We start from the raw sequence: 72,089 nt of genomic DNA on the forward strand, positions 1-72,089 counted from the left end.
GAATTCAATGCAAAGTGACCCTTGCCCTTGGTCTCAGGAAAGCAAAAGCTGTCAGTGAGCCCTAAAAGGCAGCAGAGACCATTCAACCCGGCCTGTCATTTCCTGTGGAAAGCCAGATGAGGCTGTCAGCTCTCGGAGAAGCCTGAATGTTTTGCGAAATCTGATTTTAAGGTGTTTTGAGATGCCAAAATTCTGTGACTCAAACACAAGTGACCTGCAGGCTGACCCAGCTCATGGATCATCTCTCTGCTCCTGGGAGGGCTGTATCTAACTGGATGATGCTGGAGAGCTGAGTAAGGAGCGGCTGAAGGCTGACTGAAGATACATCACCAAACCCAGTAATGATCATAATCACCAACCACTGTGTCTCTATTAGTGATGCAGACTTAGATGCACATGACTAGTATAAATTATTGCCTGGAAAGCAAAAAACAAACAAACAAAAAAAAATACCCACATTCACCTAACCAGGATTTTATTCCCCAGGTAGAACAACCTACCTTGGTGAGGTAGAGAAAAGAAAAGGCAAATGAGGAAAATCTCAGGACTGCCTCAGCCACAGCCCAATAGCCTCTAATAAGCAAAAGAATCAAGTTATTGAAATGTTTAGTCTTTTAAATAAAATACCATTCTTTCTATAATAATGCTACATTTATTTTTATTTGAAATACCTATGAAGAAAAATGCTTTGCTTTTTACCTTATATATTGTATTGCATATAGCTCCAATACTCTGGCCACCTGATGCAAAGAGCCAACACATCGGAAAAGACCCTGATGCTGGGAAAGATTGAGGGCAGGAGGAGAAGGGGGCAACAGAGAATGAGACGGCTGGATGGCATCACGGACTCAATGGACATGAGTTTGAGCAAACTCTGGGAGATAGAGGAGGACAGGGATGCCTGGTGTGCTGCAGTTCATGGAGTCACAGAGAGTCAGACACAACTTAGCAACTGAACAACAACAACAAATGTAGAGAAACAAGAAGAGTGCATTACAAGCATTAGGCCAGGAATTAGGAATGCCTGGCTACATATTACTTTCTGTAATCTATATGTTACAATACCGAAAAAAGTAAGAAAATAGAAGACTTCTCCAATGGTCCAGTGGCTAAGGCCTTACCTTCCCATGCAGGGTGTATGGGTTTTATCCCCACTTGGAGCTAAGATCCCACATGTTTCATGGCCAGAAAACCAAAACATAAAACAGAAACAGTATTGCAACAAATTCGTTAAAGACTAAAAATAGTTCACATCAAAAACAATCTTAAAAAAAATAAATAGAATAAAAAGTAAGGAGTTCTGGATCTGCAAGGAAAGAAAGAGATGAACAATAACACACATCTTGTTTTGCTCACAAACCAGCATAGTGTGAAAAAGTGCTTATTTCCAGAGGATCACAATTGTGTAATTACATGTATCTTTAAATAAAATTTGACTTTTGTTACTCAACTTTTATAACATGCAAAAGAAAAATTAAAAAGCTATTACATACACTGGCCTGGCCTATGGTTGGTAATCAATAATCATTTGTTGAAAGAATAAATTATTTTCTTACCATGTTCAGCAAGAGAGCATATATGAGCCTTAGACATTTATAACTGAAATGAACAGAAACATATCATTGAGTTGTCTAATGTGTGTGGGGGGGTGTTTGTGTGTGTGTGCGTGCATAGTCATGTCTGACTCTTTGCAAGTCCGTGGGCTCTAGCCCACCAGGCTCCTCTGTGCATGGAATTTTCCAGACAAGAATGCTAGAATGGGTTGCCATTCCCTTCTCCAGGATATCTTCCTGACGCAGGAATTGAAACTGTATCTCTTGTGTCTTCTACAAGGGCAGGCAAATTCTTTACCACTGGACCACCTGGGAAGTCATTCATAAGGGTCTTCTTATGTAGCAATCTAAAAGCCAGAAAAGAACTGACTCATTGGAAAAGGCCCTGATGCTGGGAAAGATCGAAGGCAGGAGGAAAAGGGCACAACAGAGGATGAGGTAGTTGAATGACATTACCAACTCGATGGACATGAGTTTGTGCAAGTTCCATGAGTTGGTAATGGGCAGGGAAGCCTAGCATGCTGCAGTCCATGGGGTCGCAAAGAGTCAGACATGACTGAGCAACTGAACTGATACTGAAATCCATTAATTCTAGACCATTGCAGTTAATAAAACTTAATCTGAATAAAAACGTAAAAATATCTACAATAAAGAAAAGTATAGAAACTATAGGTTAGATTGCTTTACCATTATTTGGACCAAAGGTGAAATCTTTGCATATAGATTTCATAGAAGAACATCAAAACCACAATGAGGTACCACTTCACACCAGTCAGAATGTCTGCGATCCAAAAATCTGCAAGTAATAAATGCTGGAGAGGGTGTGGAGAAAAGGGAACCCTCCTACACTGTTGGTGGGAATGCAAACTAGTACAGCCACTATGGAGAACAGTGTGGAGATTCCTTAAAAATTGCAAATAGAACTACCTTATGACCCAGCAATCCCACTTCTGGGCATACAAACCAAGGAAACCAGAATGGAAAGAGACACATGTACCCCAATGTTCATCGCAGCACTGTTTATAATAGCCAGGACATGGAAACAACCTAGATGTCCATCAGCAGATGAATGGATAAGAAAGCTGTGGTACATATACACAATGGAGTATTACTCAGCCGTTAAAAAGAATTCATTTGAATCAGTTCTGATGAGATGAATGAAACTGGAGCCGATTATACAGAGTGAAGTAAGCCAGAAAGAAAGACACCAATACAGTATACTAACACATATATATGGAATTTAGGAAGATGGCAATGACGACCCTGTATGCAAGACAGGAAAAAAGACACAGATGTGTATAACGGACTTTTTGGACTCAGAGGGAGAGGGAGAGGGTGGGATGATTTGGGAGAATGGCATTCTAACATGTATACTATCATGTAAGAATTGAATCGCCAGTCTATATCTGACGCAGGATACAGCATGCTTGGGGCTGGTGCATGGGGATAACCCAGAGAGATGTTATGGGGAGGGAGGTGGGAGGGGGTTCATGTTTGGGAAGGCATGTAAGAATTAAAGATTTTAAAATTTAAAAAATAAAAACTAAAAAAAAAAAAAGAAGAAATCTTCTTTTAATAATACAGGATGTCTCTAAAACTATTTTGCATTAAGAGTATAGGTAGAATCTTTATCCTTAATAAAATTTGGAAATCTATTTGCTTGTTTATTTTAAGGAGTTAATTGTAACATAAATAATTTCAGCATTAATTTCTGTTAACTTTTACATGAGCTATCTTCTGAACATCCACATCTATTAAGTTGTTGAGTCATGGGTTGAATAGTGGTAACTAGTGTTCATTTTTATTTTCTTCCAGTCAAGTCAGAAACAATACAACAGAATGTGTTTATATCCAACAGGAATCGAATAAATAAATCACAACCATCAGGTACAATACAGTAATCCAGAGGATGCTCCCTGTGACTAAGGGATGATTAACGTTTCACGTTTGTGAATTAGAACAGATCCACCAAATGGCCCATTACACAGACTTACTGCAAAATCAAATTCAGTGCTTACAGAGTTACTCATCTTTAAAATAGCAAGATAATTATCAGAGAAAATTAGCAAGGAGCCTACCTTTAGGTTCCAGTTTTTATGATATTTATACCCTAAAAACCTAGGATTCCACAATTTTAAGCATGCGTGCATGCATGTTAAGTCACTTTGGTGGTGTCCAGCTCTTTGGGAACCTAAGAACTATAGCCCTCCAGGTTCCTTTCTCCATGGAATTCTCTAGGCAAGAATACTGTAATGGGATGACATTACAGGAAGATCCAGGGAATCTTTCTGAACCAGGGATTGAACCCACATCTTCTGTGTCTCCTGAATTAGCAGTCAGATTCTTCACCACTGCTCTACCTGGGAAGCCTTGCATGAATGCTAATCAGTTTTATGAACATATCTATAAATAGTCTGCATATGTCCATCTGTTTTGATCCATGCATCTGCACCTGAACTGAAACACAAGTCCACACGGATGCCCCCATTCTAGCCCAGTTCCCAGGGATCATCCAAGCCTCCTCCCCTGCTTCTCTGCAACCTCCCCCTCCGACAGTGAGATGCCTGGTCTCCATCATTTCCCATCACTTGTTTTAATTGTTCTATTCCAGTACACTTGTGTAGTGGTTTCAGATTTTAACATCATATTTTAAGACAAAACAAAACTGCGGTAGCCAAGGCCATTCTTAAAGTATGTTTATCTTTCCTTCTTAGGATAAAGGATTCTGTCCTAACTACTCATAAGAAATATTTTATGCACTTAAGGAAATTAAAATCCGGTTAAGAGGCATAACTGGGAATGGACTTTAGTTTTCCCTTCTGTTCACATGAATTATTATTAATATTGCTACATAGATGTGAAAAGAAAAATAGATAAGCCAGTTTCTCATCCATCATTTTTGCACCCAGAGAGAAATTATGCTCCCAGTTTACTTTAAGAGAAATTTGATATTGAATGAAGAGTCCAGCCTTAATCCAGCAGACATGAAAACTCCTTAACTGTGGAAGATAGTTTATTTATTTTAATTTATTAAAATATAATTGATTTATAATATTTTGTAAGGCAGTTTCTTTTATTCCCAACATCACTGAGCAGTCCTGATATCATTTAATATATGTATGCTGTCTTCTGGGGACTGTTATGCATAAAATTGGCCTTTTGGCATTTAGGCCTTTAATCCGTTTTTAATTCATCTTTGTGTATGGTGTTAAAAGTGTTCTAATTTCAATATTTTACATGTAGCTGTCTAGCTTTCCCAGCACCATTTATTGAAGAGACTCTCTTTCTTCCATTATGTAGTCTTAACTCCTTTGTTGCAGATTAATTGACCACAGGTGTGTGGGTTTATTTCTGGGCTTTCTATCCTGCTCCATTGAGCTACATTTCTGTTTTTGTGCCCGTACCATATGGTGGTACATATATACAATGGAATATGACTCAGCCATTAAAAAGAATGAAGTAATGCCACTTACAGCAATGTGGTTGGACATGGAGATTATCATATTGAGTGAAGTAAGACAAAGATAAACATGATATGACATCGCTTATATGTGGAATCTGAAAAAAATGATACAAATCAGCTTATTAAGAAACAGAAATAAACTCATAGACTTAGAGAATGAACTTATGGTTACCAGAGGGGAACAGTGTAGGATGGATAGATTGGGAATTTGGGATGGATATGTACACACTGCTATATTTAAAATAAATAACCAGCAAGGACCTACAGTATAGCACAGGGATCTCTACTCATTATTCTGTGGTGACCTAAATGGGGAAGAAATCCATAAAGGGAGAATATATGTACACATATAGCTGATTCACCTTTCTGTACAGCAAAAACTAACACAACATTGTAAGCAACCATACCCCAATAAAATTAATTTTAAAATAAATAAAAAACAAAAGCTGGCTTGTGCTTCCAACCGTTTCCCAGACCCTTACTGATGATATTTGAGATAAAGTGAATCTCTGTTCTGTCGTAAATGATACTTACAATGATAAAAAATGTGTTGGTTATCAATGTCAGCATCCAGTACAGACACATCTCAGTTATTGCAGGTTTGGGTCCAGACCACTGTAATAAAGCAAATATTGCATTAAAACCAGTCACACAAGTTTTTGGTTTCCCAGTACATACAAACTTTATATTTACACTATACAGTAGCCTACCAAGTGTTCAAAAAGTCAGCCAAGCATCTAAAAAACAACGTAGATATCTTTATTAAAAACACTTTATTGCTGAAACATGCTAACCACCAACTGAGCCTTCAGTGAGTGAAGATAGTAACATCAAAGATCACCAATTACAGACCTCCACAGCATGTATAACAATAATTTTAAAATTTGAGATACTGTAAGAATTACCAAAATGTGACTCGGAGACATGAAATGAGCAAATGCCATTGGAAAAATTGGCCCAATAGACTTATTTGATACAGGGTTGCCAGAAATCTTTAATTTGTTTCTCTTTTTTTTTTTTTTTAAGGAATATCTCCAAAGCCCAATAAAATGGAGTGTATCTGTGTTCCTACTGCCATCACAAACTGGCCAAGCCCAGATGTTCCTAAGCAGTCCTTCCATCACATATCATATTCCTGCGTTCTCTGCAAATGGAAGCTTTCGCATTAAATAGAAATGCACAGTCAAACTATTCTCTCCAAAGAGTATAATTTAAATTTCATGAAGAAAGTTCTCAAAGGGATGAAAGAAAAATGTTACTCTAGTTTTGAAAAATAAAGGCTTTCTACCTTTAAAGTAACATATGGTACAATCATAGAGCTTCACTTTTACACAGAGGACCAAAAAAATCAATATTATTATTAAGTATAACATAAGTGCTTATTTTCTGCTTGATAGTTTAACTGAAAAAGAAAAAAAGCACCCCCTTTCATATCAAAGAATCAAGCAACTATAAAGTGAAGAATTGAAATGTAATTATAATTTGCTAACAGTGAGTAGCATTAAAACTCATTAAAATTACCTTTCTGGAAAGAAGACTAGAAAAGGTCAATGAAAGAAAAAGTGTCAGGTATTTAGCTAAGCATTATGAAATGCAAGCATACAATTTTGGCTAACTCTCATGTTTTTCTCTATATTACAGCCAATTACCTTAATAGATCTTTTTGTACTGGGCTATGATTTTTAAAGAAAATTAAAGCATTAAACAATTGTCCCCAAAACTGTTTATTCCAGATATCACATTTGTCTTCAATTCAGTTCTATAAACCAGGGTCCCTGATGCAGAAAACTATGATCAGCGAGAAGATTTTAAAATTTTATCTGCAGACCTCTTGGCCACTTGCTGATACCACAGCCATCTTTGCTTCCATGGTTTATTTGGAATCCCCACTGGAAATATTAATAAAGATGTGAAGAAGCAATGCTGACCCTTCTTACAGACTGAAGCACTAGCATTGCACAGATCTCTGAGTGTTAACAAGGATTCTGTCGATATTCAAAGTGGTTATTTCTCAATAAAAATGGAGGATTTCTACACTGGCCAAATACAACATGGAATTGGTCTTATATATAACTGGCTTTAAAACTTTACCAACTAGTACTATTGGAAGCAATACCTGTTGAGCAATTTTCCCCCAGCATTTTATTATAAGAGTGTTCAAATTTAGTGATAAATTTTAAAAATACCATAGAGCTTTTTGTCTATTTCTGTTGCTTGTGGCTGGCCAGTTGCTTCAGAAATCCATTGTAAAGCCTATTCTTCCTCCTTTGAACTGCTTCTACAACTTTATCAAAAAATCAGTTGGACAAATTCGTGTGGGTCTGTTTCTGGGTTCTGTGTTCTCAGCCATTGATCTGTGTCTGTCCTTCCACAATCCCACATACTCTTGACTACAGTAGCTCTACAGTCAAGTCTTAATATCAAGTAAAGTGATTTAACCCACCTTATTTTTATAAAGGTTGTTTTAAATATTCTAAGGCCTGAGTTTTTCATATAAATTTAAGAATAAGCTTGTATACATTTTTTTTAAAGAGCTTTTCTGTGATTTTTTTAAAAAGAATTGTGCTATCACTTCGGGGAGAGTGTACATATTTATTCTGTTGAGTCTTCCAGTCTATAAATATGACATGTCTCTCCACCAGGTCTTTGATTCTTTTCATTAGTATTTTTGCAATTTATCTTATATCCTGTTACCTTGCTGAATTCACTTATTTGTCCTTACGGTGTTTTGATAAAAATCTTTGCAGTTATCATTTCTATTAAATTGCATTGAAGAATAGTTGCTTTACAATGTTGTATTAGTTCCTGCTGTACAGCAAAGTGAATCAGCTATACGTAGTATACATATATTTCCTTATTTTTGGATTTCTTTCCCATTTTGGTCACTATAGAACATTGAGTCAAGCTCACTGTGCTGTACAGTAGGTTCTCATTAGTCATCTGTTTTATACACAGTATCAATAGTGCATGGGTCAACTCCAGTCTCCCCATTCATCCCACCCCACTCCCATCCCCTGTGACACCTTTGTTCTCTACATTTGTGCTCTGTTTCTACTTTGCAAATAAGATCATCTCTACCACTTTTCTAGATTCCACATATAGGCATTAATATAAGATCTTTGTTTTCCTCTTTCTGACTTACTTCACTCTGTATGACAGGCTATAGGTCCACCCGCATCTTTCCAAATGATCTGATCTCAAGCCATAAAAAGTCATGGAGGAACCTTAAATTCACATAACTGAAAGAATAAAGTCTTTCTGAAAAGTCGGCACAATTTTTGATTCCAACAACTGTGTGTCTCCCCTTATCTGGGGCAGGGCCGGGGGGTAAATTCAAGACCCCCGGTGGATGCCTGCAACCGAGGCAAGTACAGAAGCCTAAGTGTACTATGTTCTATGCTATAAATACGTGCATATGATAAAGTTTAATTTATAAATTAGGCACAATAGGAGGTTAACAATAAAATAATAAAATAGAATAAAAAATTATGTGAATGTAGTTTCTCTCTTTCTCTTAATACCTTATTGTGCAAATTTACTGCCTTTTCCATCTTAATCAAGCACTTATCATACACTGTGGGCTTCTCTTGTAGCTCAGTCGGTAAAGAATCTGCCTGCAGTGCAGGAGACCGGGGTTCAATCCCTGGGTTGGGAAGATCCCCTGCAGAAGGAAATGGCAACCCACTCCAGTATCGTTGCCTGGAAAATCTCATGGACAGAGGAGCCTGGCAGGCTGCAGTCCATGGGGTCTCAAAGAGTCGAGCACTACTGAGTGACTAACACTTACTTATTATACACTGTGACAGTAACTTTTGCAGTTCAAGATGCAACTGTAAAACCAGCACAAATTTCTTTTTCTTTCTTCATAATCACATAGATAGAAAATTAATTCTTATCATAGTTCTTAGTAACCCCAGCCTATAATTTTCTCTCTTTCCCCATGAAGTCAAGAACTTTCACCTTCTCATTAAAGGAAGCACTTTATGTCTTCCCTCTGGGATATTCAAATTATCAGCATCACTACTTTTATACTTTGGTACTATTATTAAGTAAAATAAGGGTGACTTGAAGACAAGCCCTGCGATACCTTGACAGAGGATCTAAGAACCCAGATGCCTACTAAGTGGCTAATGTGCAGATCTGCTGGACAAAGGGATGATTCATGTCCAGACTGGAATGGAGCAAGAGTTCATCACACTGATCAGAACAGCACCCAATTTGAAACTTATAAATTATTTCTGGCATTTTTCCTTTTAATATTTTCAGACGAGGGTTATCATAGGAAATGAAATTGTTGATGAGGGAAGACTACTGCACATTCTGGAAAAGGTGAAAGTATGGAGACAGTAAATAGATAGGTATTGCCACTGCTTAGTAGAGAAGAAAAGATGAATCAGTGGGATACAGAGGAGTTTTCAGGCAGTGAAACGCAATAATAGTGGACACATGTCTTCATACATGGGATCAAACCCACAGCCTGTACAACAAGAGTGAACCCTAAGGTAAACTATAGGCTCTGGATGATGACATGTTAGGGTAGATTCATCCTTTGTAACAAACCTACCCTTTGGTGGGAATGTTAATGATGGTAGAGGTTATGCATCTGTGGCCTTCATAGAAATGGCAAGGATGTCAAAGCAGTCAATCCTAAAGGAAATCAACCCTGAATATTCATTGGAAGGACTGATGCTGAAGCTCCCAACTTTGGCTACCTGATGCAAAGAGTTGACCCATTGGAAAAGACTTTGATGCTGGAAAAGATTGAAAGTAGGAGGAAAGGGGGATCACAGAGGATGAGACGGTTAGGTGGCATCATTGATGCAGTGGACATGAGTTTGAGTAAGCTCTGGGAGACACTGAAGGACAGGGAAGCCTGGTGTGCTACAGTCCATGGGATCACAAAAGTCGGACATGACTGAGCAACTAAACAACAACAATGTATATGGAGGGGCAGGGAGGATTTCAGATATTCTCTTTTCCTTGGCTTTGAAACTAAAACTACTTTAAAGAAAAAGGAAAAAGAAGAAAGTCTATTTAAAAAAGATTTTAACTCTTACCCAAGATTTCTCAAACCAGAATTCTTTTTGTGGAGCCCTAAGGCCTGAAATTCTTAAAGCACTGTGATTCTGATCACCATCCTGGTTTGGAAATGACAGGACAATGATGCCATTGAAGATGAAAGTAATCAACTAAAAATTGTGAAAGGTTCAAGCAGAAATTGTAACCAGGAAACTAGGGCAAGATGAAGGGCAATGATTTAAGGAAAATGGATCCCCAAAAATCTCACTGTGCATTTTCATCCATATATGAGTCATGTTCAGAATGTGTATGCCAAGTGGCCTTTCTCAAAGTTATTAAGAGAAAAGATGGTACCAGTGCTATTGCTCCAAGGACCACACTTTAAGTAGCAAGGCGGCAGGCTGTAAGCCTGTTGTTATTCAGTTGCTCAGTCATGTCCAACTCTTTGCAGCCCCATGGACTGTAGCCCGCCAGGCTCCTCTGTCCATAGGATTTCCCAGGCAAGAATAGTGGAGTGGGTTGCCATTTCCTCATCCAGGGGATCTTCCGACCCAGAAGTCTAACCGCGTCTCCTGCACTGCAGGCAGGTTCTCTACCACTGAGCCACCTGGAAACCTCAAGCCCATTGAGTATGGGTCTTCTCTCTCAAGTCACTTGACTATATACCTATCACCAATCACAATTCTTGGTGCATAGTGGGCATTCACATAGTGAGTTTGTTGAATGATTGCTCTCCCTTCTCCAGGAAGAAAACCCTCTTCTGTTTAAGGCCTTTTCTTTCTGTTTTCCCTAAAATCCATGTGCACAGATATGATACATTCTTTCCAGCATTTATAAGAACGTACAGGAGGACAGCTTTTGCTAGTTTTTTTGCTTTCCTTTCACTAATGATAAACTGCACAAGAGCAGGAGCTATATCATTGTCTGCACATTCCTCTGTACTCAGGACCATGTTCCGAACATCAGAGACACTCTGGAAAAGTCTGTTAAATGAATGATTTGGAAAGGCAATCACTGCTTTTTTATCCAACAAAGCTATAATCAATCTTCCCCTGACACGAATTTCTCTAACCGTATGTGTGATCATGTATTCTCAGGTGGGCGGAGAGGGAGAGGCACGTTGATGACAACAGAGGAGTGTCAGAGGGAGCACATCCTGAAGCAGAAATTCACAGCAGCGTCATCCTGGGGTCAGACACTGGTGCTCCAAGGACCCGGCAGATGAGCAAATGTCTCCCCAGAAGTGGACTCAACACGTCAGCGGTTGTTATTTTCAGCTGGCATTCTTCGTCATGAAGGACAGACAGCTCCTCTGCCAGGCCAGAATCTGTCTGGCCATCTTCAAGGTCGTTGTACCTCCCAGATCTGGCTCCAAGTCTGGAGTCTGGCAAGTCCCACATCTTAAAGTGGATTAGGTGGGCCCCAAGGAGAGCTCTCGCCCTGGCTGCATTCCGACGCTTGTCCCTTAAGCCCTGGTGATGTTTCTTTGAGGACAGCCTCTTCTTTCATCCCTCCTTGGATCTGAGACTGACTTTAGCCATGGACACTAATTCACACACAGCCGCTATCCATACCTGTCCTGCTATACTGCTACAGTCACGTGCTTTCCGCCATCATCACCTGAAGTACATTCTGGTATGGAAGACGTTAACCTGTGGCCAAAGCCCAGAAGCAGATATTGAGTTATAACTGTCAAAAACAAAATGAATGAATGAATGAATCTCTGCTAAGAGCATTTCAGTAATTATATGAAATCTCATCTCTGTCTTCCCTCCATGAGTTTCTTAAAATTGCTTAAATTCATAACCCTTACCTGTTTAAAAATGGAGTCATATTGACAGGCTATGCAATCATTTTCCAGGAAAGCTGTGACTTAATCATACAAATCAGACAAGATAACTGTACTCACAGGTCCTTCTCTATCTGAAGAGTTTGACCTCCCCAGGCTTTATCTCAAACAAGGTGGTTGGATGCTATCATTGTTTATAGAGAACAAAGAAATGCAGTAGTGATGGGAATGTGAAAGTTCATTTCCAAATCCAGTGTACAAAAAAGGGGGATGCGCTAAAATTTTGCATCAAGAGAGGTGGACAGTTGTTAACATTATTACTTATTCCATTAATTATTAGATTTTCATATTTCACTGCTTAATTCAGTGACATGGCTGGTGGAATACGGAGCTGAGTGAGAGAGTAGCCAGAGAGGCTGTCTTTCTCTCTGTGTGTCTCCCCTCTCTCTGCTCTCTCCCCTATACTCACACACTTACAGAAATACACAGTTATCTATATCTATCTCCATAGATAGAGATCTTATCTAGAGAGATAGATTTATCTAGAGATCTATCTAGATCTATCTCCATAGATGCAGAAATACAGCTAGATGTAAATACAGCTATAGACATGCAACTATACCCATGGATATATAATCTAGGTGTCAGATATAGATGTCTAGGTGTAGATATAGCAGCAGCAGCAGCAGCAAAATTTTACAGCACTGGAAAACGTACATTGGTGGGCAAGCAACCTGTTCAGCTCAACCTTGGCTGGCTGGCATTACACCCCCATTGTTTCAGACCACTCCAAAGGGTAGAAAGGGTATGGACTTAAAACTGACTCTGAAACCTTTGTGAGATGTCTTCTTCAAAGAACCCATCACAGAGAAGCCAGGATCAGCCTCCACCGGGGCCCGGGGAGGGGTCCTCACGCACGAGCGAGTGGCGCCTCAAGAAACCAAAGTCTGGGGGAGGCGAGACTCCCTAGACCCCTCCCCTCTGCCGGACCTCCAGAGACTCCACCTGAAAACAATTTCTTGAGACCCTCCCCATCTCCCCATTCCCAGCTTCCAACCAGAGTCGTGGAAAGTAGGAATTGGCAATGACTCCGGGGAATCGAGCCCCGCTTCCTGGAGGAGGGAGCGGGAGTGGCCGCGCCTCGCCCGCGTCGTCAGGCCGGGACCCCGCGGTGGCGCTGGCCCCGCGCCCAGAGCGCAGCCCGGCCCGCGGCTCCGGCGCGTCCCCTGCGCCCCACGCCCGCCGGCTCGCGGGGCACTTTGCTCTGACGTCCGCCTCCCCGGCTCTGACGACCGGCCGCCCTTATAAAGGGGACTGTGGCCAATACTGGATCGATCGCCTCTTGGCCGCGCCGAGCGCCCCGAGCCGCGCCCACACCTGTCAACTTCGCGCGCGCAGCGGTTCTGGAAACTCGGGGTGCGGAGCTTCGGAAGCGGGACCCTCCTGGCCTGCCGCCCTGCGACCCGACCACACGCCAGTGTCCCGTGCAGTCTCGGCAGAGAGGAGCCTGGACCCGCGGAGCGCTTCCCCGCGCGGCGGCCACTCCAGGTAGGAGCGCGTCGGGGCCACCCCTCCGACGCGGCTCTGTGCCTCCCGCGGGGACGCCTGGCCGGTCGGGTCTCGCAGCCTGGGTCCTTGGGTGCGAGCAGCTGTGAAGTTGGGGTGCAGTGGGGGCCCCGGCGACGCCGCGGACGCAGGAGGGACCCTGGGGCGCAGAAGGATCCGCTCGGAGCAGGATGGGGGGAGACCTGCAGGTAGGGAGGGGAACACGGGGTGATAAGGCTGCAAAGGCAAAGCTCACCCCTCACTCGCCACTCGCGCTCCTTTTGACTTCTCTGAGCCCAAGGGACGGAGCCTGGTTCTTTGGCCCAAGATCTGTCGCCCATCTGCATGCACGGAGGTCTGGCTTGCCCAAAAACTTGTCTGTGCCAATTGAGGAGAATGGATAGCCACGGGCACGAGAGGAAGATACGAGAGAACAAGAATTCTAGAAATTAAAGGCATTAGAATTTGACGTGTCTCTTCCAAGGGTCTTGCTTTTAGTGCGTGTGACGCTCCGCTTTGTTTCAGGCATTTCTGTATTTTTAAGTCGTTTCCCTGTGTGTGCCATTGAGGGAGCAGGGGAGAGAGGGAAGACACTGGGTGGGGAGGGTCGACGGAGGGAGACCCTCTAAATAGCACAACAGTTTAATGGCTGCCGTAACTTAATCCTCCCGCACTTGTTGAAAATTGGAGGCCCATGTTGTTTTGAAGTTGATCTTCCTAAATTTTTTCCCCAGATATTTGGGTTAATTTTGGAACCACTCCCTGAAGATGTTTGAAAGGAGGGATGGGATGATGATTGAATGAATGAATGATTATGCATAGGTTCTCAGAGTGATCCTTTACAATGCATCTACACTGCTGAACACTTCTGGATCGAATAGTACTCGAATAGTACGGTGGTTCCAAAGTAAGTACAGACTTGCTGATTGTGAGTGACTTCTTGCCCGAGTAACTGGGTTAAAACATGACACAGTTAATTTTACATTGCAAAAATTTAATACAAAATAAGCACATTCCTTAAACAGCAAAACCCGCATTTTCTCTGTTTCTTGCAAACCCAAGACAAGGTTCAGTTGTTGAACAGAAATAGAGTGATGGAATGGAGGCTTGTTGGCAGCCACAGGTGAACTTGGGATTTCAATGCACTTCTTCTTTAAGTGGCCACCGCTCAGGAGCCAGGTGGTATTTGCTTGGCTGGCTTGTAAGGCATCTGTGTTTTCGCAGAAGTCTTAATGAAGTAGCTGCCGCAGCAGAGCCCAAAGCCCTCAGTGACAATGGATTTCCAGGTGGAAGGGCTGGTAGCCATCGTGGTGTTCTACATTCTCATCTTGCTGGTTGGCATCTGGGCCGCCTGGAGGACCAAGAACAGTGGCAGTGCGGAGGAGCGTAGCGAGGCCATCATCGTAGGCGGCCGCGACATCGGGCTGCTGGTGGGTGGATTCACCATGACAGGTGGGTCCCCTCACACCCACCTTTGTGCCATCCCTGCCATCGCTCTTCAGGGGAAGAAAGCAAACCTTGTTCCTTGTCCTTGAGGAAGTCTCTGTGTTCACTACCTATATACTTTTCAAATATTTTCAACCCAGTAGCACTGGACCAAATGGTGTTAGCAGTTACTGGACAGAACATCAGTGAGAGAAATCTGGGCTCTGGGCTGCTGCGGGCGGAAGCAGTGAAAACAAACAGGTGGGGGAACGTGCAGAAATGCCTGAGTCTCACAAGCTGTGTTTCTGTTCACCGATGTGATGCAGGCAGCATCTCCTTTTACTCCTTACTACAGGCATCAAGTTGTGACTGAGCTGTCTTAATGAATGCTAACTAGTTGATGAACACTAACCAGTGATGGTTTTAAACCTAAATAAGTCAATCTGGGGGCAGCCCAATTCCAAATTGATTGATGTCCTGTCTTGAAACCTTATTCTTCCATGTAGTGAAGTAATTTTACTCACAGGAAGACAATCACGTGTTATGAATCCCCGGTTCTGAGGAAAAGGTTTCAGGAATACTAATACAAAAGGGAAACACCAGGGTGTGTCTTAGTAAGAATCCTTCAGCCACCAACTGCAGCTATCACCCATTCAAACCCCTCCATGCCAGAAGCCCCCAGGGTCTCTCCTCCTTTGCCCAAAGGTGGTTCTGATTAAGTGGTGGCTTGTTTTTCTTTTCTATTCTTCTTGGTTGTTAATATCTTCAAATAATACTGAAAAACAACAATTTAAAATTATATCCATACTGTCACTTGATGCATATTCACTAACATCACACATTTCACTTTAGAGTTGTATTAGGTTTTTAAATATTATCAATATAATCCATACCAACAGGATTACTATGAGTGCCCAGTGGAGAAATATCCCACTGGAAACCATATAAGAATGATACCAAATTTCAGTCCCAAAGTGCTAGTTAAAAACCATTAACCCTGTATTTCAAAAAGTTTTCCAAACCAGTCTGGGCAGACTACATCCCTGTTTGGCCATTTGAAACTTACAGTGTCGTAGAATAATTTATTGATGATCGATTCTGCCTCTCAGATATTCACATTTTGTTTGTTTAACTCTTTGCCAACCATACATGGTTTTGTTCGATCTTCATAACAGCACTCGAAAGGGCTCCAGGCTACGTCAGGACCCAGACTTGTGTGGTTAGTAAGGACCAGAGCCAAGTCTGGCAGCCACACAGTGAACCACACCCAGCCTCTCCCTACTTCTCCATAAAGGTACCCAAGGTGAAAAGAGCTCTCTTTTACCCTCTGTTTCTCATTTTTTCTACATAAACACACATACAGAAAAAAATGTATTTTACAGAATATTTTCTATGATGCATAATAAATAAAACCAGAAAAAAATACAAAAACATGAAGAATAAGAATCACCCACTTACCTATCACCTACAGATGTTTACTGAAACGTTGGTGCAGATTTTCTTGTTTTTTTTTTTTCTTATTATCCAGCTATTGATGAATAATACAGGCACCTTTGTATCTTCATCTTCAGTTTTCATTAGAGCACAAATATCTCTCCTTTCCTCTAAAGACCCACAAGGGATACTGTTATCTGAAGTGAATTAAAGCATTGTAATTATATCTCCCTCAGATTTCTCTTTTGACAAAGAAAATAAGAAGAAAAGCAAAATAAAATGACAGTTGTTGATTTCACTCAAATGTTTGTAAAGAATAAATGAACTGTTGCATACTAAAGTATTTTATTAATCATAAATTATAGTAGCTTTCTATTACTCTAATTAAATAATACATTAATTATGTTCATAAAGATAATATCTCAGAATTTGCTCTTTTATCATTTAGGGTGATTTTAATCTAATAGGCTATTAAACTATATTGAAAAAATTTGAATTGTGATATTTCTTATAACATGTCCTGCTTAAACTTAGCTTTTAAAGATTTTTTCTCAGAACCAAACAGACCCTTGATCAATATCATAGTTCAATTAAAATCTGAACCATATTATCTAAACTTGTCAGATTCATTGATTGTGTTATTTGATAAGGAATAAAAATTGAAAATAAAAATGCATATGATTTAGAAGAATCCTTATTCTCAAGAATCTGATGTGAAAATATATGAACATGCAAATGACCATATTGATAACAATAGAGGGACTTTAATTACAAAAAGTACCCAAGTCTGCCTGTCTATATTATAATATTTTAATACTATAGTTTGTAATAATGATATTTTAACTCAAGTACGAGTTCTCTTTCTGGAAATGGAGAGGAGACCTACACAATGAAAAATGATCACTAATAAATGTTGTGCTAGTAAGACCCAATAAGATCACTAATAAGACCAATAGGCATTTACTTAACGTGGCAAAACATTTCTTGTGTGGTGTGAGGAGTCGCAAATACCTGACAGGAAGGTGAGGTCTCAGGGGCTGTGCTGTGAGAAGTCATTGCTCTAGGTCCTGGATACTTGCCCTTTGTTGGGGGGTTGGGAAGGAAAGTCTTTAAAATTTCACCAGGTTTAGGATAAGAAAAGCATATCATAGCATTTGTTATTGATCAACACCATGGAAAAGCTGCTGTGAAGATGAGGTGACTGCTAAATATCATTTGTCCACTTGAGGATTTTGTGTATAAACTCTCCATTTGTGTATGTAAAGTTCCTTTGCAGGAAGGTCTTTTCATGTTGACCTTTTAAAAATTGTATCAACCACTGAAGGCTCTCTCTCCTTTGCTTTGGGTTTGGATTAAATGCCAGATAAATTTTGGCAAGAGACACTTGTCTTTGGCAGTTTCATAAACAAATTATTTGTTTTATGAACATTCTAACTGTGAAATTTCAGAGAATTTTTCAGAGTCAAATTTTATTCCCCATTGCAGTCCAGAATTCACTCTCATATTTAGTAAGCTTCATGCCAGCCTCTATTCCTCATAATTTCACAGCAATTATACCTAGGGATTACTGTAAATAGTTTGACAATACTCTTCAAAGGGTATAAACTGCCAAGATTAGAATGTTCCATTAACTTTAGCATTTCAGCAAAAATCAACTACTGCAGTTCTTCTCAGAGAAAATGATAGAGTTTATAGATCATTCTGGACCCAAAGTTGTTTAATCAAAACATGTTTTCTTTGATTCTACGGCCTCCCTCCTTCAGCTGTTATGCTACAAAAATGTTATTAAATAATATCTGAAGAAGACATAGTTCTTATTATTCTTTATGAAATATCAAATGTCTGCCTGAAAGACCCAGATTAGAACAAAGACTTGCAAATGAGCATGCAGTCAACATTTTAATTGTCCTGAAGGCTGACCCAAGCCCTAAGTGTAGGTCAGGTCCTTAGGGAGACAGAGAAGGAAAAAGCAATTTAAGCTCAATTACATCACCTGGCACCCTCCTCCCTCCACTTCCTTAACAAAGTAAGGTAGTAAGTACAAATACATTACCGTTTAGAATAGATTTGCCAAAACCCTATGCACCCAGCATGTTTATGAAGTGACTCTATTAAAGGAAAGCACCCACACCCACAACCACACATGCAGACGTGCACACACACACACACACACTTCACTCCTTGAAGACAATATTCATGATCAATGAGGAAAGATCAATACAATTAAAATAAAAGGCCCTTGAAATCAAGACACTTGACTCCATGTTATGGAAGCTAGGGGGAGAGTTGTAGCATTATTAAGAATGGAAGCAGTCGTGAAATATATCACATATGATCTCAGACATTGTGATATTATAATATCATTTCAAAATGTTCATGACTCGGTGGATTTAGAAAATATCCAGGGCAACACTGTTCAGTGGAAATATGATGTAAGCCACAAATGTAACCTTCAATTTTCTACATATCACTTTTTAAAAAGCACAAAAAAATAGGTGAATTAATGTAAATAATAGAATTATTTAACTCAGTATGTTGAGAATGTTTTAATTTTGTTGTGTAACCAGTACAAAAAAGATTGAGAAGTCTTAACACTTATTTTTCCATGATGAGTCTTAGAAATCCAAAGTGCAATTTTCACTTTTCAATCACTTCCACCCAGACCAGTCATGTCTCTGGGGGCAGTCCCACAGGCCTCTTGGGGCTCAGGGGCGCCCTGTGGAGACCACAGGCATGACACATCTCCCCTTCGCTTCTCATCCTGTTTCAGCCACCTGGGTTGGAGGAGGCTACATCAACGGGACAGCCGAGGCCGTGTATGTTCCAGATTACGGCTTGGCGTGGGCTCAGGCACCCATTGGATATTCTCTTAGTCTGATTTTAGGTAAGAAAAGCTTTATACCTGAGTGATTCAGTCCATAAAGCATAAAGATTAGGAGTGTAAATAGCAACCAAAAGAATAAGTCAAACAGCATAACTATTGTGGGAAATGCCACCAGAAATCCCACCGAAGTCACTGTTACCAGAAAGTGGTAACACGAATGTGTAGCTGACTGGATCTCTTGATTATGGAATATGTAGAAAAAATTCCCTTAATCATTTTGCAATCATCACAGTGAATTTCTTAGTGTAATGATGTTTTTTATTTCCAAAATAGTGCGGACATGTCATTAAAAATGAGTCAATTTGAATTGTACCTGAATATCTTGTTTTAAATCAAACTAATAAAAGATCAAGAATATTATTTAACACAGTTCCTATTGTTTCTTTTTTATTTTGCTCTTAGAATACTTTTGTTGGATCTTGTGCTTAATCAAATAAGGTGCATAGACATTTAAGGGAGTGCTGAGCTGGTCCACGTTTTTCAGCCCACGTGATTTGTCCGTGCTATGTACAGCCTTGGATGCCTACAACAGTCGTTGTTAAGGAATTTTCACTTTATTGCTAAATATTTCTTGGTCCTGTACTCACAGGATTTTGCAGATTGATTCCTCAACACATAGAAGTATTCTAAAAAATTCATTTCCTTTGAGAAATTATACACAGTAAAAGGTTAGCAAAGACTTTTATATTGCAGATTTTCAATTTTCTCTTTAACTCTTGTTTGAATTTCCTTTAGGTGGTCTGTTCTTCGCAAAACCCATGCGTTCCAAGGGCTACGTGACCATGCTAGACCCCTTCCAGCAGATCTATGGGAAGCGCATGGGTGGGCTGCTGTTCATCCCTGCGCTGATGGGAGAGATGTTCTGGGCAGCAGCCATCTTCTCAGCCTTAGGTGAGAACCAACGAAACATCCTTCTACATGCAGGGAGCTTCCCAGGTGGTGCTAGTGGTAGAGAACCAACCTGCCAATGAAGGAGATATGGGTTCGATCCCTGGGTCAGGAAGATGCCTTGAAGGAGGAAATGGCAACCCACTCTAGTATTCTTGCCTGGAAAATCCCATGCACAGAGGAGTCTGGTGGGCTATAGTCCATAGGGTTGCAAAGAGTTAAACACAATTAAAGTGACTTAGCACACACACACACACACCGGTTGAACAAGCATTAGATACACAGCTTTACTATCTTCAGCCACAAGCCCCAACCTCGCTTACCTAGATTAACACCACCACCCTGATGCTTACAAGGCCACCCTTCTCCCATGATCTTCACACAGTAGATTAGATTGAATCTGATCACACCCCTTTACTGCTTAAAACCAACCTTTAAACTGGGCTGGAAGAGCTTCTTTTGGACTCTTCCTTCTCCCTTCCTCCAGAACTTCACAAGCCCAGTGACCCCTCCTTAGGATGCACAGCCCCCACTTTCCATTCAAACCAACCAGGAAGAGCCTTCAAATCTTCTACAGATGGCACCTCCTCCAGGCAGTCATCCTGAACTTGCCAGATGCCTTTCCTCTGGCATTCTGTAGGAACCAGAAATTTTGTTTTCACTGGATTTATTACTTTGTATTTACATGGCTATTTATCTATTTCTCAGGTTCCAAATAGTCACAAAAGGAATTATGAATTTCTTGAAGGCAGAGCCTGTATCTTATTAACTCTTATTGTCCCATCACACATGAATGAATGAACTAATCACCCATAGCTACACTTTCTTCAAAGGAGAAAAAGGAAAACAACAGTCTTTCCTTTCTCAATGAATCCCATTTCATCCAGAGTGTTGGAGTGTAGACATATTCAGGGATTTGAAAAATGCACTTAGGGTCTTTGGGGTCTAACTTACTTCCAAGATCCATCCATGCTAAGGACAACCTGTCCTTGAGTTCTCAGCCTACTCATAAAACCTAGGAAGTGAGAGAGTTCAGTGGGATTGCGGGCGAGCTTCAGGCTCAGTCCCCTCCTTTTTCATCCAGAATAAGTCTAAGTCGTCCCACTGAATGTTGAGTTCCTTCCTGAAGACTCACATTGTTGGGCCTTCCTTGTCCTTCCTCTAGGAGCTGTGTCTTTGCGTGACATCCAGGACACTGTCATCTCCATCTCCTCTTCCAAATGGAAGCAATGGGCTTACATCTTCAGTCAGGCTTTAAGTGGCCCAAAGAAAAGTCAGATGACACAAATCTCCTGTGTTATGCATTAGACTGCAGGCTACTCTTCAGGTTTAGGGGTTGTCATCAGATTTGGTCTCTGTAACATCAGATAATATTTTACACCACTCTTCACTTCTTTCTCTCTAGACTCCTATATAGCTGTATCTGATTTTGTTGGTCTCCAACTGTCAGATGAAGGAATGACTTAATGTAGAAAAGAAGTGAATTTAATAGGTAAATGATTTTTACTGAAATAATTCAGTGAAAATATTGCACTTTCCTGGCACTGAGTGGTCATGCTCCACAACCACCCCTGTCGTATCCTAATGAAATTTTACATAAACACACAGCTCCCTTCCCACCTTGTTCTCAGTAGCAATGGTAGTTTATTTGTCATTGGTTTCAAAGCCAGAAAATTTTGGTTTTAAGAACAAACTGCCTGCTGAGATATCAAAAAAGGAGTGGGCTGAATATCTAACAGAATACAAAATGTTCACTGTCGCTGAATAAGGATCAATTCATGTAACAAGAGCCCTAAAGCGAGGATAGAATGAAAACCTATTATTTCTAAAGTACTTTGGAAATACAAATCATAATAGCTAAACTCTGAACTTTGGTGCAAAGAGTTATTTTAGTAAATATGTGTCTACATTTGTGTGTATGTCAACATACATGTAAAATATGTTAATGTCTCTCTCTTTACATACACATGTATCAAAGAATATTTATGAAAACATGACTGCTATTCTTGAAATACATGCTCTAGTTTAAAAAATGTGTATTTCAATCTAACAGCTATGTTTTCTTCAAAAATAATAGTTGGATATACTTCAAAATTAGTGTTTATTAGAAATAGCTTGGGACAAGATATTTTACCACTTTACTATGAATGTGCATAGCTCACCTGCAAAATTTAGGAGTATCTCAAACTGTCTTCTCGATATATATAGACAACATCCTTACAACTTCTTAAATGTGTATTTACATAACAGATCAAATCCAGAGAATTTTTATAACTTTATTTGCAGTATATTTATTTTTCTGGCTGCATGAGTAAATTAATATTTCACAGCAGCTCTGGAAGTCTAGGTTTGGTTTTACTCACTATAAATGATGGAATGATTTAGAAAATATTTTAGAGAAAAAAATTCATTACAAGCTTAATAGTGAAATGAAAGTTGGTGGCTTCTTTAAAGCCGCTGAGTTATTGCCAAATGACAGCTTTTACTAGAATGGCAACCCACTCCAGTGTTCTTGCCTGCAGAACCCCCTGGACAGGGAAGCCTGGCGGGCTACAGTCTATGGGGTCTCAAAGAGTTGGACATGACTGAAGTGACTTGAAAGTGAGAACTGAAAGTGAAGCCGCTTAGTCATGTCCAACTCTGTGCAACCCCATGGACTGCAGCCCACCAGGCTCCTCCATCCATGGGACTTTCCAGGTGAGAATACTGGAGTGGTTGCCATTGCCTTCTCCAGAACCAAGGACTAAGATCAGTCAAATGCTTTATTGTATAAAGTGAAGCCGCTCAGGCGTGTCTGACACTGTGTAACCCCATGGACTGTAGCCCACCAGGCTCCTCCATCCATGGGATTCTCCAGATGAGAATACTGGAGTGGGTTGCCATATCCTTCTCCAGGGGATCTTTCTGACCCAGGGATCGAACCTGGGTCTCCCGCATTGCAGGCAGACGCTTTTACCATCTGAGCCACCACACACTAAACTCTACATCTTAAGGCTCCTCATCGAGTAATCTTTCTTCTGTAACATGCAGCCTCTCTACCTTTGAAGGTGTAGGATTAATAGAAATTGCACCAGAGGGTGGAAAATTAAACAGTATTCAAAAGAAGTAGAGTAATAATTGAACTTTTCATAATTCATGGGATGTAACTTTAAAATATTGTTATTACAGTAGAAAGCTAGACCAAAGGTGAATGGGAAAGAATTGCAACTAAAGTTTCGACATGAAGTGAATAGTCTCAGGAGAAAAAAGAAAATAACTTGTTAAATATCCATACAACAATAAGTCGGTTGTCCAAAGTCACTTGTAAATAACCAACTTTCCTTTGTCTTTTGCTCCCAATTCTTATCTAAGATTTTCCTTTTCTCAATTGGTTTTTACTAAAGAAAGTAATTTAAATTTGATACCAAACCATGGGCTTCCCTTGTGGCTCAGCTGGTAAAGAATCCACCTGCAAATGCAGGAGACCTGAGTTCGATTCCTGGTTTGGGAAGATCCCATGGAGAAGGGAAAGGTTACCCACTACAGTATTCTGGCCTAGAGAATTCCATGGACTGTATAGTCCATGGGGTCGCAAAGAGTCGGACATGACTGAGTGACTTACACTTTCACTAAACCAAAGCACTAAGAAGAAAATTCTTTTGAAATATATTTTGCATTGTTATCTCAGATCAAAATATCTCATTAGATATTGAGATATCTATAGATAATGGATTTTCATCTCAGATGGGCTGCATATGCTATTAGCATGCAATTGAGAAGTGAGGATAGAATGTAAGATTGCAGTTAATGACTCAAAAAAATCACAGTGTGTTGCATGTACATTAGTGTGAGAGGAATATCACTGCTACATTTAATAATACAAGATATAAACTATACCACTCTTGAGAACAACAGGAAAGGGGTGTGTAGAACAACAAGTGAAAGCTGAACTGGCAGCGCAAAACTCCACAGTGGTCCAGCTATCCATACCATGATATTAATATTCTATTAGAAATGTAGACATCAGTAAACACAATAAACAAAATCATGAAGTTAGAAAAGCATCAGTTCAGTTCAGTTCAGTCGCTCAGCCGTGTCCGACTCTTTGCGACCCCATAAATTGCAGCATGCCAGGCCTCCCTGTCCATCACCAACTCCCGGAGTTCACTCAGACTCACATCCATCGAGTCAGTGATGCCATCCAGCCATCTCATCCTCTGTCGTCCCCTTCTCCTCCTGCCCCCAATCCCTCCCAGCATCAGAGTCTTTTCCAATGAGTCAACTCTTCGCATGAGGTGGCCAAAGTACTGGAGTTTCAGCTTTAGCATCATTCCTTCCAAAGAACACCCAGGACTGATCTCCTTTAGAATGGACTGGTTGGATCTCCTTGCAGTCCAAGGGACTCTCAAGAGTCTTCTCCAACACCACAGTTCAAAAGCATCAATTCTTTGGCGCTCAGCTTTCTTCAAATAGATTGATTTCTAAAGCGGGTTTACAATTTTGATGAATCTATAGTGATGGAGATCACTGTAAAGTATGACGCTTGCTGATACTGAGCTGCATGAGCTGTTTGTATATTTTGGATATTAATCCACTGTCAGTTGCTTTGTTTTCAAATATTTTCTCCCATTCTGGGGTTGTCTTGTTTGTGGTTTCCTTTTCTGTGCAAAGACTTTTAAGTTCAATAGATCCCATTTATTTATTTTTGTTCTTATTTTCATTACTTTAGGAGGTGAGTCCAAAGGATCTTGCTGCAATTTATGCCAGAGAGTGTTCTGCTTATATTTTCCTCTAGGAGTTTATAGTGTCCAGCCTGGGTAGCCAATAAGAACCTACTACAGAGCACAGGGAACTCTACTTCTTGCTCTGTGGTGACCTAAATGGGAAGGCAATCCAAAAAGAGGGGATATTTGTATATGCATAGCTGATTCACTTTGCTGCAGAGCAGAAACTAACACAAAATTGTAAAGCAACTATACTCCAATAAAAAAAAATTTTAAGGGAATATAAAAACCCTTAAAAATGATGCTAAATCTATGACTCTGCAGTACATTTGTATCCTAGGAACAAGATTGGAATGCTGCAGGAAATGAATAAAAGTAATCTTTCATAAATTTGAAAAAGTTGGAAAGTGCAATTTTATTACCAATTTTATTATTTTCTCCTATGAATTTATTTCAAACCCTGGTACCTTAGACCATGTGTCATCTAATAAAAGCTGACAGAGGTCAGAGTTAATGCAAAAGAGCACATCAATGCTAACTGTAAAATGAGAAGCTGGGTGGTTATGCTCATCATAAAGGCTTGTTTTTCTCATGGATGTGAGTAAATACACTGCATGTGTTCAATAAAGTCAGAATTTCAGGCAGCCGGTGGAACGATTGCAGGGCCTCATAGTACTGTTCAGTTCAGTTTATGTCATGGAATTCTGTAATCAAGTCATGAGTTTCAGGTTTCCTCATAAATAAGTGAGCAGAGCACTAATTTCAGAAAGAAAGAACAGTTTAGAATGTATGTGTGTATGTGTATATAAACACAGATGTGCACAGGCACACTCAGGTTACTGAGAAGGAAGAGCTGGGCTGTGGAACTTCAGCTGGGCTGTTCCCATCCCATCTCTGCAGGAGCCACCATCAGCGTGATCATCAGGGCCAGTGTGCACATGTCTGTCATCGTCTCTGCGCTCATCGCCACCCTGTACACCCTGGTGGGCGGGCTTTACTCTGTGGCCTACACGGATGTCGTTCAGCTCTTTTGCATTTTCGTGGGCCTGGTGAGTAGAACCATTCACAGAGTTCCTTCTTCCTTTCATCCTCCCTCCCTTCTTCCTTCATTTCTCCTTTTGTAAGAGATGACATGGTATTTCATACCAACTCAGCAGAAACTAATAGAAGTCCTATTTCCCCACCATGGCTAACACACAGTAAGTCATACAGTATTGGAAATTTTGCTTTTCTCTATGGATTACTTGGATGAAAAACTCTAATCACATTGTGAGATTTTGACAGAAAAGTGCCCTCAGTTAGCTCTTAGGAAGGTCTGGGGGCTCCTTTCCTTCATGCCTACATTTGATAGAAACATGTGTGATCTTCCTTCAAGGACTTCTGTCAGAGTTAAAATTTAAACCTTGACCCTGATCTGTGTTTGTCTCTTAACCTTTCCATACATTAGTTTTAGTTATGCCATGAAACTGCTCCTAGGGTATAGAAATTATTTTCAGTCAAATCTTCCCAGTCACTTTAAGGAATGGATATCTTCTAATTCTAAGAAAATACATGTTTTGTATAAACATATATAAAGTTTTCGAATTCAGTGTTTTCTTCCTGAAGGTTTTGCAGTCAATGTGATATGACATAATTAGCTCAGAAGCTGACAACATGTTACTCTAACTTTTCTAAATCAGTGTTCCTCAGTGTCCACAGAGAACATGCTTCCAGGTCCTCCCCTGAATAAGAGGAATGACCAAGCTGTGCCATCTATGAGAAAAAAAAAAAAAACAAACTAATAGATGAAATCTTGCATGTCCCAGATAGCCACACTAATGCTTTCACGAACTCTGGTTACAGTGGATCAGCGTGCCGTTCGCGTTGTCCAATTCTGCAGTTGCTGACATTGGCTTCACTGCCCTGCATACCAAGTACCAGAAGCCTTGGCTGGGGACCATCGAGCCATTTGAAATCTACACATGGCTTGACAGCTTTTTGTTGTTGGTAAGTGACACACATGTCCATCCTCATCTCAGTGCTCATCACCACCCCTGGACACCCTGGTGAGCGGGCTCCCACTCCTTGCTCCACCTTCCCATCAGAGCTTCTGTTCATCAGTGGAGGCCAGACTGTACCTGACTTACAAACCTTGATGACCTATGTGTCCAGAGACATAGGTATGTAAATTATGTATATCAGTTCATACAGTCATTGAAACTATTGATGAAATACTTATCAACATGGTAGATGTTAATGATAGATTGATTTACAGGTTGCAAAACAAAGGGAAAAGTTTTGGAAGCATACAGAGTTGAGGCATGGGATTATGAATTTTAGAATTTCTCCTTGTTTTATTTTATTTTGTTTATTTTTGCTTTTGAGCTTGTTCAGTTCCATTCAGTTGCTCAGTCGTGTCCAACTCTTTGCAACCCCATGAACCACAGCACACCAGGCCTCCCTGTCCATCACCAACTCCCGGAGTTTACCCAAATTCATGACTATTGAGTTGGTGATGCCATCTAACCATCTCATCCTCTGTCATCCCCTTCTCCTCCTGCCTTCAATCTTTCCCAGCATCAGGGTCTTTTCAAATGAGTCAGCTCTTTGCATCAGGTGGCCAAAATATTGGAGTTTCAGCTTCAACATCAGTCCTTCCAATGAACACCCAGGACTGATTTCCTTTAGGATGGACTGGTTGGATCTCCTTGCAGTCCAAGGGACTCTCAAGAGTCTTCTCCAACACCACAGATCAAAAGCATCAATTCTTCGGTGCTCAGCTTTCTTTATAGCCCAACTCTCACATCCATACATGACTACTGGAAAAACCATAACCTTGACTAGATGGACGTTTGCTGACAAAGTAATGTCTCTGCTTTTTAATATGCTATCTAGGTTGGTCATAACTTTCCTCCCAAGGAATAAGAATCTTTTAATTTCATGGCAGCAATGACCATCTGCAGTGATTTTGGAGCCCCCCAAAATAAAGTCAGCCACTGTTTCCACTGTTTCTCCATCTATTTGTCATGAAGTGATGGGACCAGATGCCATGATCTTAGTTTTCTGAATGTTGAGCTTTAAGCCAACTTTTTGAGCTTGTATGGCTTTTATAAGAAGGAAATTGTTCTGGAGCCAATATGTGAGATACTGATAAACAAGCAGATATTCCAGGATTTGGAGCCAATGAGAGAGACAGTCAAAGAAGCAACTTCAGTACATTGTGATCTGGGAAGTTCCCTCATCAGTTCACTCACTCACATGATAAATATTTACTGAACACTGACTCTGTGTCAGTTAGAAAATTGTCCAGCCTCCTCTCTAGCCACCCCCACACACCCTGACCTCTACTTGTACCAAATACACGGTGGTCTTATGGCTGCCTCTTGCTTTCTTTCTTTTTCATGTTGGATTATTTCCTAAGAACTTTCCTCCCTCCATCTCTACCCACTGACACCCCTGGATGTCCAAGGATTGACTTGAATATCATTTCCATGGGCTTCCCTGGTTAGGGAAGTCTTCCTCCCACCATTCCCCCTCCCTCTGTTACCCACCAAATGATTAGTTCTTTCTCATTATTGCTTCCATGGTGCCTCTTTAGAGCATCAACAAATTACATTCCAGTTCAATGTCTCCAATTTTTTATAATATATTCTCAATAAGAATGTTAAGCACAAAAGTCTGTTCTATACTCTGTGGGAGAGGGAGAGGGTGGGATGATTTTGGAGAATGGCTTTGAAACATGTATAATATCATGTAAGAAACAAATCGCCAGTCTAGGTTCGATGCAGGATACAGGATGCTTGGGGCTGGTGCACTGGGATGACCCAGAGAGATGGTATGGGGAGGGAGGTGGGAGAGGGGTTCAGGATGGGGAACTCATGAACACCCGTGGCAGATTCATGTTGATGTATGGCAAAACCAACACAGTATTGTAAAGAAAAATAAAGTAAAAAAAAAAATTTTTTTAAAAAGAATGTTAAGCACAACCCCAGTGTAGGCAGACTGCTTATATGCACTCTACCACACATTGTGTGGAGAAAGCAATGGCACCCCACTCCAGTACTCTTGCCTGGAAAATCCCATGGATAGAGGAGCCTGGTAGGCTGCAGTCCATGGGGTCGCTAAGAGTTGGACACAACTGAGCAACGACTTCCCTTTCACTTTTCACTTTCACACATTGGAGAAGGAAATGGCATTCCACTCCATTGTTCTTGCCTGGAGAATCCCAGGGATGGTGGAGCCTGGTGGGCTTCTGTCTATGGGGTCGCACAGAGTCGGACATGACTGAAGTGACTTAGCAGCAGCAACACATTGTGTAAATCATTTAATAAAACAACAATCTCACAGTTAGGTACAAGGTAGAAATGGGTATAAAGAGAAATTCTAGTATCTTCTCTATATTAGAAAATACCTCAGTGCACTAGTTCTCCCAGTGGACGGGGATCTCAAGAGTAGAAACCACTTCTCACTCATCTTTGGGCTCCAAAACCATTCCACTGCCTGGCACGTGACTGGGATCCAGAAATATTCATTGGGTTGTTTTGACTCAAATTAAACTTCATGATTTCAGAATATTAATGTTTTTGAGACAATTTTGTGGTGGTTAGAACTTCCAGATAAGAACAAATTGAAGGTTTCCGGGCAGTTTTAACACAGCTTAAAGTGGGTAAGTTAAGGAAAAGAAAATCTTATGCTAGGTAATTATGAAAGAAAAGAACTTGAAGAAATCTGCACAGTTGAAACTGTGACAATGACAGCTGTGAAGATGAAAGGCATGTAAAACCATTTTCTATACTTCAGAGTCTTGCTATACTTAAGCAAGACTGAATGTGATTATTAAATATGATTACTGAATGATTTTTTTAAAATCTCATTTTAAAAATACCAAATAAGCATTATACACTCCCATGTGTAAAATAGACTGCTAATGGGGAGCTGCTATACAGCACAGGGAGCCCAGCCTTGTACTCTGTGATGACCTAGAGGGGTGGGATGTCAAGGAGAGGAAGGCTTAGGAGGGAGGAGATATATATATGCATATAGCTAAGTCATGTTTTTGTAGAGCAGAAACCAGCCCAACATGGAAAAGCAATTATCCCCCAATTTAAAAAATTTTTTTATAAAATTAATAAATAAAAATAAAACGGGAAATTAAAAAAAAAATAAAAACAACTAATAGATGCTATTTGCCTCCATTCATCCGGTGTCCCCATGGCTCCCATGCAGATGCTGGGTGGAATCCCATGGCAAGCCTACTTCCAGAGGGTCCTGTCTTCATCCTCCGCCACCTACGCTCAGGTGCTGTCTTTCCTGGCAGCTTTCGGGTGCCTGGTGATGGCTCTGCCAGCCGTGCTCATTGGAGCCATTGGAGCATCGACAGGTAAACCTCTGGCAGCTTCGCTGATTGATTCACTCAGGCTTCACCCAAGTTACCAGCAAGCACCCAGCTGCCCTCCCTCCCCCACTTTCCCCATTACTCCCATCGTGTATCTGCCTTTGTTATATGAAACGTCAACAAATCATCTTATAGTTCAGACATTGTTTGACTGCTCACCTCACCAATAAGACATTTGTGAGCAGCCCCCAGCCCCACTGTTGGGATATTTATCAACCGTGTATCTGTGATCTTGTCAGCCATGGTTCTCAACCAACGTGCACACTGTCATCATCCAGGGAGGTGGAGGGACTCAAAAAATACTCGTTTCTATCCTACACCACAGGAATTTTCTTTTAGTGACCTAAGATAGAGCCAGAGATCTGTGTTTTTAAAAGTTCCCTTTTAAAACTAAGTCAAAGCTGAGAACCAGTCAGTTAGTGGGAAGCTTCTATGTAGCACAAGGAGCTCAGCTCTGTGCTCTGTGATGACCTAGGGGAGTGGGATGCAGGGGCGGGGGGATGTGGTTTGAGAGGGAGTCTCAAGAGAGGGTGGGAATATATATATACGTAGGGTTGATTCATGCTGTTGTGCAGCATAAACTAACACAACATTGTTAAGCAATTTTACTCCAATTTTTTTTTTTAATGGGAAAAAAAAGTAGAGAACCACTGACTCAGAAGTTGACCTGCCATCACCATAACCACATAAAGATCACTTTGAACTTGAGGCTTCAGTTTACATTTTCAATAGTTTGTTAATTAAAAGTTTCCTTTCTTGGAGAAATCAATCAATAAGTTTGTAAGTAAAGATAAACTAAAACACTAAGGCACTTAGAGAATATCTTACTCAAAATTGGTAAAAAAAAAAAAAAAGTTTTATGACATGATTACCTCCCATTTATCCTCCATTCTGAACATTTTTTTAAGTTTTGTCCTTAATTTGGTTGTACTTACTAATTACTCCTGACCCTTGGGTATTATTTCTGGTCCCATAATATTCCAGTTAATGCTATAAAACTGGCCAGATAAAAGCATGGCTTTGAACAACTGTAATAGAAAATGAGGGAAGGAAAAATGGTAGGATCCAAGGAAAACCACCCCATATGGTCCTATAATCATGACATTAACATTCAACAAATAAAAAAGGAGCTCTACTAAACAACTGTTAAAGCTTCTGCTGTATTCTTCTTACATACTAGTATAACTAAACAGTAAAGATTTATATGCAAAGATAAGCTTAAATTTCAAGTTCTTTGACCACAGAGTCCAAAAACTTCCTGAAAATTTCAACCCCATATTTGCACTTTTTATTCAATAAAAAGGGACTGTCTTTGATCCATTCATGTTTATTTCTAATAAGTGAAATTCATGTTTGACTGCTCACCTCACCAATAAGACATTTGTGAGCAGGAATTTACTCGAGAGAAAAATAATGCCGAGGAAGCTCCCACCACAAGGCTTTACCCAGGAAGAGAATGGGTGAGAAGAGGCCCACTGTTGTCTTTATCCACTTCTGTGTATAACTGAGCAGTGAAACACCATGTGTTCTCTCACATCTCCATGTGGTTGGAGGAATCCTCTAGGCTTCAGCTTGAGAACACTTATTTTCAATGAGTCTGCACCAGATAACACCATTGTAACACTGCAGAAGAGAAATTTGTATTAAAAAATCTCACACCACCATATCCTGTGCAGGTCCTGTGGATAAGATTAAGTGTAACCAAAACCCATTAGACACCAGAATATAGGAGACAATGTCACTGGACCAATACATGGACTTGCCACCTAATTAAACTAACATACCCCACTGGACTAATTAGATTTCCCACCGATTAGACTAGGTCATATCTTCTGAATTTATTTCGAAAGCTACCTAGTAAATAGAACTCCAGATGGATGGATAGATGGCTCTTTGGCTGTGTTTGTTGTTTCTGTCAACAGCCTGGAACCAGACTGCATACGGGCCTCTTGCTCCCAGGGAGAAACAGGAGGCAGACATGATCTTGCCGATTGTCCTCAAGTATCTCTGCCCTGTGTACATTTCTTACTTTGGTCTTGGAGCCGTTTCTGCTGCTGTCATGTCCTCAGCAGATTCTTCCATCTTGTCAGCAAGTTCGATGTTTGCTCGCAACATCTACCAGCTTTCATTCAGACAAAATGTAAGAATAGTTATATTTTCTTTAACATTACATTGTTGTTATTGTTCTCATCCTTGCACTTAGTGTGTAGGTATTATTCTATATTATTAATAGTCTTTGTGAAAATCTGACCCTACCTTGATTCCGCACACAAGGTTAAATGATGATGCACTTTATTTATGAAGGTCTTTCATATATGTTGTATATGAAGGCTTCCCTGGTGGCTCAGACAGTAAAGAATCTGCCTGCAATGCAGAAGGCCAGACTCTATCCCTGGGTCGGGCAGATCCTCTGGAGAAGGAAATGGCCACCCACTTCAGCATTCTTGCCTGGAGAAGTCCATGGATAAAGGAGCCTGGTGACTGTAGTCCATAGGATGGCAAAGAGTCGAACATAACTAAGTGACTAATACACACATGAAGGTTTTTAATGCATGCTATTATTCACTCTAATACTGAGGGACACGCATCAGTATAACTTTTTCCCAAGAGGTGCAGTCATATTGCAATAATTTAAATGTCTTCTCTTTCTAATGAAGGAGTAAAATATCTTAGAAAATATCTTAAAATATCTTAGAAAAACTTCAAGTTTAAATACAGTAAGAAACTAAGGAAACCCTGGTGTAGGCAGAACATAGTGAGTCATTATATCATAGATATCGCTGTGATGCTTGTTTTGCTCTTCACTTGAACCCCAAGTCCTCCTTTGTCAGGAAATAGCCTCTCAATTTGATTTTCCTTGTTGACTCTGAGGGCATAGAGCAGCACACTCATGCTCACCGAGGTGCTTGTAGCCCTCTATACCTTCTTCCCTCACTCAGGCTTGGCTTTCTATAAGTTTTCCAGGTCATGGTTAACACAATGGTCTCACTTCTTTTGTGTGTGTGTGTGAAAATCTTTATTATCAACACAATGATCTTTCTAAAATGAAGGCAAGAAAAATAAATTTTATAAAATACACAAACAACAATTTATTGATTATGTATGTTTTTTTACTTGGAGATGAATAAGATTGTGCTTAACAGTGAAATGAGATACATAAGAAATTAATCCTCCAGAGTACCCCCTTTGTGTTGTTATTAGCAATGCTTTGCTTAAGTTCTAATCTGCATTCAATTCCTAATTTTTCAATTTTCAAATTTCCTTTCTCAGCCTTCATGTAAATACACAATGTATAATACTTGTTTGAAAGTGAAACTGAAATTCCTCAGTCATGTCCCACTCTGTGTTGTGACCCCATGGACTATCCAGTCCATGAAATTCTCCAGACCAGAATACTGGAGTGGGTAGCCTTTCCTTTCTCCAGGAGATTTTCCCAACCCAGGGATGGAACCCAGGTCTGCTGCACTTCAGACAGATTCTTTACCAGCTGAGCCACAAGGGAAGCCCAAGAATACTGGAGTGGGTAGCCTATCCCTTCTCCAGCGGATCTTTCCGACCCCAGGAATGGAACCAGTGTCTCCTGCATTGCAGGCACATTCTTTACCAACTGAGCTACCAGGGAAGCCCATAATACTTTTTTAGTTTCATGATTTTTTAAAAGCTTATAAACTATTCTTTGAAAACAATATTTATACGATGTCTTACAAGTATTGCCACATAGCATCTAAGTGGTGCCCCTTGTTTTATAAGGCGGTTATTCTCAACGGAGAGAGGAAGCCCCCTCTCTGCCACACCCCCTCACTGCCATATTGCAGCATCTTGCGTCTCTTTCTGACAATCAGCGAGCAGCGCAAAGGTGCGCTCTGGTTCCTCGATACCCGTCACTGAAACTCCTCCCCAGGTCCACCATGGAGGCCACCTAGATTGCTCTGTTCCTGACTGTTGGTTTTACCTGTAAGCTGTGCCATTTGAACCAGTTATTCTTTAGGGCAGCTTTAAAGCACAGGAAGGCATCTCATTCTCCTCCGGGAGAAGCCCGTACTTTCTGAGAAAAACTGACTCGATGGCGATTTCTTACAGGCTTCCGACAAGGAGATCGTCTGGGTCATGCGCATCACGGTATTTGTGTTTGGAGCTTCTGCAATGACCATGGCGTTGCTGACGAAGACGGTGTATGGGCTCTGGTACCTCAGCTCTGACCTGGTCTACATCATCATCTTCCCGCAGTTGCTCTGCGTGCTCTTCATCAAGGGTACCAACACGTATGGGGCCGCGGCAGGTTACGTCTCAGGCCTTTTCCTGCGAGTCACTGGCGGGGAGCCCTACCTGAACCTGCAGCCTTTGATCTTTTACCCTGGCTATTACATTGATAAAGGTGGCATATATAACCAGAGATTCCCATTTAAAACCCTCGCCATGGTGACCTCATTTTTATCCAACATTTGCATCTCCTATCTAGCCAAATACTTGTTTGAAAGTGGAACCTTACCACCAAAACTGGATGTATTCGATGCTGTTGTTGCAAGGCACAGTGAAGAGAACATGGACAAGACGATTCTGGTTAGAAATGAAAACATTAAACTAGATGAACTCGCACCTGTGAAGCCACGGCAGAGCATAACTCTCAGCTCGACCTTCACCCACCAGGAGGCCCTCCTGGAAATGGATTCAAGTCCAGAGGGCTCTGGGACTGAGGATAATTTACAGTAACCACATCTACATAAAACTCTGCTTTCTCAGATGAGGCACTAGAGTAGACTAGTCCTGAAAGGTTGGTTTGCAGCATATACAGTATATTTAAAAAAATAATAATAACAATGAGGAGGACAAAAATCCATAGAGTAGTTAACTTGCACAAATCCAAGACAAGTCAGAAGGAAGAACCCTTGAAGCAGCAGCTCTCTCTCCTTCACGGACATGTCTCATCTTCATTTAATTTTGACTCTTGGTAGTTTTGTGAAGTATCTGAACATGACTAAAATCCCACTCGAAAAACAGAAAGCCAAATAGAGTGTTCACCTTAATTATGGAAAAAGGAAGTTTAGATATGAGAAAGCCAAGGAGTTTGAGTAGCCTTGATCCTGACCTTGTTGGAGAATGCCCGGAGAGTCTGATTTAACTATCACACTGAACTTATAAGAATAAATCCTGCCACTCCACTGGATGGTACAATGAATTTGTCAGCTGATTTCTCTGGTGTGATGACTAATTTCTTCTTTTCTGTTAAAGATAACATTTGCTGAATATGCAGTTTGTTTCTCTTTTACTGGTGATGTGTGTTATTCTGAGCACAGGCAAGGCAAACAAAAAAATATTGTGTAGCAGCATTTCTTGACATGCAAGGTAATAGTAAGAAAGAGTGCATCATGGTAGAGTATTCCTGGCTCATTTGGATGTATCTAAAACTACCATGGAGAAGGAAATGGCAACCCACTCCAGTATTCTTGCCTGGAGAATCCCACGGACAGAGGAGCCTGGTGGGCTTCCGTCTATGGGGTTGCACAGAGTCGGACACAACTGATGCAATGTAGCAGCAGCAGCAGCAGCAGCAAAACTACCATAGGACTACCATATGCATTGGGGAAAGTATGTGTAGTGAGAAAGCCGTGATCATTAGGCAATCTGGCAGTGATAAATCAAGAAGGCCATTAAGTAGAAATTGCCAGGAACAACAGTGAATTTTACCTTCATCTGAGGTTTGGAACATTTTGCTTCATGACAAAAATGTCATCTCTTGACCGTCTATTTGTATCAGAAGTGAAATTGAGCCACTTGTAAGGTGAGATAGCTACAGGGCCTATCAAAGTGAGAGACAAGCCACATTACTGAAAGTGGTAAAATTGGAAAAGCAAAGCCACTCAGTTTTGAATGTTTGTTAATGAGGATGGTTTGTTAATGAGTGCCAGGAGAGCTACTTCAAAAAAATGTATTTCAGCACATTTTTGCAGAAGCCAGTCTTAGGTACTAGACAAATCACTATTACAAGTGGTATACAGTGAATTTTAAAATGCAGAAGAAAGGAGAAAGTAAAAATACATCCTAAAGGAAAGAAGCCATCAATTTTAACATTTGGTATCTACATAACTTTCATAAGGTTGGTCATTGAATATTGTTTTACTCCTTTTCTGGAGTTAAAAAAAATATGTGTATACGTTATGGTTTGTATCCATTTTAGAATTTTAAATGTTTAGCCACCAGTCACACAATAGAAATAACTGGAGTTACTTCTACGAAAGCAGAATGAACGAATCAGCTGAAAAGTTATTTGAACATTTGATCCAATAAAGAAAAATAGTCTGAGTGATTCAAACACAATTATTAAAAAAAATTTCTTTTTTTTTTTTGCAATTCATAGACAAAGTGAAGTGAATTCAGTGTCACAACTTTAAGTCCAGAAGTTGTGTTTAGGAAGCTAGAATTTCTTGTTTATTGTAATTGTCTAAAGGCAACAAATAATAATCTCTTTTGTTATTAAGTGAAGTGAAAGTCATTCAGTCACGTCCAACTCTTTGTGACCCCATGGACTATAGCCCACCAGGCTCCTCTATCCATGGGGTTTCCCAAGCAGGAATACTGGAGTGGGTTGCTATTTCCTTCTCCATGTTATTAAACATGAATTTAATTTACAGAGTAATTCTTGAATATGAAAATAAGTAATTTTGCTTGTCATTCCCATATTTTAATTGTCATTCCCATATTTCTAGTCCATGGGGTCACGAAGAATCGGACATGACTGAGTGATTAACACTTTCACTTTCACCCATATTTTTAATGATTTATCCAAGCATGATGGTGAATAAGACATTGCATTCAGAACTTTTACAAAACATCAAATATGACCTAAATGAAAAGAGAATTATTGTTACTTATCTATTTGCTCAGCATCTGCTCTATGTCCACTGTTCTGTGGAGTGCTTGAAAAGAAGCACATTTTGGGGACCAGTAAGTGTGGGAGTCCCAAAGTTCTTGTACATGGGTTGAGAGAAGAACCAGGAAGAGGCCACATATTTTTTTAAAAAACTACAAAGGTGGGAACTTCTGACATGTAAAGGTAATTAACTGACGAACTGCAGCTCCTAGCAAGTATGATACTTCACATGAGCCTCTTTCCAGCACTCTGTGTGAATAGTTATTTTCACCCACTTCATCACTATAAATTTTTGTTTCAACCCCTTTAAGCAGTCTTCCGTAAAAACACATTATCCATGTTACAGTAGCATGAAATAGAGAAGTAGTGTCTCTACTGATATTATATTTTACAATTTTGTTGGCTAACAGTTGTCTAATGACCATATTTAAATCCAGTGAAAAAGAATAAATACGAATAGTGAAATTTTCTCCCATTCCATTCATTTTGTAAGAGTAGAAAGATCAACTGGGAAGAGCCTTCACCTTGTCCCAAATGTTAAGAACTGGAAAGCTTAAATAGTTTAAGCTAATAAATAATATTCTGTTTTTATTTAACTTACTTCTTTCCTACTCTCAAACCAGATATACATAAAAACTAGATTAGTGTAAAATATACCTGTAAATGCTTAAATATTAGCAAGATGATTCTTTTAAAAGAACAAAAAAAGTTGAGTATCCAAAGGAATGAAACAGCAATTATAATGTCTTTATTTAGGCTCATTTACACACAAACTCCCCAATTTCCAAGGAAGAAACCAAGTTGTGAGATGTGGTAGACAATGCATTGTGCTCATCACTTGCTCTGTCTTGACATCATGGGAAGCATTCACAGCTTTGCAAACTTTTGTTTTTCCCTGGTGGACCTAATTTTCAAAGACCCTTTCTTGAGGAAAATAAAACAGCAACATCTCAAACACCACTGTATCACTCTTTGGAGGTGATATCTGTGGACAAAGCGTAGGAATAAAACACAGATTTTATTTTCATACTTTTTCAAAGAGTGTAACATGTTTCTTGTGTCATTTTCTTGTTTCTTTTCATACATAATTTTCAAAATAGCAAGCTCACAGCTGAACTGAAATGTCAGGAACAAACTTCCAAACAGTGTTAAAAGCCAACTTCATTGTTAATCTTATAAGTAATTAATGAATTTGATGTGAATATCAAATGAATGTAAGCTTGAAATGAGTGAATCTTATGTAATGGCTGTTAGCTTTTTTAAAAAAATAATGAGCTAGCATTGTATTTTAAACATAAATGTGGCTTTTTCTTTTTAGCCTTTAAGAAAATGTACTCTAGTATAATGTATAATTTATTGTAAGTTTGCTACAAACCAGATAGATACATATAATAGTTCTAAATGTATATTTTTGTTTGTCAAAGTATTATATAAACTGTGCTTAAAATAAGTAGATTTGCAACTGTTGTAAATGTTTTAGGTGTAATGGCATTATATTAAATTGTTCTGGTGCAATTCAGGCTATTACCGCCTAGGTTTGGCTTTTGGGGGCCCTTTTTAAAAGGAATATAGAGGGTGCTTCCTTGCAGCAACGTGGATGGACCTGGAGATTATTGTACTGTGTAAAGAAAGTCAGAGAAAGAGAAAGATAAAAATGAACTTATTTACAAAACAGAACAGACTCATTGACATAGAGAACCTACGCATGGTTACCAGAGTGGAAGAATGGGGGGATAGGATAATTAGGACATTTGGGATTGACTTGTGCATATTGCTCTATTTAATATGGACCTACTGTATAGCCCAGGGTTCTCTGCTCAATGTTATGTGGCAGCCTGGAGGGAGAAAGGTTTGAGGGAGAATGGATATATGTATATGTATGGCTGAGTCCCTTTGCTGTTCATCTGAAACTATCAATTGGCAATACTCCAATATAAAATAAAAAGTTTTAAGAAAAGACAGTTATGCACTGAAACTGAAATAAACCATCTTGTTACCAGAACACATGAAAGCACTAAATGGAAATATAACACCAGGCATAAATCTTGGAGCAATACATGATATCATAGCTCAAAATACAAATGAGAGTTATTTTTCTTAGAAAAGAGTTTCTATCACTGTACACAGCTTTCTTTAAACCAAAGAAATCAATAGACATTATATCTATTCCATTAATATCAAGAAGATCTGCTTTTTAGAAACCATGATAACATTCTGCTCATTGGTGATTTAGGATATGCAGCCAATCGTTAGATGATGAGTTGGTTCTCTTTGTGTTCCAAGGGTATACTTCATATTTCTTATCTCAGGGGCTCCTCAGGGGTCTTTGTTGTTGTTGTTTAGTCACTCAATCATGTCCAACTCTTTGCAAACCCATAAACTACAGCCCACCAGGCTGTCCATGGGATTCTCCAGGCAAGAATACTGGAGTGGGTAGCCATTTCCTCCTCCAGGGGATCTTCCCAACCCAGGAATCTAACCAGCTTGTCCTGCACTGCAGACAGATTCTTTACCACTGAGCCACTAGGGAAGCTTCCTCGGGGAAGGTTCCTCAGAGGAACCTAAGTCCCTTCCACCTTAGTCACTAGCCTACAGATGTATACAGGGAGTAGGGAGCTCGGTAAGCTTGAGGATGAAGGAAGAAAGAGATAAGTAGTTTGGGCAGGAAATATTATATCAGTTTGTCTGCCATATGCACACATTTCTGGAGAACACATATATTTGCTTCACACAAATCTATAATATCAAGGAAATTATTAAGAGCTAGAAAGGAGAACTGAGAATATGATATTGGAGCTGATGTATGCCTTCTTCATTTGGACCATTGTACTGAGAGAGTTTAATCTGACCATTAGCGTTCTCCCAAGACAGATACTGTGAGGGAGATCCAGGGAGCTACAGGGACCTGATAAATGATTATTTCTTCCTTTTTTATACAATCATCTAAAGAAAATCTCCAGGGACTTCCCTGGCAGTTCAGTGGTTAAGATTCCACGCCTCCACTGCAGGGGTGTGGGTTCCATCCTTGGTCAGGGTACTGAGATCCTGCATGCCCACATTGAAGCTAAATTCTTGTTTTAATTTTTAAATTCAAGAGAAACTCCAAAACAGTGAAAACATTCTTCTCTTATTATTTTAATTCTCTGAAGTCTAAGAGTATGTGGAAATTTTATGCTGATTTTTAGTTTGAAAACTATGGTTCACTATTTCAAAGAAGTACTGTATTATGCATTTTGAAGCCAAAATGCTGTTTTGGTTCACTATTTTTGATCTAGAAGTAGTTAAAAATTAGTTAGGACTGAAGACCTAATGATAGAGTTAGAACAGTGGGGTTTAATGAAAGGAATAATTGAAACTACCCCCCTCATAGAGCTCTGAGTGCAGCAGAAGTGAGCCTAGCACAAGAGGGGTTTCAGGAACCAGACTTCTGGTTTCTAGCCTGAAAATGGATGTATGTGTGCCTATGCTCAGTTGCTCAGCCATGACTTACTCTTTGTGACCCCATGGACTGTAGCCTCCCAAGGCTCCTCTGTCCATGGGATTCTCCAGGCAAGAATACTGGCATGGGTAGTCACTTCCTTCTCCAAGGGATCTTCCCAACCCAAGGATTGATCCCAGGTCTCCTGCATTGCAGGCATATTCTTTACCATCTGAGTCACCAGGGAAGCAAAAAGGTAGCAAAATTTATAGGTGATGGAAAAAGCAAATTTCAGTAAAACTTATAGCTGATGGAAAAAGCAAATTTTGTTCTTCAAATACTAGTCAACGCTGACCTTCAAAGCCCATGAATGTATATGCCCGGGTAGGCATGGGAAACAGTGCTGATGGAAGCCAGTAAAAATTAACAAGAAATTTAAAGGCATCAAGGTCAAGAAAGTACTGCAAACCATAGTACTCTATATAGGTTAAAATGTCCCAGCATGAATGGCCATGGGCATAACACATAAGCTATGAATTAAGTGCAGGAAGCAATTGGGTTGAATTCACAGGAGACAATTACAGTTTCACCACATTTGTTTGTGTTCATGGAGCTTGAAGACATACAATGGACACTGTATCCTCTATTTTCTGCTAATCAACAGTAAGTCAAAATTAAGCCTTCGGAAAAAATCTAACCTACATAGGCTTCCATTTTACAGCAACTCACTTTTCACTTACTTTAGTTTTTATAGTAAAATTTCTATTAAATGATGCTATATTTGGTAAATATTACCCACATCTCACTTTTCAAAGCTAACTAGAGATTTAAGCTTAATATAAAATTAAAACATCAGTTTCTGACCCCACTCACATTTAATTCAGTCTTCTTTTTGAACTATTATCTACGAAACAATTCTGAAATCACTGGTATTTAGAAATATGACTGCTGCTGCTGCTGCTAAGTCGCTTCAGTCATGTCCTACCCTGTGCGACCCCATAGATGGCAGCCCACCAGGCTCCCCTGTCCCTGGGATTCTCCAGGCAAGAACCCTGGAGTGGGTTGCCATTCCCTTCTCCAATGCATGAAAGTGAAAAGTGATAAAATTAACTTTTGTTTACTTTATCTTCTAACTTAAGAAAGAAATTAGAGACTTTTTAAACAATGATACATGAAGTAAAAGCAAGTTTTCAACATTTGTTTGATGACCCAGTAGGGCTTATACCATCTAGCATTTATCACTTCTGCCAAGGAGTTAGAAGATGCACCACTTCATCCTTGGTTTTGCTCCTGCTTGACCTTAAATGATGTCATTGACCTATCTTGGTCTCAAATCATCTTCTATAAATGATGATCTTTCAAACACTTCTCTGGCATCTCTGGTATGAAATTTAATAGCCACATGAATCTATAGCTACCCTCCATATCAGTCCAGATGTACGTCATTACTCATCCTGCTGCTGCTGCTGCTGCTAAGTCACTTCAGTCGTGTCTGACTCTATGTGACCCCATAGATGGCAGCCCACCAGGCTTCCCCGCCCCTGGGATTCTCCAGGCAAGAACACTGGAGTGGGTTGCCATTTCCTTCTCCAATGCATGAAAGAGAAAAGTGAAAGTGAAGTCATTCAGTCGTGTCCGACTCTTAGCGACCCCATGGACTGCAGCCTACAATGCTCCTCCATCCATGGGGTTTTCCAGGCAAGAGTACTGGAGTGGGGTGCCATCCTAGAACTATTCAAATTATTTAGTGTCTAGTATCTCAGATTCAGTGCTTTATGTGAAGTGAAGAATTATGTAAGCGGGAAGAGTACCTTGTGGTGATGGATCTGTTCTCTATCTTGATTTGGATGAAAGGGATTTAGAATGACTGGCAGAGAAGGGGGACAATGAGCATGACCTGTGACCCTGAAGCCAGGTGTGATGGTGGTGCTGGAGTCAGTATCATTGACTTTCTTCTTTCAAATTTCCCCAGGAAAAGAGACCCACTGGAATCCTGAAAGATGCACTTAAAACTTATGGACTCTGCTTAATGCTTACCCACTGCCTCTTTCCAAGTGTTCTTCAGAGCACATTGAAAGATACAAGTGAGGGATCCTCACTGACTCCTGAGTCAGCTTACTCAAAAATTACAAACTTCCTACTATTCCACAGAGGCCCACATAGTCAAAGCTATGGTTTTTCCAGTAAACATGTACAGATGTGAGACTTAGACCATAAAGAAAGCTGAGTGCCAAAGAATTGATGCTTTCTATGTGTGGTGTTGAAGAAGACTCTTGAAAGTCCCTTCAACATCAAGTTTGGAATAATCAAACCAGTCAATCCTAAAGGAAATCAACCCTGAATATTCACTGGAAGGACTGTGCTGACTAGAGCTTCAATACTTTGGCCACCTGATGCAAAGAGCTGACTCATTAACCCTGAAGCTGGGAATGATTGAGAGCAGGAGAAGAAGAGGGAGACAAAAGATGAGTTGGTTGGATGGCATCACTGATTCCATGGACATGAATTTGAGCAAACTCCAGGTGTTAGTGAAGGACTGGGAAGCCTGGTGTGCTGCAGTTCATGGGGTCGCAGAGAGTTGGACACGACTAAGCAACTGAACAGCAACAGCTGTTCACCTAAAACTAACACAGCATTGTAAATCAACTGTGCTTCAATTTTAAAACATAGTAAAATACAGTCTTGGGTGTTCTTTGGAAGGAATGATGTTAAAGCTGAAACTCCAGTACTTGGCCACCTCATGCGAAGAGTTGACTCATTGGAAAAGACTCTGATGCTGGGAGGGATTGGGGGCAGGAGGAGAAGGGGACGACAGAGGATGAGATGACTGGATGGCATCACTGACTCGATGGACATGAGTCTGAGTGAACTCCGGGAGTTGGTGATGGACAGGGAGGCCTGGTGTGCTGCAATTCATGGGGTCGCAAAGAGTTGGACACGACTGAGGGACTGAACTGAACTGAACTGAACTGAAAAACTTAATATAAGATTAAAAATTAAGACTATTCACAAACAAAGTGGTTTTATGTAAAAAGAAAAAATAAAATAATTATCATGGGGAAAAAGATGATTATGTGATCAATTACCATTTGATGAATAGAAGTTAAAAGTTTCTTTTTAATTCTACCAACTACTTTGGTTGTGACTAGTCTTAATTTTTAAGACTAGTTAAAAATCTAGTTGGATGGCATCACCAACTCAATGGACATGAGTTTGAGTAAACTCCAAGAGTTAGTAATGGATTGGGAAGCCTGGCTGCAGTCCATGGGGTCCCAAAGAGTCAGACATGACTGAGTGACTGAACTGAGTCTTAATTTTTAAAATCTCACTCTTTCGTTAACTGTAATTTGCTATAAGAACTATACACAAAAGCTTTTACTACTATAATTCCAACTAGAAGCCATAGAAATATATAACTGTAAATATATTAATGCTATTCCCTGGTGGCTTAGATGGTAAAGAATCTGCCTGCAATGCAGGAGACCTGGGTTCGATCCCTGGGTCAGGAAGATCACCTGGAGAAGGGAATGGCAACCTACTCCCGTATTCTTGCCTAGAGAATCCCATGGACAGAAAAGCCTGGTGGGCTACATCCATGGGGTCTCAAAGAGTCAGACATGACTGAGAGCTAACACTGTAAATATAGTGATACTTCATTATATACAATGAACCTGCTGTATATTCTTGTTATCTAAATAACACAAAAAGATAAACTATAGGGATATGCTTATAGTGAAAGTGAAGTCACTCAGTCATGTCCGACTCTTTGAGACCCCATGGACTGTAGTCCACCAGGCTCCTCTGTCCATGGGATTTTCCAGGCAAGAATACTGGAGTGGGTTACCATTTCCTTCTCCAGGAGATCTTCCCAACTCAGCGATTGAACCCAGGTCTCCTGCATTGTAGGCAGACACTTTACCGTCTGAGCCACCAGGGAAGATGATATGCTTATAGTTATTTGTAAGTCTAAGACTGTCATCTTATTGACAGTAAATGAAAATGTTGATTGTGACAACATCTTTTCTTTCATCCAGGTAATTTACTGCAACAATGAAACATTAACCTAAAAGGAGAGGGTATTAGGGACTTAGCTGCCTCTGTGGCCAATTTTGCCATTATGTTAATATTGGATGTATTTTTTTTTTTTACTCTTGACTCATTTCAAAAAGTGTGAAGCAATATTTCTGCTAAAACTGATATGCTTATGGCTTTATGAGGTTCTGATAACAATGCACCCACTATGATTCCTAGAAATTTACCAGAGCACTGAGCAATGGCCCCAGAAGAGGCAGGGGATATTAAGACCAAAAATCCCCAAAGAGCCCCAAACTAACTTGACTTGGCAAGTTCAGTGTCTCCACTTCTAAGCATTTCACCAAACTGTACTGCTTTACAATTTCTTAAATTTGACTTTTTTCTGTTCACTGTAAAGTTACCCAGTCCCAGGAAGAGGGACTTGCCCGAATTAGATGCTGCACCAACAGCCTCCATCTCTGACTTCCCCCAGCAGACCTGGTGTGTGTGTGCTAGTGCGTGCATGCTCAGTTGTGTCTGACTCTTTGTGACCCTATGGATAGTAGCCCACCAGGCTCTTCTATCCATGGGATTCTCCAGGCAAGAATTCTGGAGTGGGTTGCCATTTCCTACTCCAGGGAACCGTTCCGATCCAGAATGGAACCTGCCTCTCCTGCATCTCCTGCTTTGCAGGTGGATTCTTACCACTGAGCCATCTGAGAAGCCCTGACCTGATGTGTAGGCAGAAGTGATGGACACAGCTGGCACAGCCAGAAGCTTGGCTGAGTGGGAGGAGGGGAAGGCGGGGGAGCTGTCTGACTGTCACATTCTGAGCAGAGATAGCAGAGAGACATAGCTGTCCCTGGGGGCCCTTTGAAAGAGCAAACCCTTAATAAGCTCATCACTTACAGAGGCTGAATGCCTGCCTGGGGACAGACACGTAAGTGGCAGTACCATCACATGGACTTACTTCTCCTCCTCTGTAGCTTCCCAGGATGGAGGCCAGACCTCTGGGTGAGAACTGCCCATGGCAGGGCAGTGGGGCAGGACAGAGCGAAACTAGGGCTGCATTAGCCCAGAGCAGCAGCTCATCTCTGGGGAGCCCAGAGCAGAGAAGCTGAGCTCTCTGGGAAAGAGCCTGCTTCTTCCCTGGGTTACATTCTGAATTCTGCTCTCCCAGGGCAGCAAAAAAAAAAGGAGCAGACTCTCTTCAAAAGGGAGTTTCTACTACAGGGCATATTTCATAGAGACAGTCTACAAGATAATCACCTTTCAGCATATACTAGCTATCTTTGACACTTGCTGACCCCAAATGTTCTAGGCAGACTGAGGGGAAAGACACTTGGTTGTGTTGCTGTTTCCATTTTCTACTCTATGGACTAGAAAACTAGCATACAAAACAGAAAGCCAAATTATGGGATGAGTGTTCTCTAGGAGCTACCTATAAAATAAGCCTATTTTTTTAATGAGAAAATATTATGTACATCTACAGATAAAATGTGGAATTAATTATTTTGGAGGTGTGATTTTATTTCATGTAAGTTTGCATAGTGTTTGCAATCTCCAAGTAGGAGAGTGGTTCCCAGACAGATGGTGGGAAATGTTGGCATTTGGATAAACAATTTGGCCATGTGCAGTTTCAGCATGAAGGCCAAGACTAAAAAGTTGTGCCAAAATTCTGGGCCTTTAAAAATCCAAATGTGGCTTTGGAAATGGAAGATCTGAGCTGCAGCAGCAGAGTAAGGCTGGGAGCCCTGGGCTAAGAACTCAGACAGAAAGCTCTGTCTGTTATTGATGATCCAAAGAGAAGAGGGATGATGATAGGAAGGTCTTGGCTTCAAAGAGTTACTCTCAGATGCTGCTGCTGCTAAGTCGCTTCAGTCATGTCTGACTCTTCTCAGCCCCATGGACTGCAGCCTACCAGGCTCCTCCATCCATGGGATTTTCCAGGCAAGAGTACTGGAGTGGGTTGCCATTGCCTTCTCTGTACTCTCAGATAATCGTATATAATAAATAATCATATTAATAAAAAGTTGTTCACTGTCTCTAGATTCACTAAGAACCTGTGATCCTCCCAAGCCCCCTCCCAACACCAGCACACTGGCCATTATGGCCTCAGCCTGTGAGTTTGGGGACCCTGGTAAGAACCAGGGAGTTGTAAATGTGAGCCCACTGTCACATGTCAGTATTGCCCACTGCATTCCCTGGAGCATGTCTATGAACACGGACTCCGTTCCTCCAGAATGAGTGGTTCCAACAGAGGAGGCATGGATCAGGGAATCAGAGACACAACTGAAATGTGAGTCTGTCCACAAAGGGCGCTGGATTGGGGTCTAATATTGTAACTGAGCAGGACGCCACAAGGGCCTTCCCCCACATCCCACATTCTCTGCTGCAGCGCCTCTCTGAAGCACCTGGATGACAGTATTTGATGCTCATTTCCTGAGTTGTTTTGCAGATATGAAACCCCTCTCTCTCCTACAAATGGAAGATGTTAACTAGTTGACCCTGAGCACACAGCCCCAGGCCTCCTGGAGCCTAAGGACTGTTAATGTTCACCCTGTAACACTACCTGCTGCCTCCCCATCAGCCAATCAGAGGGTTAGGCATGAGCTGATCACACACCCTGAGACCCCTCCCCTCACCTGCTTTTAAAAATGCTTTGCAGAAACCCGTCAGGTAGCTCAGGGCTTTTTAGGGCTTGAGCCACTAGTCTCCTCGCATGCAACAAATCTTTCTCTGCTCCATGCACCCAACATTTCAGTGTGTTTGGCCTCACGGTACATAGGGCGCACGGACTTGCTGTGGTGACCCAAGGATGAAAGAGCAGATAAAACCAAGGAGGGTCTTGGAATGCAGGAAAGGAAAAACCACACCCTTATCGTCCTTCCCTCCTACATGTTGTAATTATTAATGGAACAGTATAACCTGTCTCCCCTCCTGCCCCATGGGGAGAAGGTATTTGCTGTACTCTTCCCCCACCCAGTATACATGCCTCATCCAATCAGCAAATGACCTGCAAGACCCCTATCCCACTCCTTGTACTCTGGGTATAAAAGTGGACTAAGGACCCCTGTTCAACGTCGGCTCTCCCTTGAGCTGGCCCACTGTTCTAACAGCGTCTCCCACTCTAATAAACTTTATTCCCCTCTCATTCTGTCTCACATCTGGAAATTCTTTTCCAACCCGCACCTGGACCACGACACTTGCTTTGACAATATGTCCAGGAGCCCTGAGCTAACCCCTGTCCCTTTTCTCCCTTTTCTGTTCCACTCCCTCCTGAGCTCAGCATCTGACTATTTTTTTTTAATTTTTATATCTTTTGTTGATAAATAACCAGGAGTCGTCATTATTTCTGTAGCATGATGGCTGAGAATACATGGTTATCTGTGATTTATGACATTTATCTTGATGTTTTTTATTTGCTGTTCCCTTGAACTTGACTCCTGGTGGAATCTTGTTTGCTGATGGTTGTATGAAAAGTGAAAGTGATAGGCACTTCATAGTGTCCCCCTCTTTGTGATCCCAGGGGCTAGCCCAGGTTGCTGGTTGCATGCTGCACATATGTCTCTCCCTGTCACCTCCACCTGTCCACTTCCCACTGCGATGATCCTTGAGAAGATCTGAAATCACCAGTCACTGATTCTGTGAGCTTCAGTGATGGCTGAAAACCTAAATCCATGTAAACGTCAACATAGAAACATCCGCCAATAAATAAAACGTATTTTCTCATTACCTGGGTCTAGTTCTCTCAGTTTATTTTCAGGAGAACAAAGCTGGCATCTAAAATCACAGGGAACTGAAATTCTTCTGGCATTCTGTTACATGGGGCTCCCCCACCCCAGAAATCAGGCCGCAGGTGCAGTAATAAAACAGAGCCAAGCGTACAGGAACAAACGCGTAGGAGCATGAAGCCACCCCCACCGTGCCTGGTTGTATTTTCCATTTTATTTGTATGAAAACTATTCAGATGATAGAAAACATTCACAAGGCAGCAGCTTTCTTTCTGTCACTCCAACAGGAGAAAAGATAAAATGCAAACTCACAAACTAGGTCGCTCCCTTCCTAATGGAGCTTCATTGCTGGAGAAATGAGTATCAAGTTTTTTAATGATTTGTAAGAAATAAAAAAAAAAAAAGATCCAACATTGGTGCTTTGACTACAATAAACCTGTGATTAACCTTTCAAGAGAGGGAACCCACAGCCTGTGCTAGAGATAGGGGCTCCAGATAGAAACCATATTCTTTACCCAGCAGGATGCTTTCCATTAAAATAAAATGTTCAATATTTCTGCACACATTAGCTTTACTAATTGAGACTAATCTAATGGAGAATCACAGCTATTTGCGGGCTTTTACTGACTGATTAGCAGCATGTTTCTGTAAACAGGTGGCCCCGTGGTTGGCCCACCTGCAGGCATGCTGTAAGACTCTGATGAAAAATGTTCATTTTCATTTGCATTAATGGCCACTGACATCAGCGTTTCACACACTGCTGCCAGCCTGCTCAGTGCCAGCACGAATGCCAGCCGCCCTAGGGATGGCTTGCCATTTGCATTAAGGGTTCATCACAAAGGTAAATATTCAGGGCCTGGCACCACACACGCTGTGCATTTGGAGAAATTTGAGCAAGGCCCTGGGGGTACAGAGGAGCAGAATGTGAAGAGTTTGCTTCCAGGAGATCAGGAGTCTCTGCAAAGCCACAGGGTCCTCATTTCAGATGGCCAAGTGCAGACGGGCCACATCTGTCTCCATACAGCTGTAAAATAGACCCTGACAGTCTACACAAACATTTGGTGTCTCTTCACTTATTCCACAAATATCCTTCAGTTTCTATACATATTAGGTACAGTTCAAGAAACTGCTCACATGTAGCTTCTAATGCCAGTGGTAAGTGTGGGTGCGTACTCAGTTGCTTCAGTCATGCCCAATCCTTTGTGACTGTATGGACTATAGCCCACCAGGCTCCTCTGTTCTTGGGATTCTCCAGGCAATAATACTGGAGTGGGTTGCCATTCCCTCCTCCAGAAGATCATCTTGATCTAGGGATCAAACCTGCCTCTCTTGCATCTCCTGCATTGGCAGGTTCTTTATCACTAGCACTACCTGTGAAGCCAGTGGCAAGAACTAGATGATAAACAGCTCGATCTCAGTGTAAGGTCAGGGAGAAAACCCCTGTCTCCTCACCGGAAGCAAGAGACTTAGGCTCCATCCCAAGCACATCAGAGTGTCCCCTGATGGCTGAGCTCTGGGTGGGTTTTCAGAAGAGGGGGAAGCCCCAGGACCCTAGAGCAGGCCTGAAAGTAAAAGGAAAGGGAGAAGAAATAGAAAAAAGAAGAAAGGGAGGTCAAAATGAAGGCAGAGGGGAACATGCACATGAGAAGGCAAGTGACAAAAACAAGTGAGAAGAAAGGAGGGGGAAGTAATGCCATAATGGGAGAGGAACAGGATACCCGTGACTGGGGCAGGGGAAGACTCCGGCCACCAAGACCTTTGTCAGGTGCTTGACCTGGGCACACACATACACAGTGCTGAATGCGAAGTGTACCTTTCACATCACACAATGAAACTGCCTTTCACCTGTGCCTTCAGGCACTGTTGTACAAACATCATTTGTATAGAACAGTGACGTAATATCGAATATGATACCCACTAACTTCCTAGGAAGTGCACCAGTGGACCTGCTTACACATGAATGTCTCTCGTTGGCTTTAGCATCATTTAGGGTCTGGCTTTCCTGGTGGCTCAGATGGTAAAGAATCTGCCTGCAACACAGGAGACCTGGGTTCGATCCCTGGGTTGGGAAGATCCTCTGGAGGAGGACGTGGCAACATACTCCAGTATTCTTGCCTGCAGAATCCCCATGGACAGAGGAGCCTGGTGGGCAATAGTCCACGGTGTCGTAGAATTGGATACAACTGAGCAACTGAATACAACAGCAACACGGATAAATAACCTACAAATCAGTTTATCTGTACCACTTTTCTAGATTCCATATATATGCTTGTTTGTTATTTGCTAATAGCTCTTTTTTCTGCATTTTACAAAAAATATCAGCCTGCAGTAAAATGGAAACTTGGTCCTCCTCCACCATCAATTTGAGAACTCTTTCTCCCTCAAACAATTCTGTTTGCTCAACATGACTTAGAAAAATATTAATACCTACAACCCTCCAGCTGTCTCTTCTCCCTGCACAGGAACAAAGCTCTCAGCTTGTTTCCCATGGCGGTCTGCCTGAAAGATGACCGTGGCTTGTGCTCCCCAGAAGCGCACTCATCATGTTGATCTCTGATCCATTCTCCTCCAAGGACACTTGCTAGGACCATTCCATCACCAGATTTTTAAAAACTGTCATGAGCGTTCTTGTTTTTTCCTTTCTGCTCATTTCAAACTAAATCAGGGCAAATGATGACTGTAATAAAACCCTGCCCTGGTGACTGGAGCTGCCTGAAACCCGGCTGCCTTTGGAAGCTCACGCCGCAGCTGGAGTCCTTTGTCCCTCATCTTCCTCCTGGAATATCTACCTCCTAGAATGCTGCTCCAGGTTGCAGGGAGGTTACCAGCTGACTGGCAAACGAGCTGAACCTCTGACTACATAATTTTTTAAAATGCAAATGTCTCCTGCAAGTGCCCAGACAGGAAGCTGCTTTGTTCTGTTTTCTCAAGTGTATTCCAGTCACCACTGGAAGCAAATGCCCCAAAGTTTGCCTGTGGTGATAAAAGGGTGATAAAAGAGTCTGACACCTGAGGAGAGGACCATATGGATGGCTTCTCTGAAGGAAGCAAGGAATAGAGTCACATTCCAGGGAATTTCAAAGAACATTCCAGCAGGAAAAGTTGTGAGGAATCATCTAAGAGAAGCTGAGTGATTGTATAAAACTAGTTTGAAAGTAAATCTTCTCTTCTCTCTTCTTAAACATACTATGAAATCAGCATATTGAGCACAGTTTAAGAGCCAGTTCTTTATTGTCAGGATTAAATTGCCAGTGAGAGAGGGGTGCCAGGAGGAAAATGAACACGGGGAGATGGAAACATTTTTGACCTACTGTAAAAGTAGAGGGGAACCTCTCACACCATCTAATAAGATGACTTTCTTCCAGGTCTGTTTTGGCCTTAACTTGCTTCCTCTCACGTCACACCAGTTTATGGGATTTCTTTCTGCTTCTGAATATCTCATTTCAAAGATGTTTAAATCTAAGACTACTGCCTACCTAGCTAAGGTAAAAAGTTAACTGATTTAAATAAATTAGTATTATTTCGCCTTATTTTCCAGGTTTTTGCTTAAAAAAGTTTTTTTTTTCTTTTGCTTCAAAAAATCTGGTATACTTGAGTTGCTTAGTTGTGTTGACTGAAAATTAAATGCACATTTGCATGGAATATAATCTCAAGGGGGGAGAAGAATCAAATTGTTAGGGGAAGCACACTGATTGAAACCACCCACCCTGGCCAGGAACCATAGTAACCATTTGCATGAGTTGTTTTATGACAGGAGACCCTGATAAGGAATATGGAACTAATAAGCCACCACCAACCCGAAGAGTTCAGGAAAGGTCAAAAGGAGACACTGAGTGTCCATCCACTTCCCAGAATCCCTCTTGCCAGCATCCATCTTGGCTGAGCTATGCGTGCACCACCAGGAAAGACCCTAAATTAGAATGACTGGCTAAAGACCACCCAGAAACTAATCCTATCACCATAAAACCCGAGACTGCGAGCCATGCGGCAGAACAGTTCTCCTGGTTTCCCTTACCCTACTGCTCCCCACCTGGGTGCCCTTTCCCAATAAAATCTCTTGCTTCCTCAGCACATGTGTCTCCTCGGACAATTCATTTCCGAGTGTTAGACTAGAGCCCAGTTTCGGGCCCTGGAAGGGGTCCGCCTTCCTGCAACAAAATCAACAAAATTAAAAATGAAAAAGGAGAGGTTACAACAGACAATGCAGAAATACAAAGGATTGTAAGAGAATATTATGAACAACTATATGGCAATAAAATGGATAACCTGAAAGAAATGGACAGATTCTTAGAAAAGCTCAATCTTCCAACACTGAATCAGGAAGAAATATAAATTATGAACAACCCAATTACAAGTACTAAAATTGAAGCTGTGATCCCAAATCTCCCAAAAAACAAAAGCCCTGAACCAGATGGCTTCACAGGAGAATTCTATCAAACATTTAGAGAAGAGTTAATACCTATCCTTCTAAAACTCTTTCAAAAAATTGCAGAGGAAGGAACACTTCCAAACTAATTCTACAAGGCCACCATCACCCTGATACCAAAACCAGACAAAGACAACACACACACACACACACACACAAAAACAGGCCAATATCACTAATGAACATAGATGCCAAAATCCTCAACAAAATTTTAGCAAAAAGAATTCAGCAAAACATCAAAAAGCTCATACACGATGATCAAGTTGGATTTATTCCAGGGATGCAAGGATTCTTCAATATATGCAAATTAATCAATGTGATACACCATATTAACAAATTTAAAGATTAAAGCCATATGATAATCTCAATAGATGTAGAAAAAGCCTTTGACAAAATACAGCACCTGTTTATGATTATAACTCTTCAAAAAATGGGAATAGAAGGAACCTATGTCAACACAGTAAAGGCCATATATGATAAGCCTACAGTAAACATTATTCTCAATGGTGAAAAACTGAAAGCATTGCCCCTAAGATCAGGAACAAGGCAAGGGTGTCCACTTTCACCACTATTATTCAACATAGTTCTGGAAGTCCTAGCTATAGCAATCAGAGAAGAAAAAGAAATAAAAGGAATCCAGATTGGAAAAGAGAAAATAAAGCTCTCACTCTTTGCAGATGACATGATACTGTACATAGAAAACCCTAAAGATAGTATCAGAAATTTACTAGAGCTAATCAGTGAATTTAGCAAAGTTGCAGGATACAAAATCAATACACAGAAATCACTTGCGTTTCTATATAATAACAATGAAAAATCAGAAAGAGTAATTAAGAAATCAATCCCATTCACCATTGCAACAAAAAGAATTAAATACCTAGGAATAAACTTACCTAAGGAGACAAAAGAACTGTACACAGAAAATTATAAGACACTAATGAAAGAAATCAAAGGCAACATAAACAAATGGAGAGATAGTCCACGTTTCTGGATAGGAAGAATCAATATTGTGAAAATGACTATACTACCAAATGCAATCTATAGATTCAACGCAATCCCTATCAAATTACCAATGGCATTTTTCAAATAACTAGAACAAAAAATCTCACAGTTCATATGGAAATACAAAAGACCCTGAATAGCCAAAGCAGTCTTGAGAAAGAAGAATGGAACTGGTGAAATCGACCTTCCTGACTTCAGATTATACAACAAAGCTACAGTCAACAAGACAGTATGGTACTGGCACAAAAACAGAAATATAGACAAATGGAACAAGATACAAAGACCAGAAATAAACCCATGCACCTATGGGTACCTTATTTTCGACAAAGGAGGCAAGAATATATAATGGGGCAAAAACAGCCTCTTCAATAAATGGTGCTGGGAAAACTGGACAACTACATGTAAAAGAATGAAATTAGAACACTTCCTAACACCATACACAAAGATAAACTCAAAATGGATTAAAGACCTAAATGTAAGACCATAACTATAAAACTCTTAGAGGAAAGCATAGGCAGAACACTCAATGACATAAATCAAAGCAAGATCCTGTATGACCCACTTCCTAGAGTAATGGAAACAAAAACAAAAGTAAACAAGTGGGACCTGATTAAACTTAAAAGCTTTTGCACAGCAAAGGAAACAATAAGCAAGGTGAAAAGACAGCCCTCAGAATGGGAGAAAATAATAGCAAAGGAAACAACTGACAAAAGATTAATTTCCAAAATATACAAGCAGCTCATACAACTCAATACCAGAAAAACAAACAATCCAATCAAAAAGTGGGGAAAAGACTTAAACAGACATTTCTCCAGAGAAGACATACAGACGGCTAGCAAACACATGAAAAGATGCTCAACATCACTCATTATCCAGTTCAATTCAGTTGCTCACCAACTCCTGGAGTCTACTCAAACTCATCTCCATTGAGTTTGTGATGCCATCCAAATATCTCATCCTCTGTTGTCCCCTTCTCCTGCCTTCAATCTTTCCCAGCATCAGGGTCTTTTCAAATGAGTCAACTCTTCACATCAGGTGGCCAAAGTATTGGAGCTTCAGCTTCAACATCAGTCCTTCCAATGAACACCCAGGACTGATCTCCTTTAGGATGGACTGGTTGGATCTCCTTGCAGTCCAAGGGACTCTCAAGAGTCTTCTCCAATACCACAGTTCAAAAGCATCAATTCTTCAGCACTCAGCTTTCTTTATAGTCCAACTCTCACATCCATACATGACTGCTGGAAAAACCATAGCCTTGATGAGATGGACCTTTGTTGGCAAAGTAATGTCTCTGCTTTTTAATATGCTGTCTAAGTTGGTCATAACTTTCCTTCCAAGGAGTAAGTGTTTTTTAATTTCATGGCTGCAGTCACCATCTGCAGTGATTTGGGAGCCCAAAAAAATAGTCAGCCACTATTTTCCCATCTATTTGTCATGAAATGATGGGATGGGATGCCATGATCATAGTTTTCTGGATGTTGAGCTTTAAGCCAACTCTTCATTCTCCTCTTTCACTTTCATCAAGAGGCTCTTTAGTTCTTTTTCACTTTCTGCCATAGGGTGGTATCATCTGCATATCTGAGGTTATTGATTAGAGAAATGCAAATCAAAACTACAATGAGATATCACCTCACACCAGTCAGAATGGCCATCAGCAAAAAGTCTACAAACAATAAATGCTGGCGAGGGTGTGGAGAAAACGGAACGCTTTTGCTCTGTTGGTGGGAATGTAAACTGATACAGCCACTATGGAAGATGATATGGAGATTCCTTTAAAAGCTAGGAATAAAACCACCATCCCAGCAATCCCACTCCTAGGCATATACCTTGCAGAAACCAAAATTGAAAAAGATACATGTATCCCATTTTTCATTGCAGCACTATTTACAATAGCTAGAATATGGAAGCAACCTAGATGTCCATCGACAGATGAATGGATAAAGAAGCTGTGGTACATATACACAATGGAATAATACTCAGCCATAAAAAGGAATGCATTTGAGTCAGTTCTAATGAGATGGATGAACCTAGAACCTATTATACAGAGTGAAGTAAGTCAGAAAGAGAAAGATAAATATTGTATTCTAAGGCATATATACAGAATCTAGAAAAATGGTACTGAAGAATTTATCTACAGAACAGCAATGGAAAAACAGACATAGAGAATAGACTTATGGACCTGGAGAGAGGGGAGGAAAGGGTGAAATGTATGGAAAGAGTAACATAAAAACTTACATTACCATATGTAAAATAAATAGCCAACGGGAATTGGCTGTATGGCTCAGGAAACTCAAATAGGGGCTCTGTATCAATCTAGAGGGATGGGATAGGGAAGGAGATGAGAGGGAGGTTGAAAAGGGAGGGGATATATGTATACCTATGGCTGATTCATGTGGAGGTTTGATAGAAAACAACAAAATTATGTAAAGCAATTATCCTTTAATTTAAAAAAATAAATTTAAAAAAGAGTAAATGCACAACCTAAAAATAAAGAATTATGTGGTATCTGGTGGGAAATTTTAGGACTTTAAGCCTGAGAGGCAACATCTCAAGCAGCCCTGAGAGAATACTCGGAGCCAAAGTACATAGAAGTTTTACAAGAAAGAGCAGGTGGTTTGAACCTCAAAAGATGATTGTTAATTAAGGAAAACTAGATACCCCAAGTTAAGGAATTTTGCACTTTTCTATGTATGAGAAGATGCAAGAGTCTGGACTCACTGAAATCATTTATTTGATATACATCTCAGCTATCTGGGGCCAGTATCCTGTGTGTTCACACCCTGAGTTTCCTCAGGGCTCACCTTGGGAGAGGCTGCAGTCTGGCGGCTGCTAGATAGCAGGTATTCTTTCCTTTCCTTTTTGAGCTCCCTTGGGGCTCATCAGCTCACCATTGGTTGTGGCTGCAATCACTGATGACTAGGACATCCTTGTTTACTGATATGGCAGGAAATAGTCCATTTCGCAGTTGATTTGATCATTAGTTGATTAGAATAATTATCTTTTTGCCTGAAATATAACAGAAATTAATGTCAAAAGATGACTTAAGATTACTCACTGCAATATCCTCATCCTAAGCTGGCAATGGCACAGACCCTGAGCACATATGTAGCAGATGACAGGTCAGTTTGGGGTTACCTGAGGCTTCAGTTATGTATCCAATGGGCAGGACACAAGGATAGAAGTGTCCTCACCATTTGCCACAAGCCTGTTTTCAAAAATCTGAATTTCTAAAAATCATTTCCTTCTGAAATTCTCACCAGTTTATGTTGTTGAATACACTATTCATCCTGATTGGGTTTCCCTGGTGGCTTAGTGGTAAAGAATCCATCTGTAATACAGGAGCCACAGAAGACACAGTTTCAGTCCCTGGGTCAGGAAGATCTCTTGAAGAAGGAAATGGCAATCCAGTATTCTTACTTGGAGAATCTCATGGACAGACGAGCCTGGCAGGCTACAGTCTATGGGGTCACAAAGAGTATGACATAACTGAGTGACTAAACAACAACAACATCTCATTCTTATTTTGTTATTTGATATTTATAATCTATAGCATGAGGCCAAGTTAACTGTTCCAGAAGAGGGAATACACTCAGAAATTACAAATCCAGGCAGTGATGAAATGTACTTATTCTGAGCCCATGGTTAAGAAGTATGTGATGTTGTGTATCCAGGAATGACTAGAGCAACTAAGTTCAGTTCAGTTCAGTTGCTCAGTCATGTCTGACTCTTTGCGACCCCATGAATCGCAGCACGCCAGGCCTCCCTGTCCATCACAAACTCCCAGAGTTCACTCAGACTTGCGTCCATCGAGTCAGTGATGCCATCCAGCCATCTCATCCTCTGTCGTCCCCTTCTTCTCATGCCCCCAATCCCTCCCAGCATCAGAGTCTTTTCCAATGAGTCAACTCTTTGCATGAGGTGGCCAAAGTATTGGAGTTTCAGCTTTAGCATCATTCCTTCCAAAGAAATCGCAGGGCTGATCTCCTTCAGAATGGACTGGTTGGATCTCCTTGTAGTCCAAGGGACTCTCAAGAGTCTTCTCCAGCACCACAGTTCAAAAGCATCAATTCTTCGGCACTCAGCCTTCTTCACAATCCAGCTCTCACATCCATACATGACCACTGGAAAAACCATAGCCTTGACTAGATGGACCTTAGTCGGCAAAGTAATGTCTCTGCTTTTGAATATGCTATCTAGGTTGGTCATAACTTTCCTTCCAAGGAGTAAGCGTCTTTTAATTTCATGGTTGCAGTCACCATCTGCACTGATTTTGGAGCCCAAAAAAATAAAGTCTGACACTGTTTCTACTGTTTCCCCATCTATTTCCCATGGAGTGATGCGACCAGGTGCCATGATCTTCGTTTTCTGAATGTTGAGCTTTAAGCCAACTCTTTCACTCTCCTCTTTCACTTTCATCAAGAGGCTTTTTAGTTCCTCTTCACTTTCTGCCATAAGGGTGGTGTCATCTGCATATATGAGGTGATTGAGATTTCTCCCGGCAATCTTGATTCCAGCTTGTTTCTTCCAGTCCAGCGTTTCATATAAGTTAAATAAGCAGGGTGACAATATACAGCCTTGATGTACTCCTTTTCCTATTTGGAACCAGTCTGTTGTTCCATGTCCAGTTCTAACTGTTGCTTCCTGGCCTGCATACAGATTTCTCAAGAGGCAGGTCAGGTGGTCTGGTATTCCCATCTCTTTGAGAATTTTCCACAGTTTCTTGTGATCCACACAGTCAAAGGCTTTGGCATAGTCAATAAAGCAGAAATAGATGTTTTTCTGGAACTCTCTTGCTTTTTCAATGATCCAGCAGATGTTGGCAATTTGATCTCTGGTTCCTCTGCCTTTTCTAAAACCAGCTTGAACATCAGGAAGTTCACGGTTCACATATTGCTGAAGCCTGGCTTGGAGAATTTTGAGCATTACTTTACTAGCGTATGAGATGAGTGCAATTGTGCGGTAGTTTGAGCATTCTTTGGCATTGCCTTTCATTGGGATTGGAATGAAAACTGACCTTTTCCAGTCCTGTGGCATATTGAGTGCAGCACATTCACAGCATCATCTTTCAGGATTTGAAATAGCTCTACTGGAATTCCATCACCTCCACTAGCTTTGTTCATAGTGACGCTTTCTAAGGCCCACTTGACTTCACATTCCAAGATGTCTGGTTCTAGACGAGTGATCACACCATTGTGATTATCCAGGTCATGAAGATCCTTTTTATACAGTTCTTCTGTGTATTCTTGCCATCTCTTCTTAATATCTTCTGCTTCTGTTAGGTCCAGACCATTTCTGTCCTTTATCGAATATGAAAAGGCAAATGATAGGATACTGAAAGAGGTACTCCCCAGGTCAGTAGGTGCCCAATATGCTACTGGAAGTCAGTGGAGAAATAACTACAGAAAGAATGAAGGGATGGAGCCAAAGCAAAAACAATACCCCGCTGTGAATATGACTGGTGATAGAAGCAAGGTCCAATGTTGTAAAGAGCAATATTGCATAGGAACCTGGAATGTCAGGTCTATGAATCAAGGCAAATTGGAAGTGGTTAAACAGGAGATGGCAAGAGTGAATGTCGACATTCTAAGAATCAGCTAACTAAAATGGACTGGAATGGGTAAATTTAACTCAGATAACCATTGTATCTACTACTGTGGGCAAGAATCCCTCAGAAGAAATGGAGTAGCCATCATGGTCAACAGAAGAGTCTGAAATGCAGTACTTGGATGCAATCTCAAAAATGACAGAATGATCTCTGTTCGTTTCCAAGGCAAAACATTCAATATCACAGTAATCCAAGTCTATGCCCCAACCAGTAACAATGAAAAAGCTGAAGTTGAACGGTTCTATGAAGACCTACAAGACCTTTTAGAACTAACACCCAAAAATATGTCCTTTTCATTATAGGGGACTGAAATGCAAAAGTAGGAAGTCAAGAAACACCTGGAGTAACAGGCAAATTTGGCCTTGGAATGCGGAATGAAGCAGGGCAAAGACTAATAGAGTTTTGCCAAGAAAATGCACTGGTCATAGCAAACACCCTCTTCCAACAACACAAGAGAAGACTCTACACATGGACATCACCAGACGGTCAACACCAAAATCAGATTGATTATATTCTCTGCAGCAAAAGATGGAGAAGCTCTATACAGTTAACAAAAACAAGACCAGGAGCTGACTGTGGCTCAGATCATGAACTCCTTATTACCAAATTCAGACTTAAATTGAAGAAAGTAGGGAAAACCACTAGACCATTCAGTTATGACCTAAATCAAATCCCTTATGATTATACAGTGGAAGTGAGAAATAGATTTAAGGGCCTAGATTTGATAGATAGAGTGCCTGATGAACTATGGGATGAGGTTCATGACATTGTACAGGAGACAGGGATCAAGACCATCCCCGTGGAAAAGAAATGCAAAAAAGCAATATGGCTGTCTGGGGAGGCCTTACAAATAGCTGTGAAAAGAAGAGAAGCGAAAAGCCAAGGAGGAAAGGAGAGATATAAGCATCTGAATGCAGAGTTCCAAAGAATAGCAAGAAGAGATAAGGAAGCCTTCTTCAGCGATCAATGCAAAGAAATAGAGGATAACAACAGAATGGGAAAGACTAGAGATCTCTTTAAGAAAATTAGAGATACCAAGGGAAAATTTCATGCAAAGATGGGCTCGATAAAGGACAGAAATGGTATGGACCTAACAGAAGCAGAAGATATTAAGAAGAGATGGCAAGAATACACAGAAGAGCAACTAAACAGATCAATAATGTTATTGAGATGCAAGAAAGACATTGCTGTTTACTAAGACAGGGTGACTCCAAGATCATGCAACACAGTCATTTGCCTCACCTGGCTGGTGATTCTTGGTGGACACAATGTTGGTTACTGCATGTTAAATAGTGATCATTAAAGTTTCTATCACTTGGACTTTGTACTAACTCGGGCTTGCTGTTAGCCCCACTTCGTCCAAATGCACAAGCCTTTGTTGCTGTGATAATCAGATCGCCCAGTTAAAGCTGTGGACTGAATGTTTCTGCCCCAAAATCCATATGCTGAAGCCTTAGTCCGCAAGGTGATGGTGTCTGTGTAAGGGGTCTTCGAAGGTAATTGGGCCACGATGTTGAGACCCTCACAATGGGGCTAGTGCCTTTATAAGAATGGTGGACCTAGAACAAAACCTGCCTGCCAAACTATGACTTTCAACCTCCCAGTCTGCAGTACTGGGACACAGTTGTGCTGTAGAAGCCATCCAGTCTGTGGTCTTGTGCTCAGTCACCAGAGCTGACTGATGCACAGGGTCAACAGTGACGGGAGGCAAACAGGCTAGAGGGGACCCAGGAGAGCTATCTGTAGTCAGCTCCCCTACCCAAGCCGGAGCCGCCCAGCGGAATTAATAGACATGATTACTTGTGGGTGGATGCACTGTTGCCCAACCTAAATTACAAACATAACTTTAATTAACATTGGTCATATATTACTCGTACATACTCCTACCTAGAAGAGACTGTTGTAATGCAGGGCAGTGAGGAGTGGAGAAGAAGGCTTTTGCTAATAGCCCCACGCTTTTCAGAGAGTTAGCAATTAATCACCCACCCCTGCTGTTTACTAAAGGGCCAGCCATCCATCTAAGGTGAGACAACAATTATAGACCTTAATAAACAGAACTTCTGCGGATGACAACACACTTATGGCAGAAAGCAAAGAACTAAGAGCCTTTTGATGAAAGTGAAAGAGGAGAGTGAAAAAGTTGGCTTAAAGCTCAACATTCAGAAAACGAAGATCATGGCATCAGGTCCCATCACTTCATGGGATATAGATGGGGGAACAAAGGAAAGAATGACAGACTTTATTTTTTTGAGCTCCAAAACCACTGCAGATGGTGACTGCAGCCATGAAGTAAAAGGACACTTACTCCTTGGAAGAAAAGTTATGAATAACCTAGACAGCATACTAAAAAGAAGAGACATTACTTTGCCAACAAAGGTCCACCTAGTCAAAGCTATGGTTTTTCATGTATGGATGTGAGAGTTGGACTATAAAGAAAGCTGAGCACTGAAGAATTAATGTTTTTGAACTGTGGTGTTGGAGAAGACTCTTGAGAGTCCCTTGGACTGCAAGGAGATCCAACCAGTCCATCCTAAAGGAAATCAACCCTGAATATTCACTGGGAGGACTGATGCTGAAGCTGAAGCTCCAATACTTTGGCCACCTGATTCGAAGAAATGACTCATTGAAATGACCCTGATGCTGGGAAAGATTGAAGGCGGGAGGAGAAGGGGACAGCAGAGGATGAGATGGTTGGATGGTATCATTGACTCAATCGACATGAGTTTGAGTAAACTGCAGGAGCTGGTGATGGACAAGGAGGCCTGCAGTGCTGCAGTCCATGGGGTCGCAATGAGTCAGACACGGCTGAGTAACTGAACTGAACTGAACTGAAGGATGAGGTGCATAACTTTATAACACAGGAATCCAAGAAGCTCTCCTTTTCTTTCTTTCTTTCTTTTCTTTCTGTCTGTCTGTCTGTCTCTCTTCCTTCCTTCTTCCCTTTCTTCCTTCCTTTCTATATTGAAGTATAGTTGATTTACAGTATTATAATAGTTTCAGGTAGACAACATAATGATTCAATATTTTTATGGATTATACTCTATTTAAAGTTATGAAATGATGACGGTATCTTTGGTGCTTTTATACATAGTAGTTTGTCTCTCTTAGTCACCTATCCTTATCTTGCTCCTTGCCACACCCCTCTCCCCACTGGTAACTACTACTGTATTCTCTACATCTGTGAGTCTGCTTCAGTTTTCTTTTATTCAATTATTTGTTTTTTTAGATTTCACATATAAGTTTTAACACAGTATTTGTCTTTCTCTGTCTGACTTATTTCACTAGCATAAAACCCTTCAGGTCCATCTATTTTACTGCAAATGACAATTTTTCATTTTTTTATGGTTGAAGGATAGTCCCTGCAAAGTTTCTGCAGAAAATCAGCTGACAACCATACAGGGCATCCCTCGTATGTGACTCTATTTTTCCCTTCTACCTTTAAAATTCTCTTTATCTTTAATTTTTGCCATTTTAATTATGATATGTCTTGGTCTGAGTATCTCTGGGCTCATCTTGATGGCGGATTTCTGTGCTTCCTGTGCCTGAAAATCTTTTTCTTCAGTTTAGGAAGTCTCCATTCATAATTTCATCAAATATGTTTTCAACCCTTTACTCTCGCTTTTCTCTTCCTAGGACTTCTGTAACACAAATGTTGATATACTTGATGGTGTCTAAGAGGACCCTTAAACTATTCTCATCTTTCAGAATTTGTCTTTCTTTTCGGTATTTTGATTTGTGATTTCCATTATTCTGCCTTCCAGATCACTTTAAGGGGGGTTCTTCTGTATCACCCAGTTTGCTATCAGTTCCTTCTAGTGCATTTTTCATTTCAATTATTGTATAGTTCAGAGGGCTGGGGAGAATCTTCAGGTGAAGATTCCACTAAGAAATGAAAAGTTCCCAAGAGTCATATGTATGACCTTAAAAATCGCAAGAAAATACAGAGCTCAGCATCAGATAAACCTTGCAGTACGACCATGGGTTAGATCCAAAATTTTGGCCACCCGATGCGAAGAGCTAATCACTGGAAAAGACTCTAATTCTGGGAAAGACTGAGGGCAGGAAGAGAAGGGGACAACAGAGGATGAGATGGTGGCACGGCATCACAGACTTATTGGACATGAGTTTGAGCAAACTCCGGGAGATAGTGAAGGACAGGGAATCCTGGCGTGCTGCGGACCATGGGGTCGCAGAGATGGACATGACTTAGCAACTGAACAAAACAAATGGCCATAGGCAGTTTGACTTCTTTGAGCCTTGGTTTCCTTATCCATAAGATTGTGTACCATAATATCAACTTTTCAGGGCTTATGTCCAAAGCAAAGGAAAGGAAATATAAGAAAATGTTGAACTGTGTCTGGAACAATAAAAGAAAAACTGTTTATTTCAACCTCTGCTACCCATCACCTTTGCATCTTCTGCAGGCTGTACCTGCAGGCACCTGAGGCAGGTGATGAAATGGGTTTATTAGACAGTAAATCAGGAAAGTCAGGGAAGGACAAACAGCCCAGTCACTGAGCTTCCTGCACAAGCCAGTCACCTTGAAAATAACTTTCGGGTGTTTCCAGGAATCACAGAGCCTCCCATGGAACAGGGCCTGCGGGGTCATCTGGCAAGAAATAAAAACTCTGGCAAGATCTCCTTGCCCTCGTTCTCTGACACTGACTAGTGGCATCAAAGAAGGGCCTCTCCGGGACTGCCAATGTCTTCCCTGCAGAAAGAGATGCTTCATCAGAGTCACCTCCAAAACAGTGCAGGTAAGAAAGAAAAGCACTGCAGTGCCTGAGCTGGGTTCAGTTTATATTCATAATGTCTCCCTTTCTGCCTGAGCTTCATGACTTGGCAGTGAGAGTCATTTCAACACAAGGTCCTTAATAACATCGGTGTTCATTCCAGACTATCCGATACACCCAATTAATATGTTCTGTGGATGATCTATCACCCTGCGAAGCTGCTAAATGAATCAAATTCATTACGTGCTCTTCTTTTATTAATAGCACAAGTGGCATCTCTGCAGAAAAGCTGTCGGCAGGGCTGCTTTCTGGTTCTCAATGGAACCCATCCTACAGAAAGGAAATGAATCAAGATAACCAGAGGCTGTCTGTCAGCCTGGAACAACCAACTCGGTGCCGGGTGTGGGGGCAGCTGACATGCTGTATCAGCTCCTAGGAAACAGCGTCCAAGGGGGATTCCTGCTGCAGCAGAGCCTGTCCACACGTATGTCAGCCCGAAAAACCATTATTTAAAAACCTCTCCCAAACAACAGAAAGCAAAGAACCAGATTATTACATTAGGAGTGACCCCAAAGGTCATCTAGCCCAGTGGTCCTCACCTGTTACTGTAAATAACAATCATCTGAAATCTTTTTAGAAGTATCAACCTTCAGTAAAGAGGGTCCAGCAAATCCCAAAGGACTAAACGAGCAGAGGCCACTCTGTGACCACAGCTGAATTAGATTTAAAAGAGGGACCAGAAAAGTCCCAAACATTTAGAAATTGTGCAACAGATTTTCAAGTCATCCATTGGTCAAAGAACAAATTATAAGTAAATTTATAAAATGTTTTGAATTGAATGATAATGGACACACAACATATTAACATTTGTGGGATGCAGCAAAAATAGTGCTTAAATGTAAGTTTATAGCCTCAAATGGATATAATAAAAAAGAAAAATTTAAATCAATAACCTGTGTGTATGCTCAGTCACTTCAGTCATGTTCAACTCTTTGCAACCCCATGGACTATAGCCTGCCAGGCTCCTCTGTCCATGGGAATCTCCAGGCAAGAATACTGGAGTGGGGGCTTCCCTAGTGGTCCAGTGGTTAAGAATCTTCCTTGCAATGCAGGGGACACGGGTTCAATTCCTAGTCTGGGAAGATTCCACCTGCCACAGGGCAGCTAAGGCCATGCGCCACAACTTCTGAGACTGCGCCCTAGAGCACAGTAACGACACAAGAGAAGCCACCACAATGAGAAGCCCATGCCCCACAGTTGAGAGCAGGCCCTGCTCTCAGCAACTAGAGAAAGCCCATGTGCAGCAGCGAAGAACAGGTACAGCTAAAGGTAAAGATAAATACAAAATTTAAAAGAAGAATACTGGAGTGGGTTGCCATGCCCTCCTCCAGGGGATCTTCCGGACCTATAATGGGGACAGGTCACTCCAGTGCTGCAAAAGCAATTTTTCGCAGGCAGTGAGGCTAGTCTGAGGCAGAAAGACCACCCACTGCATAGCGTTCCCCCACCTTCACAGCTCAGCAACCCCGAAAGGAATAAGGTCCAGTTTGCAGGGCCAATCTGCTTCCAAACAGGGTTCTTAGCGTAAAACCTTTGGAAACTTGTTGTTTTGTTCTGATTTTTTATGTGATCTAGCATTTTTCAAGGAAAATTGGATGAGGAGGGTAGTTCAGTTGGCTTATGAAAGCACAGGGATTGTCAGAGCCCATTAAGCAGGTAAATTATGATCTAAAACAGGCCAGCTCTTATTTACCATGATTTCCCAGGGGGGCTTCCTAGGAGGCTGTTGCAGCTTCATTAACATCAGTCTGTGATGAGGCCCCAGGTTGGGGGCGGGGAGCAGCTGCAGCTTTGGAGTCAATCGGAGGCCTGTCTGGAACAGTACAGCTCAGGGGAGAAGCTGCCCTGACTCAGTGAAGGGCCAAGGGACCTCAGGTTATCTTGCATGAGGTATTTCTTCACAACAGTGTGGTTTGTGAATTCAGCTAGAGGGTAATTTTGGGATCTGATTGCATAATACTAAGGGAATTACTTGTAGTCTGACTTTATCGTTGGGCAGTTTGTTTCCAGTTACACCTAATCTCTGAGTTTTAGTACAATCCTACCCACAATTGTTCTGTATTTAGACCTCCGCAGAAAGATAACTTGTTATGTTGTTGGGTACTAGGCCAGCATCTATTTTATAATGTCTGCGCCCAAATTTCTTCTTTACTTTTGCTTTTCTTCAAGGTACTTTTATAACATCAAAGTGCTATTTGTTTTGACTGTGTAATAGCATACATAAAATAATGCATGACTCAGAAATAAAAATAGAGCACAGCAAAGGAAACCCATAAACAAAATAAAAGGACAACCCACACAATGGGAGAAAATATTTACAAATGAGACAGACAAGGGGTTAGTCTCCAAAATTCGCAAGCAGCACATGGAGCTCAATATGAAAAAAAACAAACAACCCAATCAAAAAAATGGGCAGAAGACCAAACGAGACATTTCTCCAAAGAAGACATATGGATGGCCAAGAGGCACATGAGAAGATGCTCCACCTCACTAGTTACTCAGTTCAGTTCAGTTCAGTCGCTCAGCCGTGTCCAACTCTTTGAAACCCCATGAATCGCAGCATACCAGGCCTCCCTGTCCATCACCATCGCCCAGAGTTCACTCAGACTCACATCCATCGAGTCAGTGATGCCTTCCAGCCATCTCATCCTCAGTCGTCCCCTTCTCCTCCTGCCCCCAATCCCTCCCAGCATCAGAGTCTTTTCCAAAGAGTCAACTCTTCACATGAGGTGGCCAAAGTACTGGAGTTTCAGCTTTAACATCATTCCTTCCAAAGAAATCCCAGGGCTGATCTCCTTCAGAATGGACTGGTTGGATCTCCTTGCAGTCCAAGGGACTCTCAAGAGTCTTCTCCAACACCACAGTTCAAAAGCATCAATTCTTCAGCACTCTACATGACCACTGGAAAAACCATAGCCTTGACTAGATGGACCTTAGTTGGCAAAGTAATGTCTCTGCTTTTGAATATGCTATCTAGGTTGGTCATAACTTTCCTTCCAAGGAGTAAGCATCTTTTAATTTCATGACTGCAGTCACCATCTGCAGTGATTTTGGAGGCCCCCAAAATAAAGTCTGACACTGTTTCTACTGTTTCCCCATCTATTTCCCATGAAGTGATGGGACCAGATGCCATGATCTTTGTTTTCTGAATGCTGAGCTTTAAGCCAACTTTTTCACTCTCCACTTTCACTTTCATCAAGAGGCTTTTTAGTTCCTCTTCACTTTCTGCCATAAGGGTGGTGTCATCTGCATATCTGAGGTGATTGAGATTTCTCCCGGCAATCTTGATTCCAGCTTGTGTTTCCTCCAGTCCAGCGTTTCTCATGATGTACTCTGCATAGAAGTTTAATAAGCAGGGTGACAATATACAGCCTTGATGTACTCCTTTTCCTATTTGGAACCAGTCTGTTGTTCCATGTCCAGTTCTAACTGTTGCTTCCTGGCCTGCATACAGATTTCTCAAGAAGCAGGTCAGGTGGTCTGGTATTCCCATCTCTTTCAGAATTTTCCAGTTTCTTGTGATCCACACAGTCAAAGGCTTTGGCATAGTCAATAAAGCAGAAATAGATGTTTTTCTGGAACTCTCTTGCTTTTTCGATGATCCAGCAGATGTTGGCAATTTGATCTCTGGTGCCTCTGCCTTTTCTAAAACCAGCTTGAACATCAGGAAGTTCACGATTCACGTATTGCTGAAGCCTGGCTTGGAGAATTTTGAGCATTACTTTACTAGCGTGTGAGATGAGTGCAATTGTGCGGTAGTTTGAGCATTCTTTGGCATTGCCTTTCATTGGGATTGGAATGAAAACTGACCTTTTCCAGTCCTGTGTCCACTGCTGAGTTTTCCAAATTTTCTGGCATATCGAGTGCAGCACTTTTACAGCATCATCTTTCAGGATTTGAAATAGCTCAACTGGAATTCCATCACCTCCACTAACTTTGTTCGTAGTGATGCTTTCTAAGTTCCACTTGACTTCACAAATTCCAGGATGTCTGGCTCTAGATGAGTGATCACACCATCGTGATTATCCAGGTGATGAAGATCTTTTTTGTACAGATCTAAAACTACAGTGAGGTATCACCTCACACCAATCAGAATGGCCATCATCAAAAAGCCTACAAACAATAAATGCTGGAGAATGTGGAGAAAAGGGAACCCTCCTACACTGTTGGTGGGACTGTAAACTGGTGCAGCTACTATGGAGAACAGTATGAAGGTTTCTTCAGAAACTAAAAATAGAGCTACCCTGAAATCCTATTCCTAGGCATATATTCAGAGAAAAAACATAGTTCAAAAGAATACAGATACCGCAATGTTCATTGCAACACTGTTTGCAATAACCAGGACAAGCAACCTAGATGTCCATCAACAGAGGAATGGATAAGGAAGATATATACATATATACAAGGAAATATTACTCAGTCATCATAAAGAATGAAATAATGCCATTTGCAGCAATACAGATGGAGATGATCATACAAAGTGATGTAAGTCAGACAGAGAAAGACAAATATTGTGTGATATTGCTTATATGGAGAATCTACAAAAAAAGATACAAAAATGAAAATAGAATAATCTCTGGTTTTCATTAGAACAGAGAGCAAGCTTGTGAGGTGCGGACACCTCTTAAACCTCAGGCTTGTGAGGTGCAGACACCTCTTAAACCTCAGGCTTGTGAGGTGCAGACACCTGGTGTCTTAAAGCAGCCACCAAGATGATAGTCAGGCTGGGGACTTGCCCATGCAGCTGCACATCACCCGTTTTCTCCATGAACAAGGACAAGCACAACCATGGGAGCTCCCAGAAAGGAGATGGAGGCCACAGGGCCATGACTCTCATGGTGACTGACAGTCCCAGCAGACCTGCAGCTAAAGGTTTCCCGGGATGTGGACTTTTCAGTGCCAAAGTCTCGTTACAGGGCTGAACCAACCAGAGCCCTCCCCTGCTCCTGCCTGAGCCCTCTTGTCAGGACCCCGGGAACCTTCCTTTCCAGATTCCTGCTCCAGACTACCATCTCTCTTGCTCTTTCCACTGACGAACTATTTAGGGAAAAGTATTACAGTTTCACTGCACTGTGTCTTCTCTTGTTGGTTATATAAAGATAAATATATTCTTATCTTAAATAGGATAAGTGTTCCTGACACTTGACTGAGACATCTTCATAAAAATAAAATGAAGAACTGAGCACAGCTTCTGGTTTTGGGGCCCCTCGTGGGTTCACCAGGGGCTGGGTCCATGAACAAGCCCAAATCCAACCACAGGAGCTCCCAGAAAGGAGACCGAGGCCAGGGTCCCACAGCCTCAGATGTCCTGAGAGAAACACTCAGAGCTGCGATGTAGCGATTATCTTCTGTGGGTGCATTAGGCGTTTTAGGTGCTAAGGCATTTGACCAGTTACCATTTACATTTTTCACAGGAGCAAACCGAATCCTAGAAAAGGTGAGTAACCTGCCAGAGGCCACAAGGTCACCACGTGGTAGAGACAGCCTGGCACCCAGGATGTCCTGTTAGTGCAGGTCCATGTACCCGACACACAGTGAGGCCAGGCACACCATGACATCAAAGTGCAGAAGAGAGAGAGGTTTACTGCAGGACTGGGTAAGGAGACCTGTAGCTCGTGCTCCAAGGCGCCTAGAGCTCCCTGAAGGTTTTTACAAAGCGTTTTTAAAAGCAGGTGAGGTACACCCATGGAGGATTCATGTCAATGTATGGCAAAAAGAATACAGTATTGTAAAGTAAAATAAAGTAAAAATAAAAATTTTAAAAATAAATAAATAAATAAAAGCAGGTGAGGGAGGGGGTCTCAGGGTGTGTGATCAGTTTGTGCACAGTCCTCTGATTGGTTGATGGGGGGGCAGCAGATGGTATCAGAGGCTCCAGGAGGCCTGAGGCTCAAGGTCGTCAAGTAGTTAACATTTTCCATTTGGTGGAGAGGGGATGTTTTTTACATTTGCAAAAGAACTTAGGAAACTATATAGCATCAGATAGTATCAGAAAGCATCAAATACTATTATCTAGGTACTTCGGAGAGGAGCTGCAGCAGAAGATGTGGGGGAAGGCCTGGCTCCCCACAAGGCCCCTTGGGGTTCTGCTCGGTTACAGTCTCACTCTAGAACCTGCGCTCTCACGGGCTGTGTTCTCTTGTCTCCCCTCAAAGACTCTTTTAGATGGGGCCCATCAGGAGCTGTGATGAGATCCTATGGGCAACCCCATGGAGGACAAGCTTTTGTCACCAGGTAGAGTCAGGTGATGGTCACATCACAGGATGACCAAGGGGAGCGGACAGGGCAGGAGAGGGGATGGAGTCGGGTGCTCATCAGCAATACCGGGAGTTCTAGAAATTCTCCACTTTATCAGCGGAAAAGTAAGGAAGTTTCAAGCAACAAATTCAGTAAGAATTATTTCATGTTTGCTGAGATAAAGTCAAAAATTTGATTGTGTGTTAAGTTGCTTCAGTCACGTCTGACTCTTTGCGACCCTGTGAATCATAGCCAACCAGGCTCCTCTGTCCATGGAATTTTCCAGGCAAGAATACTGGAGTGGATTACCATTTCTTTCTTCAAGGGATCTTCCCAACCCAGGGATCGAACCTGCGTCTCCTGCACTGGCAGGCAGAGTCTTTACCACTGAGCCACCAGGAAGCCAAACCACTTCTTAATCCATAGGAAACAGAGGTACAGCGCAGTCTCTTCAGATCTCAGCTGGCAGTGACCGCGGGAACAGATGCAGCTTGGCAGGCAGATGCCAGGACTCATGCGGTGGGTCAGGAGAGCAGCTGCCTGCACAGCCTCACGTTTCTCCAGACAGCAGAGAAACCATGCATGTACGGGCTCTCAGAGCAGAGTCGTCTATAATGCAATTTTAGTTCATCTCATTGAGAAAGATAAATGGGCGACATTCGCCAGTTGTGTCTGCCTGAGCCTTCCCTGGATCCACGGCATTTTTATCAATACAGGAAGTCAGAGACATAATTGAATTTACAGACTTGTGAAGAATAAATCAATTTCCCATGGAAAAACCCCAAGACCAGAGCTCATCCATAAGCTTCCTCCTCTGCTGTTTTTATTTTGCGCTTGCTCAGAGCATTGTACCCAACAAAGCCTTGTGACAGTCTCAATGACTCATTTTGGAATGAAAGCTTTTGAGAGATTTTTGCTCTGATAGTGGAACTTTCCTCTTTTCACACTGGCCTTGATTACATGGCAAGCTATGAAATTCAGTAACACTTGGGGTTTTGTAAAAAAGTCACTCTTTGGATATTAAAAGAGAAGGGAACAGAGGAGAATATTCTCAATCATTTCTCTTTCTAACATCAATTCAAATTCTTTCTTATAATCTCCTCTTTAGATTATATGTTTGAATATGTTGAGAAAAGGTGACATTTTAGAGACACCTGTATGGATCTAAATGACTAAAACGGACAACATTAATACCTTAAACAAATCAGACATCTTTCCAAGTTGTGCCAGGCAGGGCTGTGGCAGGAAACAGATGGTTGGCTCCAGGGGCTGATTGAGAAAGGGTCAACATCAGGACAGCTCACAGCAGAGTGGGCTCAGGCAGGCCTAAAGAGAGGGCAGTGAGGCCCCCGCTGGCTGAGGGCAGGGGCTGCCTGGAAACAGCTGTGCTATAGGATGCTGTAGGATGAGGCTGCAGAGAAGGAGCATGGCCTGGTCACAGTCCCAAAGGGGAGGTGGGGCTCAAGAAAAGCCCCCCCACCCTCTGCGTGTCCTAGATTGAATCTAGGTTTGAAGCAAGGTTTTCATCAACTCAACAGACATGAATTTGAGCAAACTCCAGAAGACAGTGAAGGACAGGGAAGCCTAGCATGCTGCAGGCCACGGGGGTCAAAGAGAGTCAGACACAACTAAACAACTGAACAACAACTGCCACACACTAGCTGTGTGAATAGAGGCACGTAACTTGTCTTCTTCTCTAAGCGTCCATGTTTTCATACTTAAAATGCAAAGTAAGGATGCCGAGAGAATTAAATGAGGAATGTAAGAAACAGTGTGCACAACAGAGCTAATGACCAGGACACACAGTGCAGGAGGCCCCTGCTCCAGCTAACCCATCATCAGGACTGTGTGAAATAACATCTCAGGAGGCAGGACCTCGTGAAATACGTCTCAGGTTACCTCCCCCGGGTAAGAA

At 41.3% G+C, this 72,089-nt stretch overlaps 1 protein-coding gene across 1 annotated transcript; it reads left to right on the plus strand.

Moving 5' to 3' along the window:
* The first annotated feature begins 13,157 nt into the window (after positions 1–13,157).
* On the plus strand, positions 13,158–38,906 carry SLC5A7 (solute carrier family 5 member 7). Its single transcript, XM_004005919.6, has 9 exons — positions 13,158–13,372; positions 14,594–14,821; positions 18,999–19,112; positions 19,848–20,003; positions 25,604–25,752; positions 26,546–26,689; positions 29,909–30,062; positions 32,000–32,217; positions 34,158–38,906. The coding sequence occupies exons 2-9, from the start codon at positions 14,644–14,646 to the stop codon at positions 34,785–34,787; spliced, it is 1,743 nt and encodes a 580-aa protein (XP_004005968.1). The 5' UTR covers positions 13,158–13,372; positions 14,594–14,643; the 3' UTR covers positions 34,788–38,906.
* Positions 38,907–72,089: the final 33,183 nt, after the last annotated feature.

Source organism: Ovis aries, chromosome 3 (genome assembly GCF_016772045.2).
Source record: "Ovis aries strain OAR_USU_Benz2616 breed Rambouillet chromosome 3, ARS-UI_Ramb_v3.0, whole genome shotgun sequence".
Classification (NCBI taxonomy): Eukaryota; Metazoa; Chordata; class Mammalia; order Artiodactyla; family Bovidae; genus Ovis; species Ovis aries.

Excerpts from the sequence above, each read along its gene's own strand:
- SLC5A7 (XM_004005919.6), top strand. The coding sequence starts at position 14,644 with ATGGATTTCCAGGTGGAAGGGCTGGTAGCCATCGTGGTGTTCTACATT. Across the intron at positions 26,690-29,908 it reads TTGACAGCTTTTTGTTGTTG|ATGCTGGGTGGAATCCCATG; the intron begins GTAAGTGACACA and ends GCTCCCATGCAG. Across the intron at positions 30,063-31,999 it reads AGCCATTGGAGCATCGACAG|CCTGGAACCAGACTGCATAC; the intron begins GTAAACCTCTGG and ends TTCTGTCAACAG.